Here is a 72,089-nt window from a genome sequence, read left to right on the forward strand (position 1 = left end):
TTCACATGCGTCTTGGTGCTGCTTCTGTTGTCTATCAGGAACATGAACTTTTGCCTGTGCCTCAATATGTACTCAGAATCGCCCATCTCTCCTCCACAATCCTAATACAATTTTAAAATCCATTATCAAACTATTTGCCTCTATTCTCACAGCCTTCCTGTGACCAGTCATTAAAATTTGGAAAACAAGTTTCTTTATCCTAATGCTACTAGGATATATAGTATATTATAGTAATGTTTTCTGCATGTTTCAACCCAAAAACATTTTCTTCACAGAGCTGCAATTAAATTAACTTCATAGGTTTGTTTCCCAAATTATTAGTCTTCAGTATAACTTCAGCATTAGTACTAATGAGATTTTATAACCTGATGATTTCTGTATTATTAAACAATTAGGGCACTTCATTTTCACTATTAAAACTACATGTGATAAATGTATCTCAGTCAGTCTCAGTTTCTTTCTCTCCCCCACCCCTTTGAACTCAGGCCTCCACTGAGATACACTTCCAGCCTTGCTTTTCGCTGATTACTTTTGATTCAGGGTATCAGTTCCTGCCTATGGACATCTGGACTCCAATCCACCTACTTTAGGTTCCTGTGACTGCTGAATAACCAGCACATACCAGAGAACAGCTTCCCTCTCTTGATGGACGTGTGCAAGGAACCAAGTTCCTTCCAGGCTCATCCTCCCACATCATTTAGAATGGCAGGCACAGACCACTGCACCTAGCTATAGGTTGAGAAGTCTCATAAACGTTTTTGTCCTGAATGGCTTTGAACTTCCATCTTTCCATTCTCAGCCTCTTGAGTACAGAGTCTGTCTTCTGATGAAATGCCTAATGACGTCTTATGTGAAGTTCCCAGGAGCATACTTACTCTATTATCCAAAACATTTTTGTCTATTCTCTTTAAAATACCACATAGAAATTACATAATCTGTGAAACTCCATGTGATATTTCAGTATATGTATATATCACTTAATGTTACATGAGGGATCTGGAGTATTGATTAGCTTAAATAATTATCTCCCTGTAGTAACAACAACAAATGTCCTTTGGGGACAGGACAGATAGATGAGGCTAAAGACAAATTAAAAATAATATTGAAAGAGCCAGACTCAGAATCCTTGATACTTAGGAGTCTGAAACCTGGCAGAGTGCAGTTTAAAGTTAGCTGAGGCAGGAAATTTACAAGCCTCTATTAGCAATTACTCAGGAAAATGCCAGCTTGGAGGCATAGTTTAATTGGTAGAGCACCAGCCTCGAGCAAGCATGAGGCCTAGAGTTCACCCCTAGTACCACCAAAAATGGAAACTAATCATTTTTCCAGTTGCTGTTGCCTCAGAACCATCATCTTGCTACTCAGGAAGCTGAGATCCAGAGGACAATTCAAAGCTTTCCTGGGCAGGAAAGTTCAAGACACTCCATTTCCAAATTATCAGCAAAAATCTGGGTTGAAGGCATGACCCAAATGGTAGAACACTAGCCAAGCTCCCTCCCCCGTCAAAAGTATAGGAGCCACCATTTTGAGTCTTCCATGTCCTGTGTGAGGAGCAGGTATGTTTCTCATTGTTCTTTTATACTAAAAGAAACCCTTGCTAAGATCTTCCCTGCATTTGTCTTATCATGAACCTCCCTGTAATTCTTTCCATGGATGGATCTCCAGTTTCTGTGGTTTGGGGTGGGACCGGGGTGCTGAGGCATCCTCAAACCTTTCCCTGGTAAGTTAAATCATGAACATGGAATCTGCAGATGGTTGTTTCTGACTCATGCTTTCATAATTAGTCTACTTCTCTTATATCTAAATGGTACCAACTTCAAACATGACAAACAATTGTAAATATCGATTTCAATGTTACTATGAGATTTTATACTAATGACATTTCTAATCTAGACATCTGTCAAGTCATTTGACCTTTTAAAACACATAGTCAAAATCCAACTGCAAGCAAAATAATTACATTTTATTAAAAATTCAGAAGTTACAGTACTTTAAGACAACTTTTGTCATATTTCTTTACAAAAAAAGGACTTGACTCAAGCTCAATGACATTTTATAACAAAATCATTCTTAAAACCCATAAAACCCACAGCTCATTCATTCAGGACATAAACATGTATTTTCCTATTACCAAGAAAATTCCAATACAATTTATTTTTGTTGTTTTTTTCCCAAGACATCCTTCTACTTCGAATGTAAATGATAAATTAGTGTTTATATCCTGTGTGTGAATGTACTTATGTGCTAACAACAACTGGCCAATTCTAATAGGAAACCAGAAGGATCACAGTGATTTACTTCACTTATTGTGGGGCAGTAAATACTATTATGTTCCACAATTAGGGATATTTTCTTATATCCTAGGTAAAAACCAGCCAGACTGAGCATGGCACACAACCTAATAAGTGCTAGTGCCAAATAAATACTAACCATTACAGTCAACTAGTATTAGCAAGCACTCTGCTATAATTTGGCAATACATTTCTCAAATTTTCTTATGAAATGAAAGCTAGGTGAGCCTAAATCATCAAAATAACTCATTTTTTTTCATCTAGGTACAGTGGCACATATCTGTAATTTCAGCTACTAGGAGATAGAGGCAAAGAAAATCATGACTTTGAGTTCAGCCCAGCCACAAGTCAGTGGCCTAGTGGCAAGAGTGCCTGCCTCGGATACACAAGGCCCTAGGTTCGATTCCCCAGCACCACATATACAGAAAATGGCCAGAAGCAGCGCTGTGGCTCAAGTGGCAGAGTGCTAGCCTTGAGCGGGAAGAAGCCAGGTACAGTGCTCAGGCCCTGAGTCCAAGGCCCAGGACTGGCAAAAAAAAAAAAAAAAATACAGGTCAAGGGCAGTGGCTCCCATGTATAATCCAGCTACTTGAAAGATGAGGTTGAAACATCATGGTTTGAGACCAGACAAGGCAAAATAAAATGAGACCCACCTCAACAAATAGGTATAGCAGCACACATCTATAACCCCAGATATGTGAGAGGTATGGGTAGGAGAGATGGTGGTCCAAGGCCAGCCCAGTGAGGGAGAAGGGGTGTGAAGCTCAAGAGGGAGGACACTGGCCTAACACATTCAAGGACCTAGGTTTATCCCTAGTATCACACAAAATAAAACTTTAAAAAAATAAAACAATTAAAAATGCTTAATGCTTAACAAGAAAAAACAATGTTTTGTGAAAATGGTATGTTGTACATATAACTACTAAATTGAAACCCCTTTCTATAACTATTTGAAAATAATTTTTAAATTACTTAAAAAACATAAGCCAGGCACTGATGACTCACACCTGTAATTCCAGCTACTTAGGAGACTGAGATCTGAGAATTGTGGTTCAAAACCAGCCCAGAGAGGAAAGCCCATGAGACTTATATACAATAAATCACCAAAAACCTAGAAATGGAGTTGTGGCTCAAGGAGTAGAACACTAGCTCTGGGTGGTGGGGGGGGGGGGGAAGCTCAGGGACAGCGCTTAGGCCGTGAGTTCAAACCCCAGGACCAGTACAAATTTGTTTTTTTACATCCAAATTATCAATGCTATTATTTTAACCAAATTATTTTATTCCCCAACAGACTAATACACACTGGCCACTGGCATGAAATTATCTGACTACTTCGATAACTCTATTCTGTCTGTTCCCTTTTAAGTGAGGAGAGAGCAGTGAGATGCCAGGTGTCATCATGTATGCTACCACTGCACACTCCTCAGGTGTTGTACTGACACTGCGGGCAGAGAAGCAGCAGCTAAAAATGGCCAGGTCTCTGCCCCCCCTCCCCCAGCTCAGAATGGCACTGACATGGAACTGTCAGTTGACAGAATTTTGAGAAGCAAATATTATGAAAATGCTAAGCAAACACAAACCGGTCAGGAAACGTCTAACACAAATACTATCATAAACTGCCTCTAATTGTCTGCTGTCCAAGACAGTATCAGAACTGGTTTTAACAAGTCCACTGCAAAGAGCTAAAACATAATGTGGCATTTGCTAGCACGGCACTTGTTCTCTGTTAAAACACGCAGTAACCTGGTCTCTGATGGATAAAAATTCCCTCAAAGCCTTGCCACGTGGGGGAAAGATCTGGTGTTTGATAGGTGGACAATGGTGCTGGCCTTCTCCTGGAGAAGAGGGAGCATAGCTACCTTGGAGTGCCTGGTTCTCAGCCCTCAGGCAGGACCTCCACCGTGGCAGCAGAAGCCACAGAAGCCACAACTTCCAAGCAGAACAGAGCAGATAGGAAACTTGATGGATACAATCACTCACTTCTCCAGACCCCAAAGTAAAAGCAACATGTGCACGAGTAGAAATACCTTCTCCAAACATTCTTAGCAAATGGTATCACTCATTAAAACTAAGTATCAGAGAAAAGTATCTGATATTCAATTGTCCTACAGTAAGAGTGCAGTTAGACTCTGCATCTAAATAGTTTCTGGTTAGTAATTCACACTCTGAAGAACAGACCATCTAGACAGTCTACAGCTAGATGCTGACACAGCACCTCACTGCCTGTGGAAGCCTGGCTGATGACAAGGCTCAAGACTTGATTGTGCTGAACTTAAATTGTATGTACTACTAGATCAACTATCCAAGATGTCACCAAACTTGGCTTAATTCCATAAGGAAATAAATAACAGGCCAAAGCACAAAGGTGACTTGAACACACAGACATACGAAGGCAGCTGACAAAAACGAAATACTTCCATTAAATAATCATTTTAATTCATTTCATAACATTATAAAATTTTAAAACATGTAGCTTATTCTTAGATTCCAGACTACATAACATTTAGGTCACGTTTAAAGAAGATCAGCTTGTCCACATCTTTTAGTGGAACTACAGATGCAATGTTACAGATTTGATATAAAAGTATGAGACAGTTAATATGTAATGTTGATGTTTTTAAAAATGTTTTAATTCTTATGAATCTGTACCAAAATAAAGCTTCTGATAGATTTTTAGGCTCATACCTGATGACCAATTAATGATGTAAGCAAAAAAATAGTTGAATAAGTTAATATTTATATACAAAAATAGAGGATATATACAATGAGCTTAATGGTATTTCCATGGTATTACACATTACCAGGATGAATAAAAAGTTCAAATTCTAAAGTGTGAATTACAAACATCAGGAGATGATCTTATTCTATGCTTCAGACTTAGTAGTTTTCATGTGCTCCATCCAATGGGATTTCTGTGCCAGATAATAATGCACTTGGAAGCCAAGGATGGACAAAAGTTTCTCCGTAGGATGCTAGAGTGCCTCAATGCTGATTAGAGAACTTTCTGCTGTTTCTATTTTTCATTTAATAGTTCTCTTACCCTGCACGCTCAGATCAAGGAGACTGAGATAGGGAAAGCCCTAAGGCTGGAAGGAGTGCACAAATCCTCCGTTTTATCATAGCATCTACTTTCTGCCATTGGGGAAAGTGGTCCCTACAATCCACAAAAAGGGAAGGAGCACAGGGCAGTTGAGGCCTGAGTGTGGTGGCTGGGATGTGTGCTGATGGCTGGAATGTGTGCCAGCATGCTGCTCTCCTACATTTACACTGTGAGGCTGCAAGGCAGGATTCTGAGAGGTTTCATTAAACAGACTAAATATTAAAATTAAACAGAGCACAATCTGTATTAGTGGATGCAATATGAAAAATGAAAAAATTGTGACTTCAGAGTAAGTTGCTAGACCTTCCTGGGCCTCCATTTCCTCCAATGATAAATAAGGGATTTGTATTGGACAAATATTAAAGGCCCTTTCGAGCGTGCCTGAAACACCAAATCAAAATTTTGCTCTGTGCTTCTTGATTAGTGTGCAAACTGTCTACTGCTACAATGCAGCAGAATAATTCGGTTGGAGGCTTTCTGAATCTGATACTGCAGGGCCAATCCACATACTGGTCACCCAAGAGAAGTATAATCAATGTATGACACATTACATTACAGAGAAAGTATTCTCTACTGTTCCCAGGATGGTCTGGAGAAACATTTGTTTACACACACATATGTATGTGTATATACCTGTGCCCTTATCTAATTCCCCTTTGTTCAACAACCCATTGTAGTTAATTTTTTCAGTTTGAAAAATTAATTTTAAAAATGCATGGCTATTGTATAAACCAAGACTCTGTCACCACTTACTGTTCCTATGAAATAAGTGTTTGGTGCTATTGTAAAACACATGGCAATGCACTTTACTGGTTCTTCCTTTTAATCATTTTCAGAGCTGAGGTAAGAGTAGAAGACTCATTTCTCTGACTCCACTACTTCAAACCTGGTGTAAAGCAAATTGAACTCAAATTCAGAGAGGGACTCTGTGGATTTCCAGCTATAATTGTGGGAGTAGGATAAATAATTTCTTCAACAGTTACATATGTACCTAATAAGAAGCCCACGACACCCGTGAATGCTATGGAAATATTTTTTAGGACCATCCATATGTTGTAATGTTCCTTTGAGAATGTGAAGATTTCAACAAGTGGTGGCAGGATGAGGGCCAGTGTGCTGCTGCTCACAGCCCCCACAAAGGAGATCACAATGTCCAAGCGAGGAATGAGGATGGCCCCTGCACCTGGAAGAGAAAGAGGCAGACTTGCTGAGTTTAAATATTTGGCACTTGCATGAAAATTAAATGCAGAACTGTTCAGGAAGTAATTAATGGAAGCAGATAATAACCCTTGCTCCTGGGAAAATCGGACAGGCTTTGCTCCCAGCTAAGGAAGACCACAAAGAAACTTAAGCAGTGTGATATTTCCAGGACTTTCACCTTGAACAAAGTTTCTCAAGTGAAAAGCCTGTCCTTTTTGTGCTGTATATTAAGTATGGATGATTTGTTTCCAAAGCATTTGCATTACTCTGCTTGCCATACAAGACATCTTAGAAGACACAAAACAAGGTGGTTCAGTATCTATACCAGGACAGCGACATGAATCCTCACAGTAGAATCCCAAACTATCCATATTAAAAAGGGCACTGGGAGGGCTGGGGATATAGCCTAGTGGCAAGAGTGCCTGCCTTGGATACACGAGGCCCTAGGTTCGATTCCCCAGCACCACATATGCAGAAAACGGCCAGAAGCGGCGCTGTGGCTCAAGTGGCAGAGTGCTAGCCTTGAGCGGGAAGAAGCCAGGGACAGTGCTCAGGCCCTGAGTTCAAGGCCCAGGACTGGCCAAAAAAAAAAAAAGGGGCACTGGGTCCCATTAGGGACCTCTCCCCAGGGCCTGGCCTCCTTCCCCTGCCCCACACCTCCTCCAGCTACCTGGGAACCATCACTGGGACAGAGCCCACCCCTGCACCAGGGAACCACAAATCCCAGAAATCCTGGAGCTGCACATAGCCAGGACAAGCCTGGGAAAACAACACCAGGCCCTGGACCCACCCCATACCAGGAAAGCCTGCTGACCACAGTGCTATCTCCAACCCTGCCCGAGTCACAGTCAGAGCCAACTTCCCACCCTGAACTAAGGCTGAGGCTGGCTGGGGCTTAGAGGAGGGCCACAGGCCACTGGGGGAAACCAAGGGATGTCAGGCCTGTAGAAACTGCATCAAGGGTAGCTCCGGAGGGAAGAGCTCCTTTTTGTGTATCTTTCTTCTCACCTTCATTTTTTAGAGCCCATGAATCTCCCAGTTGAATGTTCTGGAATTATTAATCTGATGGTTTGAGATATATAATATATAACTGTTGTTGTTTGTTATACATACACATACAATATCCTATTCTCCATACTGCCTTTCTCTGTTCAAAAGCAGAGGTATAATTAGGAGTGTGTCAGCAATTGCCTTAGGCTTTTTAGAGTAGATAGCATTAAGCCCAGGGTGTTTGACCCAGTTTCTCTCTACTCTACTTCCTTCTTCAGTGTAGAATGCAAGGTTTGTCTTCCTCATTTGTAGCCACCATTGTACTCACTCCCAGTTCTCTCTTCCTCCATGAACTTATACCTCTCACATATATCTCTAGAAAATGACCCTTCTCCATCCTCACCTTACCTTACCACCTCAATACCGAAGGACACATTTTAACAATTCAGCTCCATGCCACAAATAAACTCTACATCTTCACTCAAGGGTCCCTGCACGGCCTGAGCTGAGACGTGAATCTCCACAAAGGAACTGAACACCACTGCCTCATCCACCAAGAATGAAACTTACAACTATCAAGACACACAGAAACCTCACAGAAAGCCTAGTGAGAGACAATGTAGAGGCTAAGCAGTAGACTAGAGAGAAATTGCTACTATGGCAGACTAATTAATAAAGGAGAGGCAGTGTGTGCAGCAGAGGCCTCAGAGGAACTGTGGAGACAGAGGTGTGTATGTGTGTGTGTGTGTGTGTGTATGTGTGTGTTCTAAAAAATACTCATATAATAAGGTAGGCAACAACAACAACAACAAAAACAATAGGCAGAAGCAACAGTGGAGAAGTTCCACCGTGAGTGCAGAGACCAGACAGCAGGAGCTCCATGGGACCCAGGCGCTAAGGATGTGGAGAGCCACTGCCAACAAATGATCGCCACACCCCAGCCTGGAAAATCCCTCAGCATCACGAGACACACACACAAACAATCCAGGACCAGTAAGTTCCCCATTGCCCCCACCATCCCAAATGGGAGATCATCAGCTCTGGCAGAGACCGAAAACCTGACCTAGAGCTCATCACAAGGGGACAAAGAAACTAGAGCTCCCTCCCTACCCCTTACTGCCCTGAGGGAACAAAAGAGCCCTATATCTGGTGGGTCTAAGACCCTACAGCTCCTGGAAGAACACAGGAGCTAGTAGTGGGTGGAGCAATTCCCAACAAAGTGGCCAGGGGACACATTAGGCCAGTGTCTCCCAAAGCCTCAGCTGGGGAGCCTGAATCTGCGTGCACCAGTGCCCCCCCCACCCCCAGCAGGGACCTAGATACTGGTAGACATTTGACCTCCACCTGAGGCACCCTGGTTTGCATGGACTTTTTGAACAACAGCAGCAGGCTAGCTGGTGTGCAATACCAGCCCAGCACGATCACCTGGGCCTGAGCACACGACCCCACCCCCCCCCACACACACACACAGCAGAGGTGCAGAGAGGCAGTGGGCACCTACCACTCCCAGATCAAGGACCTCAACATCAGACCTGAATCCTTGAAACTACTGAAGGACAAAGTAGGAGAGATGTTAGAACTTATAGGCACAGGTAAGAACTTCCTGAACAGAGTCCCAGGGGCACAACAGATAGGGAAGAGTCTCGACAAATGGGACTACTACAAAATAAAAAGTTTCTGCACAGCTAAAGACATAGCCACCAAACTAGAAAGACAAAGGATCTTCACCAACACAGCAACAAAGGCCTAATATCTGTCATCTACAGAGAACTCAAAAACTAACCCCCTCCAAACCCAGTAAACCAATTATTAAATGGGCAAAGGAGCTAAAGAGAGACTTCACAAGAGAAGATATAAAAATGGCAAAGAAATATATGAGGAAATGTTCAACATCCCTGGCAGTAAAGGAAATACAAATAAAAACAACCCTGAGATACCACCTCACTCCAGTTAGAATGGCCTATACTCTGAACTCAGGCAACAACAAATGCTGGAAGGGGTGTGGGGAAAGAGGAACCCTTCTCCATTGTTGGTGGGAGTGAAAATTAGTACAACCACTTTGGAGAACAGTATGGAGGTTCCTCAAAAAGCTCAGCATAGACATACCCTATGATCCATCCATACCACTCCTAGGCATCTATCCTGAACAACAGGTCTCAGGATATCATAAAGACATCTGTACATCCATGTTTATCGCTGCACAATTCACAATAGCCAAAATATGGAAACAACCCAGATGCCCCACTACAGATGAATGGACACAAAAAATGTGGTACCTATACACAATGGAATACTACATAGCAACTAGAAATGATGAAATATTTGTATTCGCAGGGAAATGGTCACAATGTGAACAAATAATGTTGAGCGAGACAAGCCTAGAACACAGAGAACAAAGGGGCATGACCTCCTTGATATATGACTGTTAGGGTGGGAGGGTGGTCAGTAGAGACCAGGTCTTCAAAACAACAAACTTCTTGTCAAATGGTATTTCCACAGGTTTGGGTCAGTAACCTTACATTATGTATCTAAAACCAAACAACTACTAAACATAAAAAGGTTTAAAATAGACCTACCAGTGGATCACAATAGCTCAACAGCTATGTGCACATGATCATATAAGATGAGGATAAGCAAAAAGAACTCCAAGAGAAGGACACAAGAGAATTCTATTGTTGTTGTTACGTTTAATGTTCTAGGTGAATTTCCTTTGGCGTACCCTACGTGGTTACTGTATATGATTTTGGTACACTGGATATTGTACATATGTGTACCTGATCTAAGGAAGGGAAAGAAAAATGAGGGTATAAGGTATCACAAGAAATGTACTCACTGCCTTATTATGTAACTATACCTCTTTTGCACAACATCTTGTCAACAAAATTTAATTAATAAAATTAAAACAACAACAACAAAAAATATCAGCCAGTGTGCTCTAATACAAACAGTGCAGCCACACTAATGTGTAATTCCATTTTAGCTTTTGGTCTACTGGTTTCTTGTTAATTTTCAGTTTATGAGGTACTAAAAATGCCTCTCCATTTCCTTTACCTATGACTTCTCAGGCTTTTCCACTGAATTTCTCACAGGAACTGAAGTTATTATTTTCCATTTGTATTCAAATTATCATGAAAGCTAAAGCTGTTATAAATGTTTTGAAATTATAAATCTAACTTTGTACCTAGGACAGAAGCCAAATAACCTTTTACAAATATAATAACTGATCCTGAAGAAACTGATACTCTAAAGGAGAAATATTTATAAAGTAGAGGCTCTGTTTAAAAGATGCTTTTCTCTAGGCAATGTAAAGCCTAACCTCAAACACAATGATGACCTTTCAAGTTTCCTCAACCACAGTCACTCCGAGTTGCCAGAGAAACATGACAGAGCCTTGCCAGCCAAACCATTTTCCTGTTGGAATCCAGCCTTCCCCATTGATACTTTTAGTAATCTGAGCTATCACTAATAAGTCAGGGAAACTACCATTGTTGGAATCCTATGTGGAATACTTTGTGAATTTGGTATTTCTATATTAAATTTCTATATACCTAACACTTTTGTGCATGAATTCATGCATGTGCCATTATTGAGGCTAGAAATTAGGGCCAGGGCACTGTGTTTTAGCTTTGCTGCTCAATCCTGCTGCTCTACCACTTGTACCACAGCCCTATTTTGTGCTTTTTAGTGGTTCATTGAAGGTAAGTATCTCATGAATTTTCTTGCCTGGGCTGACTTCAAATGATCCTTATGTCGCAGCTTCCTGATTATAGGCAGTAGTCACCAGCACCAAGCTCTAGCAAACACTTTTATACCACATAGTTTAATTTTAGTGAGACAGGGCCATCTCTAAACATAGAAACAAAGGGTATTGCTCCCAAAATAGCCTGACAAGTTTGATTTGATTGTGTTACCAGTGGAGGAAGAAGAGAATATATATATATATATATATATATATATATATATATATTAGGTTGGTCAGCACATAAATACCTCAAGTGTACAAAAAGAGCTTCCTCACTACAAATATTCACTACACCCTTATTATAAAAAGTATCAATATATCCTGGGTCATCCACAGATGGCTGGATGCATAAGTGTTTTTAAATTATTGAAAGAATGAAATTTCATGTTAAAAAAATTTCATGTTAAGAAATGCAATCGAAAATTTAGTATGATATAAATGTATAGTGATACTTACAAGTAATACTAACCAAGAAGGATCTTATCCCAAACTCACAGATTTTCTTCCACTTGGCATGAAATGTAGATGTGACTCCAGGGATAATAATCTCTGCTGGAACATAGAACTGAATTGAATACGTCACAAAAATGCCAAAGGAATACAGGATTTTCACCAATTGATACAACCTGTTGAAGAAAAATAAGAAATCAGTCTTTCTTAATATGAGGCTACCTTTCCTCTTATGAATAAGAAATCCAGAACACAAACTTAGGATAGAATATACTAGGTTAAAAAAATAGATGAAAATGCTAACTGACCTTTCACTAATGAAATTTGTAGATGATATACAGATAGCTCACAAGCCTGGCACACAAATGTTTGTAACAAATTGTTGGAAAGATGTTTTTGTTTTGCCCATCCTGGGGTCTGAACTCAGGGCCTGAACACTGTCCCTGGCTTCTTTTTGCTCAAGGCTAGCACTCTACCACTTGAGCCACAGTGCCACTTCTGGCTTTTTCTATATATGTGGTGCTGAGGAATCGAACCCAGGGCTTCATGTATACGAGGCAAGTACTCTACTACTAGGCCATATTCCCAGCCTTGTTAGAAAGATTTTAATTGGCACTAAGCCAATGTTCTAAGATGAGAGCTAGCCCTACAAAGAACTAATGTTGCCTCACCTTTCTTTTTAAGGATGTAGCATACCTTTATGTCTTTGACATCCTGAATCATAATCTCAGTGATCTATGTATAGAAAAAAAAAAACTTCCTATTAAACTCTGAATTATAGTTTTCCTTGCTTGAAAACCATTTAGGGCGTGTCTTTTTTTTTTTTTTTTGGCCAGTCCTGGGCCTTGGACTCAGGGCCTGAGCACTGTCCCTGGCTTCCTTTTGCTCAAGGCTAGCACTCTGCCACTTGAGCCATAGCGCCACTTCTGGCCGTTTTCTGTATATGTGGTGCTGGGGAATCGAACCCAGGGCCACTAGGCCATATCCCCAGCCCAAGGGCGTGTCTTTAAGTTGCAGAAATATCATGCAACTTAAGTCCATCTGAAATGGTTTCATTTTGCAAAGCTCTTTAAATTACACATACACGTGTTAGAAATAGAAGGGTTGGGTTACTATCTTATCTAAATATCACTTTGTGGCTCAGTATTTCAAAACTGCACAGTAATTTTCCATTCCATAAATATCTTCAGATTTCTTTTTTTCTTTTTTTTTCTAGTCCTGGGCCTTGATCTCAGGGCCTGAGCACTGTCCCTTGCTTCTTTTTTCTCAAGGCTAGCACTTGAGCCACAGTGCCACTTCTGGCCATTATCTATATATGTGGTGCTAGGGAATTGAACCCAGGGTTTCATGTATACGAGTCAAGCACTCTTGCCACTAGGCCATGTTCCCAGCCCCCTTCAGATTTCTTTTACTGTTGTCTATGTACTTCTTGTATGATTTATGCATGCATATTTAGAGAATACAGGGATATAGTGCAGTAACATTTTATAGTGAACCATTGTTTATGATTTTTAGATTCCACCTTGTTGACAGCCCCCATACAAACAGTAGCATGAAAACTGAATGCAGATGGCTCACACCTGTAATCCTAGCTACTCAGACCTGAGGATCCCAGTCAGAAGCAAGCAGTCTGCAGATATCAGGGCAGGAAAGTCCGGGAGACTCTTATTTTCAGTTAACCTCCAAAGAAAGCTGGAAGTAGAGATGTGGCTCAGGTGGTAGAGCACTAGCTGTGAGCACAAAAGGTCAGGGACAACACAGAGGCCCTGAGTTCAAGACCCAGTATTGACACCCCCCCACGCCCCCCCCCCGCATACACACACAACCTTAGCATGAATTTCTTTTTTTTTTGGCCAGTCCTGGGGCTTGGACTCAGGGCCTAAGCACTGTCCCTGGCTTCTTTTTGCTCAAGGCACTCTGCCACTTGAGCCACAGCGCCGCTTCTGGCCGTTTTCTGTATATGTGGTGCTGGGGAATTGAACCCAGGGCCTCATGTATACGAGGCAAGCACTCTTGGCACTAGGCCATATCCCCAGCCCCCCTTAGCATGAATTTCTTGAGAACGTTTTACCAATTTTCTTTGTCTTCCAAAAGCCAATTTTTAAATATTGAAAATAACATAGAAAATGTAGACTCATAAGACTCAGAAGAACATTACACAATTTATTGCCTTCAATTACTAATAAGATGTTCTAATTTTAATATTTTCCAACAATCACAAGAAATGCCCTGATGTCCCTCCTGTACAAAAGTTTTGTAAGGAACAAACCATGGAGTCTGTGTTGTAGCACCAGGGGCCATGATTACATGCATGCTCTTTCAGCAGAATGTCACTGACAGTCATAATCCTACCACTAAAAGTTCTATTTTCCTACCTACAAGCTCCCACAAGTGTGTGTGTGTGTGTGTGTGTGTGTGTGTGTGCATGTGCCTAGAGGTTAGCGTAGGCCTTTGTGCAAAGTAGGTAGTAATTGCTCTACCACGTGAGCGATGCTACTGCCCTTTCGTTTGTATTTTGAGATAGGGTATTACTAACACTCTGTGGAGCTGGCCTAAAACTTTTGATCCTCCTACCTTTTAACAAGGTAGATTTCAGGTATCACTTTGAGTTCTATGCACTGGGAAAAATGTTTTTATTTAGGAGCAAATGCTATCATTTCAAAAGGCTATAAAGTATTCCACTTTCAGTAAACTGGCTAATTACATGATAAGCTTTGCTGCTGTACTAAGACATCAGAAACAGTAAAGATTTTGCTTGTTCTGCAGCCAAGCAAGAAGGAATAAGTTTCCTCTGGTTACATATTCATCACAGTAAGAAGAAATAAGGCTGCTGGAAACAGACTTGAAAATAGGACACATAGCATAACTAGGAATGAAGAAGTCCCTAGGGCTAGCAATAATAAATCTTAATTTTAAAATTAGGCATTTCTCAGCTTGAGGCTTAAAAGTTACATAAAATAATCAAGTCATTGAAAATATGTAAAATAACCAGGAGACTGCTTCATAATAGTCTGCAGCTGCAGAGTATTGTGGAGAATTAAATGACCATCCTCACTTATCATTAATTTAGAAGAATAGCACTGTTTTTTCTAATTATTTTTACTTACCTGTTTTGATACAGTTTAGAATAAAACTGTATTATGCTTATAGCTTATTAATATAAAACTGAAGTTATGTAGGCTAAAATATCCTTATTATTAATAGTACTTAATAATATTAGTTGCATGCAATCACCATTATTTGTTGCTATGTAGACTAAAAACAAGAAACAAAATGTCTTGGTCTTTTATTGATACACCTACAACTCATCAACCACAGTCAGCAGGGGCTCACACCTGAACTCATAGCTCTTCAGGAGGCTGACATTTGAGAATTGTGGTTCAAAGCCAACCTAGGCAGAAAAAAATTAGGAGATTCCTATCTCTAATTAACTAGGAAAAAAAAAGTGAAGGTATGGCTCAAGTAGTAGAATGCCAGCCTTCAGCCAGAAAGAAGCTGAACAAGACTTCAAGGCACGTAGTTCAAGCCCCAGTAAGTAGCAGCACTTAAAAAAAAAAAAATCAATTTCTTACTTCTTTGCTGTTGCAGGAACCCCTCCCACCCTCCCTCTCTTCCTTCCTTCCTTGTTTGGCATATATGCTTACATTGTCTCTAAAGAATTTCAAAGCCAGTGAGGTATGGTAAAATTCTTCAGCTGAGGGAGAGGGGAGGGGAGGGGAGGGGAGGGGAGGGGAGGGGAGGGGAGGGGAGGGGAGGGGAGGGGAGGGGAGGGGAGGGGCAGAGCGGAGCAAAACCTGGCCACTCAGGAGGATGACATCAAGAAGACTGACCTTTACAATAACATTTAAAAGAAGAATATTTAGGTTAAGGCCAGCTTTGGCCAAAAGTTTGCAAACTCTTATCTCCATCAATAAAAGCTAGTACAGAGACATGCTACACAAAATAACAGAAAAGCCAAAACAACAAAAGGCAAAAGAATTTTTTTTTAAATTCTTAAAATTCAGCCCCTTGATTGCTTGCAGTTAGTCATAACTTTAGTTCCCAGAATAATCAGACTCCAAGCTCTATAGCTACAAATACAGCCTCAGGCTTGGCCTCTGTTTGTTGGGGGGGGGGGGGAAGAGACAGAATTAAAACCTGAAGTCCTACTGCAAATGCAATATAAATGCCTCTGTCTCCTACTTAAAATGTTTCCTTCCCAATCGTGATCTCCACAACGAATGCCACCAGAGACCAGCAGCCACCAAAAGCTTGTCCACGAAGCCTTTCTCACTCCAGAAGTGGTATGAGTGCTGACACAATGACTACCAAAACTGACATGGTATTCTAGGCTAGCCATTTTCAAGTTCTAAGTCATAACAAATTTGTGGGTTAAGATATTCATTTTTAGTTTGTGAGTACTTCCTAATGGTATAGACTGAAACAGGGCATATCAAAAGATTTAACTTCATTTATTTTTATTTTATTTTTATGTGTGTGGGAAATTTGAACATACATAGACACATGTATACACATACATATACACTGTATTGTTCTATGCAACTTAATTCTCTTTTCATCTGTGTAATGCAGATCAAAAAGTTAAAAAGCCACTAATTGAAACCATTAAGCAGGAACAGTAATTATGACAGAAAAGGTGAGGAAATAGATCTGGTACATCTAACTTTACTATATATATATTATGTATACACACACACAGACACACAGAGAGAGAGAGAGAGAGAGAGAGAGAGAGAGAGAGAGAGAGAGAGAGAGAACCATAAAACAAAAGACAACAAATAGGACTAAAAAGGAAGGTCTTGGTTCCTGTCATGGATACACCAACACCCATGGAATACAAATACCATTCACTATTTCCTGTCCTCTTCAGAATTTGTTAGATCATTACTACTCAACAGTTAGCCTGATTTTCCACACCTTCCATCTTCCTTTGAAACTAAAAGGTACCTTCATCTTATACTCTGAACTCGGTAAGTTACTATTAGAAGCTTTGAAGCAAAACCCAAAAGATTCTATGACAGGCACTCATTCCCAGGCACAAACTCAAGACAAGACTTCACACCTCTGCTGCTAGCTTCCAGAACTGCACATTCCCTTCCCCATCCTCTCTCTGTGTCTCTTTCAAATCAATCTCACATGCTTTTCCCAGCTAAGACCCCCATGTTGCTGAGGAGTCTCTCAAGTTCAAGTCATGCCTAGTAGCATGTCAGAACCTGAAGTTGTTTGTGTAAAAGCATACTATCTACATACAACTCAATGGAACAATTCTTCAAGCCAGCCATGAAAAGGAACATATTTTGCAGCCTGTGTTACTGTGGCCATCATGAATTTATTTGCGCAGATATCTGAGAGCCAGTATTGAAGCAGGTTGTTTCCTCCTCCTGGTTATTCTCCTTGCACTCAGCCTGTGTTTTCACTGAACATAAATGCATTCCCTCCGGCGTTTGGTTGTGTGCTAGGGGTTCTAAAAGCTGTCAACTAAGTGTAGGGAAGTCCAAACTATTCAAAGATCTTTATCTTGGGGAGGGGAGAATATCTTTATGAAAACAATGCAGCTATTAGGAAGTAGAATACACAACGTGAATCTGTCGAAATAGATTACAAACCGCTGCTATGCTGAGATCTAAGGATCACAGTTCAAAGCCAGCCTGGCAGGAAAGTCCATGATATTCTGACCTCCAATCAACCAGCATAAAGATACAAGTGGAACTGTGGTTCAAGTGGCAGAGCACCAGCCTTGAGCAAAAGAAGCTCAGGGACAGTACCCAAGTCCTGAGTTCAAGCACCAGGGCCAGCACTAAAAAAGAAAAGAAAAGATGATGCTTCTCTAATCCATATTTTCCTTGAATCAATAACCCTTACAAATGCCAAGACAAGACTGTAAATCAACTTCACATCAAAAGGTCTTTACAGCTTCTCAGAACTGGCAGCCATTACTTGCCCAGGATGCCCTTGTAACAATTCTTGTCTTTCATGCTCGACTACCAAGACCTCTTGAGTTAAACACCAGAAGAGAAGGCAAGAAGCCCATTCAGAAGAGCAGCTCTGTGAGTAATCCCAGGATTACTCTACTGCAAACTTCTCCACTCTACTTCCATACAGACTTCCATAAGACTATTGTCTTAAGTTCTTAGTTGTGACTATGAACTTAACACTCCTACAACTAACTACAGAGGCCAGAAAGAATTAAGATTATCAACCAAGTCGCTCTTATCTCCACAATGGAAAGGATTTAACCAACACAAGTTCCCTAAAAGGAACTATTTCTTTCAACTTGCTTTCTCATTTTCTCAGATTCTTGTTGTTTCTCAGGATACATTTTGCAGGCTTTGACTTCTAGTTAAAGTCACTTGGGAGTGATTGATTTCTCATTCTCATCAGGAAGCCAGTCATTCCTATAGCTGCTGGTTTTCATTGCCCTGTGAGACAGTCAAGGTCTCATAGAATCTATCCCTATAGCTGAAGTACAATGAAATCAGCAGTTTAGCATTTATCAAAACTACATTCCATTTTATGGGTGAGTATTCACTAGCAATACCTTTTTTAAAGTTCCAAAGACTCACTCCTGAAGAAGGAAAACATCTTACATATTGCTTCACATAGCTTAACCATCTCCATATTAAGGGAAGTACTAAGACACAACATTTCATTATCTATGACTGCCTACTAGACTGTGAAAGACTGAGGTCCACAGTCTAAAGTTAACTGGAAAACAAAAGGAGCCAGAATATGATGGGATGTCTTATCAGAAACCCAGTGTGCTTGCCTTTTTGATAGCAAAGAGAGATGTTAGTTTTTTTTAAATTAAAGTGTGTTTATATTAAAATAATGCATTTTTTTCTTTTAGATTTGACTGGAATTTGGTACAACTTGTTTTTAAGAGCCTTTCTTAAAACATCTAACAAATATTCATAAATTCATAGATGATTTTCCTATGAGAATTATTTTAAAAATCTAGTTACTCTAATAAATCATGGTGAGGTTCTATAAGTTTAAATCTACAAATTCAAATATTGGTAAATTACATTCACAAAATACATGAACAAGAATTAATAAGCTCATCTCCACATACCACACATCCTGGGGAAGATTTAAAGTTATGCTGCCTTTGATTTCATCACGAAAACACATATATCCCAAAGTAGCCAGTGTAACATACAAAGCTGTGACAATCCCCATGCCGATATTCAAGGCCTGTGGGAAACGTTTGGATTCTTTCATCTGGTTTTCCAGAGGAAGGACCTAAAATAAAGCAGGAACACAATGCAAGTATTTCAGAATAAGAATAAGGCAGTGGCTTGTATATAGATACACATGTCTTTTCTTAAGTCTGGACGTAATCCTCCTTTTAAAACAACACATGTATTTATTGAAGTATTTTCTATGTGCTATTTTTCTATAGTACACATTGTTAAATTCTTAAGATTTGAAAAATCTGCTCTTAGCAGGTAAATCTGTCAGTTTTTTAAACAACCTTTTCATTTTAGGATAATTTTTGATTTACAAAACAGTTGGAAAGGTAACAGCTCCAATATACCCTGACACAGCTTTGCACTCTTTTAATATTTTGTTAACATGTTACATTTGTTACAACTATGAACCAACACTGGTGCATTACTAACTATAATTAAAACTTCTTTGGATTGCACTAGTTGTTCCATTAACGTCCAACCTAGAATACCACACTGCACTCGATTCTTGTCTCCTCTGCTCAGCAGTTCTTTCTCAATCTTCCCTTATTGCTCATTATCCTGACATTTGTTTCAGCCATATTAGTAAGCTGTTTTGCATACTGTCCCTCTAACTTTGGTCTATCAGGTGGTCTCCTTGTGAATAGACTGAGATGACACATTTTGGGGAAGGCACACAGGGGACGTGTACTTCTTATCCAACCTGTTTTCTTCTGTTTTGCCACTGACAAGTTCATTACAACCACTCAGGTAAGGTAGTTTTAAAAGAGAACTAGGAAATGTACTCATATCTACTAACCCACACATGCATCCATAACTGTTTCCAGCAGTATCTACTGTCTGTCAAACTGAACAAGACCAATAAATAACTTCCACTATGTAAAAAATAAATAAAACCTCTAAAGTAATAATCAAAGGCTAGTTGAAAACAATCAAGTTTTAAAAAAAGCAAACCTAATCCTCGGTGGGTTTGGACATACAATTTTATCATATAATGAAAGACACTGTGTAATAAAAATGCCAGTTATTTAGTAATGCTTAGAAATATGGTATTATGCTAAAGCCCTTAGACACCCACTTTGCTCAAGAATAGCCAGGTTCCACACAAAATCACTAGTGGAGAGCAGCAGAGCAGAGGATGTCCATCTGGAGACATGAAACTCGAATGGCATGCCAGAACGGTGCCTAGCAGCCAGCCAAAGAGAAGGGAGCACAGTAACTCTTCCCAGCCTCTGGCTGTGCTACAGCACTGCAGGTGTTTTATATATAGAATCTTCTCCATGGAAGAGACAAGACACATGAATAACTGGCTGAACTAGGGAACCAATAACTGACTTAAGAGAATTGACTCCGATGTTTCGAGCTTAAGCAAGAAGAGTAAAGGGGAAAGGACGGGGAAATGAGCAAATGAAGCTGATTTGGATGAGACATTTGAGTTGGACTTTGGAGCTGCTAAATTTAAGATGTCAGGGAAACAATACTTAACTGGAAATGTCAAATAATTGATGAGATACTAGAACTTACTAAAGACAGAAACTGAAGTCAGCAGTTTTGCCTATAATAGTAGTAACTGGAGCTGAAAATTCTCTAAAGAAAGAATTCAGAGAACAAATTTCCACGTAAAAAAGTATAAAAGCATCTCTTTGGTCTGTTTGTAGTTTGTACAGATAGATGCTGACAGTGTCAAATCATCTAGCTCTGGAATAAATTAGACATCAATATCCGATTTTCACCCTGTCAACTAATTCTAAACTCTAAATAAACTGGAAGCACCTTGAATGGAAGTATTTAAGATCTCAGCAAACTCAGGAGGCTTATCTCTTGGCATTAGTCTATTGGTTACAGTGTTGTTCAAAACAAACATGATATGTCATATATCTAAGGGAAAATTTATATTTGACTCTTACATAGCAGTAACTATTCAAATTCCCTACAAATAGTCCAGTAATACAAAATACTGCATTTGGAATGTACTTGATTATGTGGGATATAGACAATACAGAATTGATTTTTTTTTGAAACTGCATAATACTTACCTAGCAGTTTATTACATTATTCAAAATTTCAAATAGGTTTGAAAATTGCCATAACAATGTGTTTAAAAACTACTTGTAGTGCAATGTTCTTATTTATATAGGAAGAAAAACAACTAGAGGAGATGTCTATAAGCTAACTGGTTTGAGGAAGAACTACCAAGTCCTTCCTACCAAGCTGGACATCCTATTCTAGAAACAAAGCCAACTGAAACAAAACGGGAAGCATGTACCTCATGTCACTTGGCTATCTAAGTCCTAGTGTTGACTTAAAAGTTTAAAAAAAGGTAAAGAAATGCTGATTCTTACCACTCCTATGCCTTCAAAAGCAAATACAGCAGTGCCAAAAAAAAGTGGATACTTTTTCCAACCAGCCACTATTGGAAGATTGTGGGGATCCGGCATGTTCTGTAGAAAGGAAGAAAAAAATATTATTATTTATTTTAAGCCACTTAAAATGGAAATGCAAAATCATATTGTCCTGCGCATCACAGGGGCAAATATGGATGGTAAAAGTGAATATATCTTTGAATAAACCATTCAAGCATCTTCTGCTAGATGTGGCTGGGCTGCTAGGGTTTCACTGCCACAGCAGCTGTTGCCCTCATGCCCATCACAGTAAATGCTGAATATCTGTTTCCAGCTGCATGCCCCAGGTATGGCTGCCACCACAACAGGAAAGGTACAGGCATGCTTAGGTCTAAGCCAAGAGCCATATAGTCAGCTACCGCCCACCACTGGTGTCTGCATCCTCCTGACATTGCTCCTTCAGTTCTCCAGGCTACCTCTTTTCTTGAATGGCTTTCTCCCTTGGCTCTGCTACTCCATAGTGCAGGTCTCTTCTGGTTCCAGGCTTAACCACAAGTGTTAGATTTATCTCTATGTAGACTGATTCTGTGTTTGATAACATCCCTGCCTTTGTTCTAGCTTGCACAATCTACACACACACACACATACACACACACACACACACACACACACACACACACACACACGCACATCTTCAAGAGTCTAGCTTCCCAAGACTGCTTCTTCCAGACACCCTAGGCCTAGTCCCTAGTTCCACATGCTCCTGTATTCTCAGACTAACTGGGTATAGAACTCAAGGCTACAGAAAGCAGCTATACAAAGCAGCTCAAGTGTACAAGCACACAGGTAATCTGGGGGAATAGAAAGACCTGGAGTACGTTGTGTGTTATGCAATATGAAGGTAAAACATGACTAAAACCACCCGAGGCTGGTGATAAAAGGTCCCTGAAGGTCTGAGATCATTGGACATTATTAAACTAAGACTCAAGGCAAGCAGGATGATATTTCTGGGCTCCTCGTTCTCTAATGCAGGGAGTGGCATTTCCTGATCCTCTAAATCCTACACATTCAGCTAAGGGGTCATGAACCCTAGACTATGTGACTCTCTTCTTCCTGGCCCTTTACACTCTTAGGTACTGTGTGAGACAGAATAAAAAGAACTTTGGGAATTCAAAAGGGAAAAATGAAACACAAGCCCAGCAAGAGTTTGCAATGAATTGTTAATGGAGAGTGGATCAAAATTACCTTGGAAGCAATATCTTAAGTAGCCTCAGATGAAGGATAAAACAAGGATTCTCAATGTTTTTTAGGGCCATTGGACCTTTTGGAAAATAAAGTCATAAAGGTGCTTGATGGAAAAATGCACAAACACATACAGAAACACTAAATCCTACAAATATTCTAAAAATAAAGAAACTTTGAAATTTTCTGAATCTCCCAGAAATTGTTTTAAGGAAGTCAGGTAAAGAAACTCCAGACTGTGGAGACTGAAATCAGTTAAGTTGCAGCACAAAAGCAGTTACTGGCATGCAGAGAGGCAGTGAAATGAAAGTGGGTAGCAAATCAAAGTTCAGAAGTAACAGAACATTACACAGTTACAAACACTTACACACACACACACACACACACACCTTGTGAAGCTTAAAAATAGGCCTGACTACAAAGTTTGTGCTTACCATACACATTTCTAGTTAATAATAACCCTTAAAAGAAAACCAGCAGTCACTGCTCACCCACTGGAGGCCACTTATGCTGCTCATCATCACTGTTACCTTCAAAGTAAACCACAGTAAACTCACAGATGACATTTAGTTAAAAATATACTTACCCTAACAACGTATTGGTAGATTATCACAAGACTGACAGCCATAGAAATGTTGGCAAGGAATGAGAGCACAAATAGATTCTTTAGCTCTCGAATGAAGACCAAGAGAATTATAAATGGAAGAAAGCAAATCATATATATCCTTAGGTCGACGGTTTTTCTTTCACATATGCTGGATGAATTGGTACTATTCAAAACAAATGCTTTACTCTCCAGGAATCCTTCATGAATCTGTACAAGATTAAAAGGGCAAATGAATGGAGGAAATCTATGCACCAAACAAGAGAGACAGAGAATCATACTCTATATATTGTATGATAAATTCCGATGACAAGTTTTACAATAATATATTTGATTTTTTTCCAAGATACTCAGGCTTCCTGGAAATATATCAAGTATACAGGAATATATATATATATATATACACACACACACGTATATAGAGAAATAATACATGTATACATGTATATATACATATGCATGTATATAGAGAAAGAATATATATACATGTATATATAGGTAAATAATCTTCTTTGCAAGTTAATGAGAAAATAAAGTTCACTAGGAAATTATGAGGATGAATCTATTTATTTGCTTTGAAGCTTTCTAGCTATTATGCTCCTGAGTGCAGCAAAGACTCAGAAGACCTGCTCCAAAGATGGGAGCTCACAGTCAACTCCAGCTTGCCTTCCTCAATGTAGGACCCATGTGTTAATTCCCTCTCAGAAGTGTACAGCAACCAAAGTAAATACAAACTCACAGCCTAACTTCAAAATGTATACAAACTAACTGCCTATAAACTATCATCACTACCAATATATACCTACTACTATCTACTACATGGAAGTGCCTAAGCGACACAGTTATTAACTTCTACTAGAGCAAAAACTCTGCAAGATAAATCAACTTCTTAAAAATGTATTTACCCACTTCTTTAACCAAATTTTCAGATTTCAAAAGAAATATTATTATAATTACATGATTTAATCATTTACTCCGACTTACTAAAATAGGAGTTAAATTATAGGAGACTTTAAGAGAAAATCTTTAAAAACTTTCAGCCCAGGGAAATCATACTACAATTTAAAATGCCAATTTTCCCCTAAACATTGTAACCTCCTTTGAACATTATCAAGTGTCTGTATGCACACATTCTTGTGAAAATAAACCCTAATAATAAGAGCTGGTACTTTTTAAATGTTTTACATGTGTCAGGTACTGAGCTATATGTCTTATATATGTCTCCCTTAATCCTCCAAATGGCTTGGAGAAGCAAATTAGTATTCATTTCCATTTAAGCTACAGGAAACAGAAGCCTAGAAATGGAAAATGCCCATATATCAGGTCAGTGAGCAGTGGTTCTAGGTTCCAAACAGCTACATGATAACCAAGACCACACCCCAGAGATGGGGGCTCTGACCAAGCGCTCACCCAGCCTCCATTCTGACTTGCTCTCAAGACAATATTAAGAGGCCAACAAAGTACACGTTTACAACAAGACTGAGCTGTTACAGTTTATCATCATTTTAAGCAATGGTTAAGGTGACTATGAATGCACACTCAGATGGTAGGGACAGTGACTACTACATTATTCAGCTATGGAGTCACTTTGAAAGTCTAATAGATTAAGAAGTTATACCATATCTTTTACGAAAGGCAGCTCACCACTGACTTGCAATCAGCAATCAAAAATTTCCTATTTTCTTCTTTTGTATGTGTGCCAATACCAGAGCTTGAACTCAGTCCCTAGTATAACTTGCTCATGGTTGGCACTTGACTATACTTGAGCCAACCTCCAATTAACTGAGGTTAATGCTAGTTAACTTCAAATGGAGTCCCAGACTTTTTCTGCCCAGAATGGATTCAAATCATGATCCTCTGATTTCAGCCTCTGGAGTAGCTAGTATTACATGCATCAATCCACAGCCACCTGGCTTACGTTTTACTTTCTACAATTTGAAATAGAAACAAAATTGTCAGCTCATATTACTTGGCTTTTAACAAAACACTTCATTGTGGAGTCAATTTCCTCAGTAACTAAACTATTTAGAGCCAAGTATTACTTATCAAAGTATTAGCTCTGATGAAAGTAAATCTAACAAGTTTCTGGCAAAAGAACAGAGTTACATAAACAATTTTACAGAGATATTTGAGTTATCACATGCTTGGGAATTTTAAATTAATTCTATCACAGATGTCTAATGTTTTAGCATTCTTTGGTAGAAAAGTAATAAAAAACTTTATTAAAAATATAATAAAACAAAAACATAGATACATACCTAGAGCAAGAGTGAGGTAAACATTTGAGTCCTTTGGTGCCCTCTAGAGACATAGATGGCTCTCTAATAGGACTTTCTATGGTCTCACATGTTTACCAAAATGTAAAACACTGTAATAAACATTGTAAGATACAATTACTAAATTCAGTTGTTTCCATTTAGACTTCAAATTTACTAAAAATGTACTATATATTAGCATTTCAATGTCTTAGTAATTTATAAAAGTGATTACATTCTTTGGTAAATCTAAATAAAACTATGCTCCCTTACATTTGAATACTGTGTTGTATTTTACAAAGACTTTTTCACAAACCTTTTATATGCTGAGTCTCACAACAATGAGGAACAGAGGGAGATTTTGTTATCATTTCTGTTTTACCAACAGGGAAACTTCCCCAAGGTGTTAAATCTGAGAGCAGGAATTTTCCTTCCTAACAAATCTTACTCATGCTCTGGGCTAAGATACACTATCTTAGCTCTCTGAAAATTCCCAGAGTATTTTTTAATCTCTTTTTTCTTTTATTTGGCCAGTACCAAAGTTTGAATCCAAGGTCTCAAACTTGTACAATTCTCTTGAATCACTTGAACCATGCCTCCATCCCAGCTTTTTTCTGATCAAATATTTTAGACACAGAATTTCATGAATGTTTTTGTGAAGGCTGGCTTTAAAACTCAATCTTCCAGATCTCAGTCTCTTGAGTAGCTAGGATTAAGCAGGAGCCATCAGTGCCCGGCCAAAGTACCTTAAGAGTGAGACACAGGAGCTAGAATCCTAGAAGCATTACAAGAAAGCCATGTCTCAGCTACCAAGCACACCTTACAACTAAACTCCCAATTCACTGAATTAATGAAATACTGCACCCTCAATTTCATGGAGATGAAGGCACAAACAACCATACTATCTTTATTCTAGCAGAAGTAATAGGTAAAGTTTACTTAAGCAGTGGCTGTTGCTCTGTGCTGCTAGAAGCTGTAAAGGGAGACCTCTGCTTTCAGCGGTCTCTGGGCCCAGGCTGCCACAAATGGCAGACATTTTCAGACCCAGGCTGCTGCCCTGACCATGAACTGCACTGCCTGGATCATGTGTTAACTTCAAGTTCAATGATTTTTTTCTAAAGTCTCACTGTGCGCCTTTTTCCATGGTGCTTTGAGAATTCAAAAAAAACAGGCAATCTCCTCACCTGGAGAGTCAGTTCTACTTTTTTTTCTTCTGGCGGTGCTACAGTTTGAACTCAGGTCCCTGTACTTGCTAGAAAAGGGTCTTCCACCACTGAAGTCACTTGTGCTATTGATGAAGATGGCATTGATTTTGCTTTTGGGTTTTTTTTTTTATTTCATCTTGTGTGTATGTTTATCTATCTTTTGGGGGTATAAGGAGGTAAAGAGGGGCACAGATATGAAGGGATAAAAGGTGAACAAAAGCAGCACTGGTAATCAGTAGACATGATGTTGAAAATGAACTATACAACTTGTCTATGAAACTTGTAGGTGGTTCCCTTTTGGCCACATCCCCTCCAGCATTTATTATTTTTAGTTTTCTTGATAAAAGACATTCTTACTGGGGTGAAATGGAATCTCAATGTTGTTTTGATTTGCATTTCTTTTATGGCCAGTGATGTAGAGCACTTTTTCATATGTCTCTTGGCCATTCTCATTTCCTCATCAGAGAAGGATCTTTGTAAGTCTTTAGCCCACTTGTTGAGGGGCTGTTGGTTCTTTGCAGTTTTGTTTTGGAGGAATTTAATTTTTTTAGCTCTCCATATATTTTAGATATGAGGCATTTGTCTGTTGTATGGCCGGTAAAAATCTTTTCCCAATCTGTGGGCTTTCTGTTTATCTTGCGAGCTATGTCCTTTGCCCTGAAGAAGCTCTGCAGTTTGATGCAGTCCCATTTGTCCATCCTTTCTTTGATTTGTAGCATTTCTGGGTCCTTGTTAAGGAAGTTTCATCCTTTGCCAAGGAGCCCAAGTGTTTCTCCTACTCCTTCTTTTAGTGTTTTCAGGGTATCTGTTTTTATTTCGAGGTCTTTGATCCATTTGGAATTGATTTTGGTGCAGGGTGATATATAAGGATATTTTTTGTTGGTGGAAATGTAAACTGGTTCAGCCACTCTGGAAAGCGGTATGGAGATTCCTCAGAAGGCTAAACATAGAGCTCCCCTATGACCCAGGAGGCCCACTTTTGGGCATCTACCCAAAATACCACAAACAAGAACACATTAAAGCCACCAGCACAACAATGTTCATCACAGCACAATTTGTCAGAGCTAAAATATGGGACCACCCCAGATGCCCCTCAGTAGATGAATGGATCAGGAAAATGTGGTACATATACACAATGGAATTTTATGCCTCTATCAGAAAGAATGACATTAACCCATTCGTAAAGAAATGGAAGGACTTGGAAAAAATTATACTAAGTGAAGTGAGCCAGACCCAAAGAAACACGGACTCTATGGTCTCCCTCATAGGGAATAATCAGCACAGGTTTAGGCTAGTCACAACAGAGGATCACAAGAGCCTAATAGCTATGCCTTTGTGAATGCATAAGATGATGCTAAGTGAAATGAATTCCATGTTATGAAAATGACTGATATATCACTGTTGTAATTACTTTCAATATGCCATGTGAAACTGTAGCTTCTATTGTTGATGATCCTCTTGTATCCCTTCCTGTGGTTGTACCCACACTATCACTGTATCTCATCTGAGTACACTGGATACTGTATATACTGGTATTAGAAGTAGGGAAGTGAAAGGGAATATCAAAATCGAGAGACAAAGGATAAAAAGACAAAGGACTCCAAAAGCAATACTTGCAAAACCATTTGGTGTAAATCAACTGAACAAATCATGGGGGGAAAGGGAGAGAGGGAGGGGGGAGGGTGAAATGAGGGAGGAGGTAACAAACAGTGCAAGAAATGTACTCAAGGCCTAATGTATGAAACTGTAACCTCTCTGTACATCACTTTGACAATAAATAAAAAAAATTAAAAAAAAAAAAACTAGTGGGTGGGACAGGAGGAAGAAACTGCAAGATAGCAAAGGGAGGGGTGATACTGCCCACAAAGAAATTTACTCATTATCTGACTTATGAAACAGTAACCCCTGTGTACATCACCTTAATAAGAACAATTTTTTTTTTAATTTAAGTGCTCTACACCATCCGTTTTTGCTTTAGTTTTTGCACTGGGTCGCTTTTTGCCAGGATTCACTCAAACCATCTTCCTCCTCCATCTGCCTCCTGCATACCTGGGACATCCACCTCATACCAAGTGTGTTTGTTGAGACAGTCTCAATAATGTTTTTTCCTGGGCTGGTCTCAAACTTCCATCCTCCTGAAGGACATCAGCAAAACAGTTTGGCCAGCTTGCCCCTCCCCCACAGTGGCTACCACCCAGGGGCTTGCATCCCCATGGACAGCTAACACCCAAGGGAGAGGGTCTTGAGACTTGCCTAACCCAGGCCAGCCCTCCTACAAACTACCATGTAGGGGAGGGCCTTGGGTTCTGAAATCTCAGGCCAAACCTACCTTTCCTGGGCCACCACCCAGAAGAGAATCTAGCCTATTTCAAACAAACCAAATCATGAGCCCAGGCCAGCCCGCCATCCTGTGGCCACCACCCTGAAGAAGATCTGGCTTGCTTCAAACACACCAGTCATAATCTGACAGAGTCCCTGAGGGACGAGAGGACAGCGGCAACATAAAACCGCAGCCTAGGACCATGCGTTGGGACAGCCAGGATCTGGGTCCAGCTGCTCATCCTTCTGAGTGGTCTTTGCTTTCTCTTCACAGGATGAATACACTCTTTAAAATTGTGCTCATTGTTTCTGGTGTTATTTTGGTACTACTGCAGAACAAGAACCCACCACATTCATTCTCCTGCATCCCTCCCACTTCTACCTCTCCTGTAACTGGGATTCCAGTGACAGGCTATACCTGAGACAGGCTACTACACGTTTTCTTCCTCATCTTCTGGGATATGTGCAAATAAGTAAAAGTTTTTCACTCTACTTTGGAAGCAAATGGTATTTTATATGAGGTCATTCAAAGTTTGTACACATTTTCTCCAGTTTTTCTCTACACACACACACCTCTAAAATGAGACATATCCTCTCTAATGATAATTAAAATGGTAAGTGGAAAGCCACTTGTAGTGATAAACAACTATAAACCCAGCAGCAGAAATATCATGATTTGGAGGCCAAATCAAAACACTATGGAAGTTAGGTAAATAAATAAATAAATGCACAGCAGGAAGAAAGTGTGATGCAGACCCCGGCTTCAGCCTAGTTCCACATGCCTTCAAGACACACGGCTCATGCTTCGTAAGGTGCTCACAAAATGAGTAGTGTATTTACTATATAGATTACAAATATTAAGTGCTGTGCACCACAGCTTGTAAGTATACAATTACAGAACATTATTAGTGTTTTTATAGATTAAAAAACAGCTAGTCATAACTGTATTAAAAGATACTAGAAAAAGTAGACTTCTGCCATGTTGCACAATCCTAGAATTCACTATTTCTATTGTATGATTAACTACCAATATGGTTTGTCTTGTTGGATACCAATGGCTCATTCCTGTAATCCTAGCTATTCAGGTTCAATGCCAGCCTGGGAAGAAAATCCCAGGGGACTCCATCTCCAATTAACCAGCAAAATGTTGAGCTGGAGATGTGTCTCAAGAAGCATCTGCCCAGCAAGAAAGCTGAGTGACAGTGTGAGGCCCTGGTACTGGCAAAAAAAAAAAAATTTCAAATCAAAAGTAGTATATCTTATCATTTGTAGATCATCAATAGTCACCAAATGGATTAGCATTCCTAGGATTCTGTAATTTGTGGAATTAAATACTTGTAAAGTCCAAAGCACATCATTTGTAGTAAGTAATGCTAAGAAAAGCACTGAAACTTTGGTAAGCAGAACTGCAACTGCTAACTGCTGCTGTCTCTATGGGCATGTCTACTTGCTCTCACCAGTCCTTGACAATTCTGCAGTAATAATGTTTTCAACAACACCTAAATGAAAAGAAACAGACTAGTTCAAATTACATATTTTTCTTCCAAAAAAGTTTGTTTCATAAAGTGTCCTTTTCCTCAGGGGGCTTGCAGTCTCGTTGGAAAAATTAATTTGTATTGTAACTTTTGTGATCACAGTTACTTTTTTTAAGCCACGAGAAAAGAACAAATAAATGCTAGGATGTCATAAAAGAAAGGATGGCATGGAAAAGCAACTGAGGAGGGTTTCATGGTACCCATTTGAAACATTTCCAGGCACAAACAAAGCTTACAAATGTTGAGATACTGTACACTGAAGGAACACCACTATGGATATCAAAACTATAATTAACAATTACTCTAATTACTAGCTTCAGCCCTCTTACTGCTGTAAGAGCTCCATGAGCTTCAAACATTAAACATCTAAGCTTGTGGCTCAAATATAATATACAGGGGTAGTCAAAACCCAGAGTTAGCAAAGTAAAGCAGCAGGCCAAGTCTGGATACTATATGCCTTTGCAGATAAAAGTTTACTGGAATGCATCTATGTTTACTGTCTATGCTGACCATAAAACATGCAAAGAGAAAATACAAGTAACAAAATTCCTTACAGAAAATTTGCCAGTTCTTCATTTTAATAGACTATGAAGCAGACTTTGTATTTAGAAAAGAGTCAAATACGTATTTGGGTATACTTAAAAAGTTCTTTAGTAAGGATATTTGTGTCATGATTTTTGCATTAAATATCTACACTTCTACAGATTACGATGTATAGGCTTATTGCAACAGATATATTTGGATAATTAGTTAATGTTACTGATTGGAATGATGATGAAAGAAAACCAGTAGGTAAAACAGAAATGAGAATACCAATCCAAAGAAATGTGTTTGGCACTGTTTAGAATTTTTTTTTTAATTTTGATGCCTTGTATGTTTGTCCAAATAGACTATCTCTACAACACATCTGGAAATCACCTCTTTGCAAATCAAACTTTCCTAACATGGAAAAATTACACCAAACTATATAAATTTTTAGATGCAAAGACAGTAATTACTGGAGTTTTGTAATGAATACTCACATTTTTACCCTCTCTCTAGACTGTTAGCTCCACTTTATGTACTCTCTATTTATGAGCAAACTAAAGAATATGATATCTAAGGATATATGGATATGCTTTGGATATCTAGGTTTTGTTTTTGTGTTTTGGTTGGTGGGACATAGTCTTGCTCCTAAGACTTGAACACACAATCTTCCTGTCTCCGCCTCTTGAATGCTAGAATTATAAGCATGTGCTGCCATACCCAACTCTTAAGATCTAAACTTGAAGTAACTCAGAACCAGTCAATCATGGAATGCTCTGATCTGAAAGAACAGACATCATGAATACTATAGCACAAATAGTAAAACCAACAATAGTCAGGCTGGGGGGGGGGGGGATTACCTGTAATCCTAACTACTTGGGAACCTGAAAAGGAAAAGATTATCATGATGAAAACTTGGTTTAGTAGCATGCCTCATCCTAAGTGATGTGGCAGGCTGAGATCAGAAGGGCTGGTTCCAGGACCAGCCAAAACAGGGAAGTCCAAGAATCTCAAAGAAAGAAACTGGTAGGGTGATGCAATCCTGTCATCGCAGCTAATGGAAGTATAAAAGAGGCAGATCACAGTCCATGCACACACTAGAAAATAGGATCTTTTCTAAAAAATAGCCAGAGGAAAATGGTCCAGAGGTGTGCCTCAGTGTAGAGTGCCTGCCTAGCAAGTACAAGGCCTTGACTTGAAATCCTAGTATCACAGATATTTACATCAGATATCCAACTTGCCAAAGTACAGGAGAAAACAAAAGGAAAATCTACCTAAGGGTACATAAGAAGAAATGTGATGCTGAATGTAGGGCACTGGAGAAAGATGGTTTTGCAAAGTAGAAAAAAAATACTCACTTGTTTCACATTTTCAGCTAAGAAGACAATATAAACACTGCAAAATCCCAGCTGTGTTATCACCAGAAAAAAGTCAACTACACTCCTAAAAAGAGATATCCACAAGTAAGTATCAATAAGAGTTGGCAGCATTACAAAACATTTTTTCTCCTTATAACTGTCATTTGACTCCTACTAATATACTATTTTGTAACAGCATATACTGTTTTATTCCTTGAAAAAAGAGCATTTAAAATATTTATTTCCTACAAAGATCATAGTGTATTTAGTATGTCACTAGACTTATAAAGCAAGAGCACACTTGATTAAAAGGCCACTGATTATTTAGATAGGGCAGCTGTCAGTTACAAATCTGCCCACATTATTCACTTCTTATTTGGATCTATAAACAAGAAGTGACTACCCTAGTATAATGGCCTGCAGTCTCTTGTCTGACCATCAGTGTCAATAATGAAGTCTAAACTTGCGTAGACACTCCTCCCAGGTGACAGCAAAGGGCCCTACTATCTTCACTCTTGCACAACTCTGCCATCCTCCACACTTCTTCAGGGGAATTACTGATAAATAATCTTGGTACCCTGGAATGCATTCCAGTTTCTCATCTGTGATTCTTACATTTAAGTATTTTAAGTATACCTTTACTATCTTTTCATCTACATTTGAGGTTAGTGTCCCACTAATAATAATTACAGTTGAATTTTTCTGAAAGCCTTTTCTTTTCACAGTAGACAAAGCTATCTATAGTCTGGGTCAGAAGAAAGATGGGGCTTGGGGTTGATTCAGGCTTCTGGAGGCAAGTCCCTGGGGCACTAGGTTGTTTCCTTACTTCTATTCAAGTATACCAGGAATGATGAGAACCTCATGAACTTATAAACTTATAGCTTTCTGAAAATAAAACATATTTAAACATAAACTATTCTAACATTGCTTTTTCCTTTAAATTTAAATTTCCTTTAATTTTATCATACATCATTGACAACATAGTTAACACTTTGTTGATTATTTATTCTTCTTTATTCTTCTATTCCTGTGTTCATCCAATTTACATTGACTTTGTTCAATAATGAGAAAGTTATTTAAATAATAATATAATGAAGTTAATGTTAAGTAACATCCAGACTTAGATTGTCTTATGAACATGTAACATTTTTCTTACTTTTTCAAGAATTATTGGACATGACTGTTATTTTATAAATATCGCTTATAAATAATACTATAGGTACTTTTAAAGTATCATTTTATTTAATCTACTATAATCATTCAATGAAGTGTAGGTGTATTTCATAATGAAATACACAAGCCAAAATAAGAAACAGTTTGACCAGGTCATAAAACAGACAATTAGTGGAACTGAGATTTGAATTTAATTTTTAAGGCTATTAAATTTGGTGGGATTTTGTTGTTGTTGTTTTGCAGGTATTAGAGTTTAAACTCAGGGCTTCCCGTTTGCTCAGCTTGCCTGCTCAGCTTAGGCTCTAATACTTGAGCTATACCTCCAATAAGGCTTCTTTTTTTAAATTAAACTTTTTCTTTATTGTCAAAGTGTGGTACAGAGGGGTTACAGATTCCTATGTAAGGCAGTGAGTACATTTCTTGTTCAACTCGTTACCTCCTCCCTCATTTCCCCCCCCCGCCCCTCCCCCCAGTCAGGCTTTTTGCTAGTTATTTTGGAGACAGAATCTCCTGGGCCTTTCTGCCAGGATTGGCTTGGAACTGTGATCCTCTGACTAACAGCCTCCTGAGCAGCTCATAGTATATGTATGAGCCCAGGCTATTTATTACATTCTCTCAACCTGATCATACTTTTATTTATGCCTTTTCAAATTAAAATACTTAAAAATTAACATCTCAACAAATAGAAGTTAAAAGCAGAGCAAGTACTTGCCGTCCCCAAGCGGCTTGCTTCTGAAGATAACTCCAAGGACTTGCTTCCATAGCAAGACTCACTGTGTCACTATAGCCTAAAGTTGACTTTTTAAACCTGCAATTAATGACAACACATGTAAGAAAGAGAAAAACATTAAGTCAGTCTGTAAAACTATTTATTAAAAAGCTCATCCTATAAATGGGATTTAATGAACACAGGGCTATACACTGACACATGAAGATTTCAAAGTGGGAAGATCTGCAGATTCCAAATAAAATTTATATTTTTATCTTGCCTATGGATACATTTTATATATGTGTAGAATAGAGAACAGCTCATATCTATGCTTCAATGATTTTAAATATTTCAAATATATAAAAACATCCACTATATTGTTCCTGCCAAAATTACTACATTTTTCTCTTTTTCATTATTATCAAGGTGGTATGTGATGAGTACCTGTCTTTTTGGACAATGTCACTCCTCCCCTGGCTCTTTCCTGGTTTTCCCCTCCTGTCCCCACTCACATATTTTTCTAATAATAGCATATAATACTATAGATTTACAGGGCTCTAGAATATATTTTCTTTTCATTTTCAAACTGCCTCCTAGGGTAGATACTGTTTCTCTAGTCCTTGTCTCTCCCACTCTTCTTTTTGCAAGCATACATCCACACACAGATCACAAGTTTAATACAATAACAAGAGTCTATAGTAGAATTCTTATTTACTTGGAGGTATCTGTCTTAAAAAGTTGGCTTACTGTCCAGGCAAAATATTTAATGACTACCTGCATATCTACATATCAGTAAACAGCATCAAAGATGCTATACCCAAAATTAAACTGCTAATACAATGAAGACACTAGGCTATCACTAAAAGTATACCACTGACTCCATTGCTCTACAAATCTTTTGATTTTTTTTCCCCACTTAGACTAGATAAAAGAGCCCAGGCCCATTTGCTAGTTAGGTGCATTTCTAAATTCAGCCCATCCTCCCTGGTGGCTACAAGACCCCTCATTTGTAGATTCAATCAACCACATATGGAACATACATGAAAAGATCTCCTGTCTGTATCGAATATATTCCCACTGACTTTTCATGTCATTATGCCCTAAGCAATACAGTGTAACAAGTATGTGCACAGTACCTATGCTACATTAGGTATTCTGAGCAACCAGGAACAATTAGAGACAAGGCTGCTCAGTGGTTGCACACAAACACTACTCTGTTTTATGTGAAGGACTTGAGCATTTGAAGATCATTGCACCTGTGCAGGTCCTGGAGGCAACAGCCCAAGAATTCCAAAGGATGACTAATCATACTGACTGCATTTCCCGACCCCATACTCACTATTAAAGGAAATACAACTCCTAGTTGCAGAAAGTAGAAAGAGAAAGCTACAGTGCCCTAAACAAATATACAGCTTTAAAATAAATACTAAACAAATCCACATTTACCTCTGACATAGAAAGTGACTGCAACGTACCAATATGTGCATACAGTGAACAGAAATAATTCCTATAAACACAAGGCTGACTGGTCCAAGCTGTGAAGAAAAATTATAAGGTTTAAATATCAAGTTGAAAGAGCTGAGTAACTGTATAATCATGAGTCAATGGGCTACTCAGTGAAAAAAGAAACATCAAAAATGACAGTCATTTGCATAAGGGAAAATTGATCAACTTCATACAGAAAGGATGCCAAGCAATGTATAAGATCACCATATATGATTCGATCTATGAATGCAGGCTCTAGATGTGTAACATAGAGGATGGAAGGTAACATCTCATTTAATAGCAGATGGCCAGCCTACAGCTATCAGTGTGGCACTGTCATGATTATGTACAACTATGCTTCATATTATAAATGATTTAAAAAGCACAGGCATGAACTACAACTGGAATGACATGCTTCTTCAACAGACATCTTTTTGAGAACTGTCAGAAACTCTACTCAGAAAATAATTATTTCAGGATGGGAATGTGGCCTAGTGGTAGAGTACCTGCATAGCATGCATGCAGCCCTGGGTTCAAGCCCTCAGTACCACATATACAGAAAAAGCCAGAAGTGGCACTGTAGCTCAAGTGATAGAGTGCTAACCTTGACAAGAAAGCAGCCAGGGACAGTGCTCAGGCCCTGAGTTCAAGCCCCCGGACTGGGAAAGGGGAGGGGAGGGGAGGGGAGGGGAGGGGAGGGGAGGGGAGGGGAGGGGAGGGGAGGGGAGGGGAGGGGAGGGGAGGGGAGGGGAGGGGAGGGGAGGGGAGGGGAGGGGAGGGGAGGGGAGGGGAGGGGAGGGGAGGGGAGGGGAGGGGAGGGGAGGGGAGGGGAGGGGAGGGGAGGGGAGGAGAGGAGAGGAGAGGAGAGGAGAGGAGAGGAGAGGAGAGGAGAGGAGAGATAGAAAAAGAAAGAAGGAAAAAGAACTATTTCAAAAACTTGTATAGCAAGTGTGAGGCCCTGGGCTCAATCCCCAACATCCCAAAACAGACTGAAAAGTAGATTGTTGTGAAGTACAACCAAACTATTGTCAAAGCTTACTTTTACAGCCAAAAAAGAAGTAATTACTTTAAATTAGGGTGGACAAAAAGTGAAAGGTGATGGTTAAAAGTATTTTTTAGGAACAAGATCATTTAGAAGGGGTTAAATATAATATCATTATTTCACATATGAATTTTTATATCAAAGTTTTCTACAAAAAGGTTTTTTTCTGAACTTTTTTTTGTTTTGGTGCAGGATCTAGAGCTTGATCTCAAGGCCTCATGCTACTGCTTATCTGTTTCTGCTCAAGTTTGGCAAGCCACTACTGGAGCCACAACTCCACTTCAAGCATTATTCTGATTAATAAGGGTCTCTTGGATTTTTCTGCCCAGTCAGGTTTCAAACTGGGATCCTCAGATCTCAGCTTCCTGAGTAGCTAAGACTATAGGTGTGATCCACTGGTGCCAGCTTTTTTTTAAATTACATTGAACATTTAGTAATTAGGTTTTTATTTCCTGTGAATAAATGAGTGTTTTCAACTTAAAAGAAATACTAATATGATATTATTTTTTTCACAACTTACTCTATTAACTCTTTTCCTAAGTCTGAAAGCTTCATTGGTTTATTCAAAGTCTAAAAAAATTATACACAAATTATCTTCTAAGTACATTTGGGGTGTGTGTGTGTGTTTGTTTGTTGTTGTTTGTGTGTGTGTGTGTGTGTGTCTATTTTATTTTGTTTTTTTCCAGACCTGGGGCTTAAACTCAGGGCACTGTCCCTGGCTTCTTTTTGCTCAAGGCTAGCAAGCACTCCACCTCTTGAGCCATTGCCCTACTTCTGGCTTTTTCTGTTTAAGTGGTACTGAGGAATCAAACCCAGGGCTTCATGTATGTTAGGCAAGCACTCTACCACTAAGCCACCTTCCCAGACCTACATTTGTTGTTTTGAGTACAGTGCTCAAATCCCTGAAAATCCAAAGAGATAGTAAAATATAACCAAACCTGGAAAAGTTCCAGGTTGTTTTCAGTTTTGTTTTCATTTGTTTGGTTGAATACTCCAAATAAGCAATTTAACTCATGCTTTTTTAGGTATAACTATCATAGTCACTTAATGTTCTCAGTACAGTAGCCAAGCCCTCAAGTACATGTCACATGTCACCTGATGAGGTTATATATAAATGTGGGTATGCGTTAGCTGTAGTAATGGTGGCTGACAGTCAGCTTTATGTAATAAGGAGGTTACAAAGGTAAACCTTACCACTATGCCTGCATTGTTTACTGGGGCTGTGCATTAGCTGTGGTAATGGTGGCTGACAGTTAGCTTTATGTAATGTGAAGGTTACAGAGGTAAACCTTACCACTACACCTGCATTTTTTATCGCCAGTGGGAGTCCTAAAAGCCCGGTGCCAATATTTCCTTTAAGAAGATGCATAAGAGTCTGGATAAATCTGAAAAATATAAAAAAATGTAGTACTTAAACATTTTGGAACAAGAACTAATAAAATGCCATGATTATAATTTTTCCTATCAGAAAAGAAGCTAACATGAATCTATGTAACATTTCTACTCTGTTAGTAGGCCTGAAGTCACTCTCAATTCAGGTCCTAGCTGTGATACTTACAAGAGAAATGTAGAAAAATATTAAGGAAATTGATATATTTACATGAGAGTTGTTTCATATATAGCAAGGTAATAAATTAAGAAATGGTGATTTTCTTCCATGGTACTTTGCTGCTGTGATCTTCAGAAAAATGTTGAAGATTAGGTAGGCAAAACAACAATGCACTTGAACTGTTATACTATCATGGTACTGAACAATGGGCCTGTAATTATCAACCTAAGAAGGTAATTAAAAGGAACAATATGCAAGTTTGTGTATATATATATGTGTGTGTATTCTGCCCCCCCGTGTGTGTATGTATACATATATGTACATATACATATAAACCCTCTACAGATGCATATAAAAATCTCTATATAAAGAGTGCATATGTATATATGTATATATATATATAATACACACATATGCACATATATAATCATGGACGATAGCAATTCATTTTTGAACCTCATGAATTTTCTCATGGATTTGGCCTTGATAGCAAGTGAATAAAATCTCTTGATCAAGAAGAAATAAGCCACAACTAAGAAGAATCTGGGTGTTGGTGACTCACATCTGTAATCACAGCCACATAGGAGGCTGAGATCTGAGAAGTGAGGCTCAGAGGCAGCCCAGACAGACAAATCCAAGAGACACTTTACCCCTAATTTAAAAGAGCAAAGAGTCAGAAGTGGAGATGTGGCTCAGTGGCAGAGTAAAAATAAAGTGGCCAGGTAAAAATAAATAAATAACACTAAGAACAACACACAATCCAAACCTATCAAACAAATCTTTCTGCCTAGACAAGTATTGAAGTTCATATTCTGATTAGATTTCATCACCCTTTGCTTAATCACTAAATTACTTTTAGAATAAATTTAGTGATACAATATCCAGCAAAGATTTTCAAGTACTTTCTTTTTTTTTCTTCACATTTCAAGTATTCTCCACTGTCCTCTCTGTGCAAAGTGTTTTTGCCGCCTTGTATAGTTCCTAAGCATAGCAAAAGCCACTTCTGTCAGAGCCACCTCCTTCAGGAGGTGGCGCATTTGCTCTGCTCCTTAACTGAAGTGACTCCCACACATGGCTCTGGATTTCAATGTATCACTTCTTCTTAATCAGGCCATAAACTTGAAAGGTGGAGACTACCTTTTAATTGTCACAAACATACTTAACAAAAAGAAAAGGAGTCAGACAAGGCACAGGACTTACGAAATGCCTCCGTGGTTGTGCAGTTGGTAGTGCTTCTGGACAGGCAGCAGCTCCTGCTCCTGCTCTTCATCTGAGGTGCCATCAAAGCTTTGATCATTGATTAAGGGCCTCATCACATCCATGTCTTTAAGAGATAAAAAAAAAAAACTACTGCACTATTGCTCTTTAAATTGTCATAAAATGTATATAAACATGATTGTTTTGTGGGATTGAATTCAGGGCCTGGGCACTGACCCTGAGCTTTTTTTGCTCAAGGCAAGTGCTCTACCACTTGAGCCATAGCATAGCTCCACTTCCAGCTTTTTGCCATCTTAAAGAAATGGAAAGACCTGGAAAAAATTACATTAAGCAAAGTAAGCCAGGCCCAAAGAAAAGTAGGTCACATGATTGCCCTCATTTGTAATAACTAGACTATGTCTGTGATAGTCATAGCAGGGGATCTCAATAGCCCAACTGATAAGTGCATAGGACCACATATAATGAAGCAATATCATCAACTCCAAGAATTGGAAACAAGAGGCTCTTATTATATCCTGCATACAGTTATTTCTTTCTTTTTTGTGTTTTAGTTTTCTGTACCCTTTGTCTTGAATATAAGTTTATTTGATCTGTGGAAGGGAAAGGGAATCACAGAAACAACAGGACAAAGGATGAACTAATGCATCAGTGATACTCACTTGACACTACATTGGAAATGAACTATACAACTTGGTGGGGTAAAGGAGTAGGGAGGGGTGAGAGGGAGAAAATAAGAGAAGGGATAACAGTATTTAAAAAGAAATATACCCATTACCTTACTTATGTGACTGTAAACCCCCCCTCCCGCTCATCACCTTTACAATATATAAAGCTAAATAAAGTGCAAAGGAAAATAATACTATTTTATTCAACATCCAACACCAATTTATTCAGCACTGTGTTCTTGATCAATAAAGTAAATTTACAAAAACAAAAAAAGGAGTCTTAAGGACTTTTCTGCCCAAATGGCTTCAAACCATAATCCTTAGACCTCAGACTCCTGAGTAGCTACAACTGCAGGCATGAGCCACCAGTGTCCAGCTTGAATTTTTCTTTTAGTATTTAGGAAATACACATTATATTTATACTATTTCCACCCTGAATAAGTTAGTTCATGTTAACTCCCTGAGTTCAGGCAGATTTCGTGAAGGAGGAATTAATTTCCTGGCTATTCTATTTTGAGTTCTGTACTGCAGAGTATAAAGTACTTCGAAAATACTGAATGCAAAATTCTTCTGCTTGCTGATGGTGAGGTTTGTGCTAGGAGATGTGTGCTCCTCGTATGGTGAGGTAGCAGGCCTGGGAATCTGCTCTCCAGTGGTTCACCATAAGAAGAGTAGGTGATCCCAGAACACAGGATGAGAAATAGGAAGAAACAATCAGAAACTTTCATCGTGTGCTAGCTTCAAATCACAATGTTTATGTTAATAATAATGTTAATAATGCATATGACTTCAATACTTAAACTTTAGTGTAAGTTTTGACCTTTTACTTCTGGGGGTCTAGAGGCAGTACTGGAGTTTAAACTCAGGGCTTTACACTTGCTAGGCAGATGTTCTACCACTTGAAAGCCTTTTTTTACTCTGGTTATTTTGAGATAGGTTCTCAAAAATTACCCATACCAGCCTGGGCCAAGACACTCCTATTTATGCTTCTCACCCTAGCTAGAACAACAGGTGTTTGTCACCACATTCAAAGTGTTTTTGCTAAGATAGCCCGAGAACTTTTTTTTCTAAGCTGGTCTGGAATGAGAGCCCCTGTCCTCAACCTGCCAGGCAACCGAAGACAAGTATGCATAACTGCCCAGCTGGCTGAGATGGAGTCTCAAACACTTTGCACAGGCTGGTTTCAAACAGGAATTCTTCCAATCGCCACCTCTCACAAAAAGTAATAAACCTACACAATAGGAAATAAAATAAATGATTTAGCTAGACATGCCTGACAGAAGTTTTTAACCTCTTGATTTTGGAGTACTTTCAAATTTCTATTAAATTTTCAATACGACAAAAATCTTGCATATTCTTTACATATTTACTAAATTAGCTAACATTTTACCATAGTTTCTTTTTTTCTCTCAAATCCTACTTTTGAACCACTAAAGAGTATGCTACCTATGTCCCTACACTTCATTAGGAGCGTATATCTATGTCCTAAGTACAAAAAATTATCTTCAAAATTCATATTACATTGTCAGATTCAACTTAATATTGATGCAATACTTGATTAATTACATATCTATAGTACATTTCTATCTCTGTGCTAACAGTCTTTCCAGAAGTGTTTCTGTTTTCATTTTTCTCATGTCTACGGCCACATAGTTTGCTGCATTTATTTGTTCTGATTACTTCTGCTCATTTGTTTTATTTCGTTTTGCCTGCTTGCTTTGTTTTCAAACTGGGTCTTACCATGCCACCTGGAATAGCCTAGAACACGCTGTGCAGCCCAGGTTGGCCTTGAACTCGACTTCCAAGTCATATTTTCTCTCACATGTATGAGTTAGATCAAAGTTATACATACATATGTAAACATATAAGGGTAATATAAAAATGTCCACAAATATATAACTACACTATAGTATATGCAGGAGAAGATTCCAGTCGTCTGAGTCTAACAAAATGAATACCAGGAGACTGGTACTGGGAAGTGTTGGGGGGGGGGGGGCGGGAAGGCCAGGGGAAGGGAGGTAGATGAATGAAGAGAGGACGTGTGGAAGAATCCAGCTATACTATAAATGTATGCATGTAAAATGGAACTAGGAAAATTGAAGGGATCAATAATGGGGCTTGAAGAGATGGAGAATATAGAGGGGATGACATGATCAAGGTGCATTGTGACTCACAAATTGACATGTTGAACTGAAACCCCTTTGCACAACTACTTAAACAGAATAATAGTAATTTTTAAAAAGGTCATTAAGTTCTGAGATTACAAGTGTGCACCACCATGCCTGGCTACCATTTTATCTTTCAGGATGACTTTAATCCTCCCTTTTTTACTTAATTTTTTACTACCCTGTTTATACTTTTAAATGTCATCATGTGGCTTCTACTTATTATTATACAATAATTATTTTACTATTTTCTCTATTTCTCTATTTTCTTATTCTCTCACATTCTAGATGTATTCTTTGTAGTTTAGGAATGTACGCACCATCTCCTCATCTCTCTCTGCATGTCCCTTTGGCTTAAGACTGACAGGAAGTATCAATATTCATTGCCAGCCCCCTGCCAGTCTCCCCATCAGCTTTCACACTCTCTCCTGGAATGTGTATCCATGTGACCACAACACAAGCTGCCCTGCTCACGTGGAGTCTAACTCGGGGTCTGCAGCGGACCCAAGGCCTTCAGCTTCTACCTGGCTTCAGGTGCTGCTGCTGCTCTGAGAACTGTGTTGGGAGAACCACTGCTGCAGAACACATTACACACACACACACACATACACATACACACATATACACACACAACCAGGGCACCTGGGAGTCACATTCCCAGAGCCTGGACATCTAGATGGAATACTCCTGCCTTGTATTTTCTTCTCTTGAGTTTCTTAAAAATGCTGCTCCACTTCTGCCTTCCTTTTAGTTTTGAGGTTTTCTTTTTTTTTAATTAGTATGTATTGTCAAAGGAGTTTCATTGGGATATTTCCATAATATGTACTTTGATCACATTTACTACCCCTCCTGAGCTTAGTGATTAAAATGTAGTCCCACAAAGTTTTTGTCTAGGTTGATACAGAACCTTGATCCTCTCCTTTTTTGCGCCTCCCCATGTGGTTGGAATTCCAGGTGTGAACCATGATGCCTGGATCAAATTAGTCCCTTTTCCCATCATTTCTTCCTCTAATAATACAATTTATATGGAGCAAGTAAGATTCACTAAACAATCTAAAGTTCCAAATAAATGACATCAAAATTAAGGAGAATTTTCTGTAATTCTCCAACTTTTGCCTTTGGTAGTTTTTTTAACGGTTCAATCTTCAGACATTTTTAATGCATCACCTAATAATATTGTTTTTTGTTCTTTGGTACCAAACAGACCACAGTTTGGACGAACACACAGTAAGTACTTCCTCAACCAGCGTGACTGTGATATGCCCTCATAGTTACTCCAGAAAAGCATATAAAAATATCGTGATTCCCCTTTTGTTAGACAGCTCCTGTGTTCTTTGATGTTATATTCTATACAAAGTAATTTTATTCCTTGGACTGCCAGCACAAAGCAATATGAAATAGAAATGTAACCTCTCATAATTATAGGGGCTTGAAGCCTGAGACAGATGACCTACTCCCAGGCCTCTCCATGCCTTGCATGTTTTCTGACACCCACACCTGTGGCTGTATCCCAAATTTCCTTGCTATACAGACAATGGCACCAACTCACTCCAGCTTAGCAATATATCCATACTAACTCTATTTCCAAGCTCTATTTCCTCATCCTGAAATCTTGGGTATAGTAAGACTTCTAAGCAAAACTGTCATAACAACCATCATTATTAGCTTTCTTCAGTTTCAGTTTTGTGCAGATATTATTTTCATTTCTAAATGTACTCCATTGTTCTTGTTGAGTGAAGTTCCTTTACTCTGATAACTTGGTCTATCTAAACTTACGTGAGCTTTCTCGTTTTCTTTCTGCCCAGGGCCATATGCTGTTCATGTTCTGCATGTTCTGTGCTGTACTAACCTCACAGTCTGTTCCAAATAAAGATAGCTATCACTGCCAACATTTCAAAATCAGAAAGAGCTAGTATTTGAAGCACACTGCCCAAGAGATCACAGCTGCCATGAAGAGTCAGGAAAAGGTAAGTTTTCTCATAAGCTTAAAATATTATAATTTAACTAATACATTTACTTTTAATAGCATCATCAGGGAATTTATTTTTACTATCTCCTTAGGCAAGACTTGAAAATCTGAATTATTAAAATGACCTATAAATACTAGTTCTGTAATTCACATATGTGACTTTTAAAAATAGCACTACAAGGTTCACTCAGATTCCGGTGAGCAAGTTAGGTGGATGTGGTCAACTTTAAATTTAATTTTGTTCAAAGTCTAACCTAATCTCCTATGGTTATACTTTTCTCTAGTTTTAAATGTTTACATGGTTTAGGAAACATTAAATATGACTAACCATGAAAAATCACTTTTTGCATGTGTATACACAAAATATATGTATATCGTTTCATAAAGCCATTTTTTCATCCCTCACATCTTCACATCTAAAATTTTTTTTTTTTTTTTTGCCAGTCCTGGGGCTTGTACTCAGGGCCTGAGCACTGTCCCTGGCTTCTTTTTTTTTTTTTTTTTCCTCTCAAGGCTAGCACTCTGCCACCTGAACCACAGCACCACTTCTGGCCATTTTCTATATATGTGGTGCTGAGGAATTGAACCCAGGGCTTCATGTATAACAAAGTAAGCACTCTTGCCACTAGGCCATATTCCCAGCCACATCTAAAAATTTTAATAAAATCATTATTACAGGAAGTTCCTCTAACTAACCTTCTCACAATGAGATTAAAAAGAGCTAATTTTTAAACATTCAAACCATTTGAGAGACAGATACCTCTTAACAGTACTAGGAATTGAAGAAGTACTATTTCTATATTGTATTGATCCTACTATTGAAGCGGAATCATTCAGTGGGACAAATTATTATCTAACTTCTAGATCCATGCTTAAGTATATTTCAAAAGCATGTAAGAGGACTGGGAATGTGGCTTAGTGGTAGAGTGCTTGCCTAGCATGCATAAAGCTCTGGGTTCAATTCCTTAGCCAGATAAACAGAAAATGCTGGAAGTGACGCTGTGCCTCAAGTGGTAAAGTGTTAGGCTTGAGCAAAACGAAGCCAGGGATGGTGCTCAGGCCCTGAGTTCAAGCCCCAGGACTGGAGGGGGAAAAAAGCTGGTAAGAAAAAAATCTCTAGCTCTTTCCCCCAGTTGTAGTCTAATTATTGAAGTAATATTAGTTACTAAGAAGATAAAGAGGGAGTGAATTTGATGAAAGTATATTATATGCACTTATGCAAGCAACACAATGAAACCCCCTTATTCAGCTAATTTAAACTAATAAAAATGTTAAAAGGAACAGGTGTTTTTAAAACTAAGAACTGGTAAAGCAGATTCTAAGATTAATTGAATGACACACAACAGTTCTAAATAAATACAAACACCCTAAAAGGGCATACCCAGCAAGCTGTAACTTTAAATCATAATATATCTCTGAGGATGAGATTTAACAATAAAATTTTTTTTAAAACTTACAGAAGACCAAAGGATCCAAAAACACACACTGGAAAAAAAAGCAAATTCTTCTACAAATGCATATCCACATGTAGAAGATGAAAATGAGACTCCCATCTCTTGCTCTGTATATAAATAAACCCAATATTAAACATGTTTTAGTATAAAACATGAAACTTTGAAACTGACAGAGGAAACAAAGGGAATGTCCACAGCTTTCTGAATATAAGACTCTTCACTGCTTAGGAATAGCAGCAATTACCAAATGGGACCACATTACTTAAAAAGCTTCTCCACAGCAAAGCAAACAACTGCCAGAATCAAGACATAACCTACAGAATGGCAGAAAACCTGAGTTAGTCATTAGATTATACACAGAACATACAAAACACTGCAAATAACAAATGTGCAAATTAATTAGTTACCAAAAGTACAACTGGTCAGTAAATACATGGAGAAATGTGCAATTCCCTCAGCCATAAAAAAATACAAATAAAAATGACACTGAGATGCCTTATTATTCCAGTTAGAATGGCTATCATGAAGAAAATGAACAACAACAAATACTGGTGAGGATGGAAGGGAAGAAACCCTGTACAATGTAGAATGTAAACTATTCCAGTGATTATGGAAATCAGTATGGAGGTTCCTCAAGAAACTAAAATTAGAGCTACCATATGATCCTGCTATCTACCATTTGGGGGCATGTATCCAAAGGAGTGTTAGTCAGCATACAATACAGACACCTGCACACCCATGTTTATAACAACACTATTAACAATACTCAAATCATAGGATCAGTCTAGGTTCCTACCAGCCAATGAATGGATAAAAAGAACATGCTATGTCCATACAATGGACATAAAGAATAACATTATGTTATTTGCAGGAAAATAGGTGAAACTGGAGATTATAACTTTAACTGAAATAAGCTAAACTGAGAAAAACAAATATAGCATGTTCTGTATCACATGCCAAACCTAGAAGTACTTAATATGTGTATATCAAAATAGAATAAAGAAACCTTTTAAGACTGGGTAAAAGGAAGCAATAGAGGAGAAAAATTCAAAATACATTATATACATGAAAATAATCACAATGGACAATACATACCAATAAAAAGTGAACTTAAAGTAAAATAAAATCTTTAGAAACTCCAGGTAGTCTAAAATTGCTAAACTGTATCTGATCCAAACATAAGTAAACAGTATAGAAAGCAAAAAATGCAGTTATGTTTTCTTATACTAAGTTCTAATTTTTATGAGAGTATTGTAATAGTACCAATAGTGGGCAGGACTCTGTCAGGATGGTCTCATGTGGATAAAAATAAAGCTTCAGGTATATGGTAGAAGATTAGGTTGAAAAGCCTCATCAAGAACCGCAACCTCTTTCCTATGGAAAGTTCTGGCTTGGACTTGTCACCACTGCCAGATCATCCTGTTAGTCACTCCCCCGTTCTGTCACATGAAAACGCAGTGACACGCGGGGTAAAGACAGTGTTCTAGACTCTGGGGACCTTTGATGGCATCCCAGAAATGGGTGCAGATAAGAGTGTTTCTCCTGGCTGATATTCTGATCTGCCAGGCCAGAGGATGGCAGGACTGAGATGGCTTTGGTGTGTATCATTAGCACCGCAGTCTTACCAGGTTCTACGGACGGTAAACCCCTCAACACAACTGCAGCTCCTGATTCAATCCAATAAAAGAGACTGCAATCTTTATTTAATTCAATTTCCCAAATACTAAGGGTTATCTATTCATATGTAAACAAGAAAACCCTCTGTCCTTAAGAGCTTAAACTCTAGCCAGAGGAAAAAAATATTGTAAGGCATTATGTATAAATAAGCCGAATAAGTGCCAGGAGAAAGACAAAGCACCTGTAATGTTAGGACAGGCAACGTAGGCCTCCTTGACAATGTGGCAGTTTCAAGGAGACCTGGAAGAACATCCAGGGAAAGAGATCCAGGCAGCCTGGAAATCAAAACAATGGCTTTCAGGATGCAGAGAACAGATGAGTACAAGAAGCAGGAACAGAAGGGAGGGAGAAGCCAAGGATGGGGAGACAGAGGGGAGGTAGGCAGAGATGGAACAGAAACCTTGGAACCACAATGCACAGCAACACAAAAAGCTAGCAGAGCAGTGCCGCCCAACTGAAACACGTGAGCCTCAAACCTGAAGTTGAATTTTCTAGCAATAACATATTTTAAAAAGGAAAAAGAAAACAGGTGAGATATGAGAAAATAACATATTTTATTTCACCTGTTATCATTTCAACATGTAATAAGCATTTAAAAATTAGGATGTCTTGCATCTCATTTTCTGTAGTAAGTATATGCAATCTGTAGTGTGTTTCATGCTCTGACACATGTGCATTTGGACATGCACACTTCAAGCGCTCCAAGACTACATGCTGGATAGCACAGCACCAGTCAGCTTTGAGGATAAGAGCAGAACACCTGACTGATATTTTACCCAGTTTTCTCTGAACTACTTTTGCACATGGACAATGAGACTCGTAACTTCTACCCTGCAGGAGTTTGATGATGACAGAATATGATAACATACATACAGCACAGAGACATGTCATCCATAAACAACCCTATGGCACAGTAAGTGATTGGAAAATAAATGCCATGTAAGAAGCCAATGACGCTTTAAAGTGATCATCTTTGACAAGAAAACTATTTACATTACATAGAAAACTTGTTATTTCCAAAGCTTTGTTATAACTTTGGGTAACAAATGAACTAGAAACTGAAAAAAAAAACTGATTACTGCAGGCAAATGTTCCATAAAATAAAAGACTATTAAACAATGTATATCAAAGTACCTAGACATACTTATTTCTATGTGCAGAATGTATAAATAAGAAACTTCAGATTGATTCGGTATTACATAACACAAGTCTAATGAATAATGTACTATATAATGTAACATATATTACTGGAACCTTCTTTAATTAGGCAGCTCTGAAAGGCAGTGCTTCCTTACATGCTCTCTTAGAGTAGTACCCTACTGTGTCAACCTCCATCTCCTAGCCTAAAAGCAACTTAAATCCCCAGTTGTAGAGAGAACAGAAAGGGGAAAAAAGCATAGTGCTTAGTCATTATGTATTAAATTCTATTATTATTCTCAACTTAGTAATTCTACTTCTGGAAAACTACCCATAAAGAAAAGGATTTCTTGGGCTGGGGATACGGCCTAGTGGCAAGTGTGCTTGCCTCATATACATGAGGCCCTGGGTTCAATTCCCCAGCACCACATATACAGAAAACGGCCAGAAGTGGCGCTGTGGCTCAAGGGCAGAGTGCTAGCCTTGAGCACAAAGAAGCCAGGGACAGTGCTCAGGCCCTGAGTCCAAGCCCCACGACTGGCCATAAAAAAAAAAAAAAGAAAAGGATTTCTACACAAAAATGTTAGTTGAAACATGAATTCTGAAAAATCTGGAAACAACGTAAATGTGCAACCATCAAAAATTTGTTTGGTTTATGTCTGGAAGTGTGTTTCAGGCAGTAGAGTGCCTGTCTGGCCAATAGCAAAGCCCCAAATTTAAATCCTACTAATACCAAAAAAGAAAAAAAAAAGTGTTAAATGAACTAAAGCATACCCATTTATTCAGCACTGACATCAGACTATGATTAGAAAGTCTGAGTTAAACAGGGAGAATTATATCATATGCTAAATGGAGGAAAACTACTACAGAATGACTAAAAAAAATGTATAAAAGTTAAATGGAAATGAAGGGAGGAAATATGCCAAAAGAGGAACAATTTAACAAGCATAGCGATAAACAATAGGCTCATGAGTAGCCTTTGTCTTTCTCTAGAAAATGTGAAAAATAAGAAATTACTAAGCTTGTATCATTTTTAACAGCGAAACAAAGGAATTACCAAAATGTTGGAAAGGATAAACTAACAGAGGGGACAAATAATTTCTTTCATAAAAATAACACAAAATTGCCACCTGAATCTCTAAACCACATCCAGATGTGAAATGGAAAGAGTCAGCCCTTAGGCATTTCTGAGGTGGAAGAACCTTCTGGAGCCCCGACCCTTCCCAGTAAAGTCCAGTGTATATGCCTAAGAAACCTCTATCTTCACAGCTCCACCACTGCTTTCCACATAAATACTCAGTTAAAAAATCTGTTTTAAATAACACCTTATTATTGTAGCACTGTAGAAAATCATACACAGAAAAAAATTTAAATGAAAACTTATCCCCTCCCAGAAATTTCCACTGTTACAATTTAGAGTGTTCTTTCTCTTGCACGCACACGCATGTGAGCGCACACACACGAGCACACGCACGCGCACACACACACAAGTATTCTCCCATTCAGGGCTTGAATATACAAACTAACATCCACATTTAAATCTTGAGACCAAACTTCCCACAATGCCTACACATAAATTTAATTGCCCACTCAACATTGATGCCTAAACGCACATCTCAAACTTCACATCTCCCAAACTGAACTCATCCTCATTACCAACCCAGTTCCTCCTTGGGCCTTACCCCTTGTACTAATTATCTACTGCTTTATAACAAATCTGTGGCTGTCTTCAGTGGCCTCAGTTCCATGGAACATAAGGATCCCCACCTCACAAAATGGCACCTGCTTCCCATGAGTGACCCTAAAAAGACAGATAAAGGAAGACACAATGCTTATTATGACCTGGCGTCAAAGCCCAATCTACTATCATCTATTCACTAGAAGCAAATGATTAAGGAAGTCAAACCACACTCATAGCAAAAGGTCCTTCTGTTTAAGAGTAGAAACATCAGAGACTACAGACCTATTACAAAACCACCCTATCATCTTAGCTGGCTTCTTCAAGGTATGTGGGCCTTTTAGTCATCCCAGTCTTCTCTTTCATTTTCAACTCTCAACCAACATTTCATAAACCTGCTTATTCTACTTTTGAATAGCCAAAGGTAAGCCACTGCTGCCTGCCCTGAGGTTCTGAAGGGCATCTAAGTCACTTCAGAAGAAGGAACACACCCTCCTGCTTCTACTGGCCCGCAGCCCCCTAGCAGGCAGCACCACCTTAAAACTTCAGCCAGATCATGTGACTGCCAGCTGCCCGGGCCCCCTCCTCACTTCCCCATGACCATGGCATTCTTCTCTTAGCATATAGTGTAATATCTGATGCTGTCTTTGCTTACTACTGTTTGCTTCTTACTGAACAAAAACTGTGGCAGCAGGAGAGATGATCTGTTCTATTCATAACATACATCCTAAATATCAAGAGAAGCTCAATTTACTATGTTGAAAAAATAAACACACAGAACTTAAAGAACAATAAAAAATTGATGACTTTTTCAGTTAATAAACATGCATGTGGTGAACAGTTCTCAGTACCACTTTTAATGACTAGACAGATGGCTATGTGGTCAAACCACAATTCACCCAACCAATTCCCTATTATTGGATATTGAGATAGTTCCCAAACTTTCCCCATTACAGAAACTGCACTGAAAATCTGCTAACTTATTTATTTTTAGGTGGTAACTGAGCTTGAACTCAGAGTCTCAAGCTCACTCAGCTTTCTTGATCACAGCTGGAACTCTATCCCTTGAGCCATGACTTCTGGATTTTTGTTTGTTTTCTGGTTAATTGGAGACAGAATCTGAAGGATTTTTTTCTCCTGGGTTGGTTCAACTGCAATCCTCCAGATCTCATTCTTCTCATCCTTGTAAGTAGCTAGGATTACAGGTGTGAACTATAAGGAGGACTGGCTATAAATGTGACTTATTTTCTTTGGGAAATATTCTAGAAGTAAAATTACTAGGTGAAAGGATATTTATGATTGAAAGGATAAATATATAGCCATTTCCTACTAACAATACATGAAACTGTCATATCTGGTCTCATCCACAGATTACCAATGAATTTAAAACACTCAGCTATGGGGCTGGGGATATAGCCTAGTGGCAAGAGTGCCTGCCTCGGATACACGAGGCCCTAGGTTCGATTCCCCAGCACCACATATACAGAAAACGGCCAGAAGCGGCGCTGTGGCTCAAGTGGCAGAGTGCTAGCCTTGAGCGGGAAGAAGCCAGGGACAGTGCTCAGGCCCTGAGTTCAAGGCCCAGGACTGGCCAAAAAAAATAAAAAATAAAACACTCAGCTAAACATGGTTCACATTATGGGTATACTATCAATGGCTTAAATTGACATATCTACAAAACTGTGAAGATTAGAGATAGTGCATAAAGGACTCGCCCCCTGCTTATGCAGAGTAAATGCTCAATAAAATGTTCAGGTTATTGTTTCTACCATTACTGCAACATGAAATACAACAACTGCAGAGTGCCTGCAGAGTGCCCTACGTGTTATTACAAACACAGCCCGTCAATTACTTATGATAATGTATTTTAAATTCATCCTCTTTTTGTGGTACTGAAATCTTTTTTTTCTTTTTGGCAGTCCTGGGGCTTGAACTCAGGGCCACAGCACTGTCCCTGGCTCCTTTCTGCTCAAGGCTAGCACTCTACCACTAGAGCCACAGCACCACTTCTGGCTTTTTCTGCAGCCAGTGGTGCTGAGGAATAGAACCCAGGGCTTCATGTATACTAGGCAAGCACTCTACCCACTAGGCCATATTCTCAGCCCCTGTGGTACTGAAATCTTAACTCGGGGCTCATCACTTGCTCAGCTGGTGCTCTACTACCTGAGCCCCGCCTCCAGCCCTGCTTTTTGCTGGTTATTTTGGTGAAAGGACCTGGGGACTTTTCTGGCTGAGCTGGCTTCAAACTGTGGTCCTTGAGTATGGGATTGACTATAAGGCTGAGCACAGCGCCCATGCGGGAGAGTGGGCGGGCGACACCGCTCCACCACCCTCACCCTTCTGTTTATTTTGGACAGGTGCACAGAGGTGCCACGAAGAGAGTGGCGCGGCAGGAAGCAGGTGAGCTGTGCGGTGGACCAGCTTCAGGTCCTCGTGCTCAGGGAAGCAGGTGAGCTGAGCGGTGGACCATCTTCAGGTGCTCAGGGAAGCAGGTGAGCCCTGTGGTGGACCGGCTTCAGGTCCCCGCGCTCAGCTGTTCTCCGACAGGCAGCAGGCAAAGCATCTGCCTGGGGACCAGCAGAAGCCGCTCCCTGGAGACATAGCCAAGGCGGCTGGAAAAACCCCGCCAGGGCCACGCGCAGGCTCGCCAGCGTGACGCGGCCCCAGGCCCGGGATGCGCGGGTCGTCGCCGGCACCGGCCTCGCCCTGTGTCCCTGCGTGGACGCCGACCCGGCCTCGCCCGTGTCCCCGCGTGGACGCCGGCGGGGTGGTCGGCCGGGCCTCGCCGCGCGTCCCCGCGTCCTGTCTCTCCGCTGGGACGTCAACCCGGCCTCGCCCCGCATCCCCGCGGGGTCTGCGTGGCCCGTGTGTGTGTAAGTCCAGGCACGGGCGCGCACCGGGAAGCCGCCCCACCGCGGCCCCGGACTGGCAGGAGGCGGCGGGGACGGCACGGTGCCTCCCGCGAACCCCACTCCTGGGCGCGGCCCGCACGCGACACCCACCGAGCTCCTCGCAGGCCGCCGCCCCGGCCGCCGGCGCCGCCGCTTCCATCGCTCCGGGGTGTCCAGGACGCCGCCGTCCCGGGGCTTGGCCTCGCGCCGCTGCGTGGCCCGCGTCAGGCCTAGGCCTCCGCACCGCTCGGGACCGCGCCGGCACCACCTCCGGCCGCCGCCGCCTCCGGCCGCCCTGGCCACCGCCCGCGCCACGCCCGCGCGCAGCGCATGCGCCCTGGGCCCGGCGGAGGGAGGGGCGCGCTCCCCGGGGCCGCCCGCGCCACCCGGGCGGGGCGGGGAACTGGGGCGGGCCTAGGGTGGAGGCCGCAGTTCCCCGCCCCGCCCCGCCCGGGGAACTGTGGCCCGCCTCCACCCTAGGCCCGCCACGGAGAAGGCTGCGGAGCCAGGCCGACGCGCCCGAGGCCGGGGCGCTGGGTGGTGGCGGTCGCTCGGACCCGGGTGTAGCCCACTCAGGGCCAGCGGGGACCCAGGCGCCCCGGGGCCGGCGGAGGGCCGTTCCAGTTCCAGGGGCCCCACGTTGACGAGTCGCCCGCCTCTGAAGACGTCTCCGCGTCTCCGTGTCACACTCGCTCACGAGCGAGACGCTCGCCGCGCCGCGGGGAGACCGCGATTCCCGGCCCCAGCGCCGCGGCCCCCGCCTTGCGCCCTCCGCCCCGCCGCTCCACGTTAGGCCCGCGCGACGGGACGGGTGGTCCGTGGCGGGGCTCCTTGGCGGCGGGGCGCCTAGGCTTAGGCCGCTAAGGAGAAAGTCTGGGGCGGGGCGGACAGTTGTTTGTTTGACAGTGGGAGGGAAGAGGCTCTTTGTGGAGGGGGACCCGGCCCGGGAGCGGGGCGTGCGCCCTCGGGCTGGACCCCGCCAGGGAGCCACGCCAGCGCCCCCGGGGAGGCAGCTCCCCGTGAGGCCCGCAGGAAGCAGCTGGTGAATGGCAGCTGTACCGTGGATCTGCCTGCAGAACCAAGACTCAAACTATGCAAAGCTACCTCCTCCACGACACCAGTCATTATCTGCCGAATCAACACAAAAGCAGGCCTTTGATTTGAAAGAAAATATTTGTCTTAATTTTGAAACAGCCTTCTTTGTTGTTGTAATGTTTCATTGCTCTTTAATCTCGGGACACAGACAACAGTTGACTTTGGGGCTCTGATTTCTAAGACGGCCAATATACAACTATACTACATGGTAATGGGTGAAGTATTTAAACTTCCCAGATTGAAAAAGGAACAGCAGTGTCATGTCCATATCTTTCCTTCTATTGCAGTCATTCTAGACTTTCACAAAATCAACAAATATTACTAGTGCATGTTGAGAAACACCTTCCACATACTGCCTCTGAAATCAATCCCAATACTCACACATTTGCACAGGCAATTCCCAGACAAAGTCTAACAAATAACAAAGATGTAGATTCAACAGAAAAAAGAACTCTGCTGAACAATCAGTAGAACAGTGATTCCCCAACACATGTTGAAACATCACCTGATTAAACACTGACTGGAAAGAAAATCGTCATCCAGAAGTGATGAGTTGCAGGTAATTATAATGACACCCTTACAACGAAGCAGAACTTCATCTTTTGAATGTGAAAAGGGACCAAAAGCCAAGGCCTCAGGTCTTAGCATCTGGGATTGACCACATGGAAGAAAAGGCCTGGATGTGGTATATGAAGGCCTGAGTCTACTTGGAAACATGTAGTTGAGGCAGACAGCCAACCAGTTTCTTTAGAGTGATGGATAGGACAGTAAGCCAAGTGACAGGAATGTTTGAAAAGAACTGTGCTTTCCATACACCACTACTAGAGCACTCATTTACTGTCACTTGGGTTCCAGGTCACATGAATTAGAAAGCACGCAGTAGGCTGTCCAGGCGCACCTGGAGGAGGTGAAAAAGTGAGAGTGAGAAAGGCCAAAACATTAGATTGTAAGAACAGAAACTAGAAGCCATGTTTCAGAGACCTGTGCTACAGGTGCTTCATCAGTTTTTAAGACATGAGTCTGAAATATCCACCAGTATGGTTCTGGAAAGATCTCTGAATCGTGTTCAGTTACTTGAGCGAGTGGGTCAGGACCCTGTCCTGAGACAAGTGGAAGGAAAAAATCCAGCCACAATATTTTCTCTAGCAACAAATGAAATGTGGCAATCAGGGGGAAAGTGAAGCATACCGAATGGGAGATGTAAATCAAAGGACAACATGGCACAGAATATCACTGTTCGGACCAGGCCTTAGAGATGTGGCATATCAGTGTGTGAAAAAGGGGTCTTGAATTTATGTGGAAGAGAAAGTAGACTATGGCGAATGCATAGATAAAAAATAATGTGAGGCACCAGGCAACAACAATCATAGCTGATAACATATTTCTGAGTGACCAGGCAAGAGAAAAGTCATAGCGCTGACAATTTTTCATGGGCCAGTATTTGGAACAGCCTCATTTTCAAATCATGTATAATCTTTATAGTTTCTAAGGACAATGATTAAAATGCTCTTTCATATAAAACAAAACGAAAGCATGCAGTAGGCCACCTAATTTGAGGGGTGCATGTTCCCAGACCCCAGTGGATGCCTGAGACTGCAGGTACTACTGAACCCTGTTTCTCCTACATATAAACTTACCACAGTGTTTCACCTATATATTAGGCACAGGAAGAGGTTAACAACAGTAGCTAGTAGTAAAATAAAATGATTACAACCTATTTCCTGGAAATTTCCAGACTATTTTCAGACCACAGCTGGCAAGGGTTGAGGAGTAACCATAAACTAATGGATTACATCCTACACATTACTATTATTATAGTTAAAACTGTAGAATAGAAAGGGAAAGATGGCGCCGATAGAATAGGGAGGCACCCCGACTCGCTCCAACGGCATAGTGAGCTGGGAACCCCAACACCCAACACCCCATCAAGAACCCAGCAAAACCAGCAGCCAGAAGCAGTGGAGAAACGCAGGAAAACAAAAAGGAGCAAAAAAGAAGAACCGAAAACCTACACGGAGCCGGAGATTCACCGGGACACCCTCCCCCCTCCAGCCGACCCTGGCCCAAACAGGGTCAGGCTGGGAAAGGGGAACCCGGCGATCGGCAGACAGGCTGCCAGGAGCGCAGAATTCATATAGCGGGAGACCCCACGGCCACAAGGCAGGGCGCGGACCAAGACACACACCGGCAGCGACAAGAAGTTCGGGTCCACACCGGGTCCAGACAAAGGAACCCAGCACGGCAGAAATCGGGAACCAGGGGAGCCACCACGACACATAGCCAACCCCTGGAGGGCCAACGGCTGCGCGGGACACACACACAAAGCAGCAAAAGTGAGTGCCCTCCCTCCCCCCTCCCCCACCCCTGAGGGAACAAAGAACCCACAAATCAGGCGGGGAAGCTCCCATCAGGCGCTGGGAAGTCAGTTTAGCAGGGGAAGGGCGGAGCAGCCCCAAGGCCCCACAGGTTCCTGAACTGGCAGAACCGGCCCCACCCCCTTCCCAACAGGGGCCGGGAGACGGCTGGTTGTGCAAACCCCACCCGAGGCGCCTGGACCTCACAGGCTCTTACAACTAAAACCACAGGCGTTGGTGGGCAATACCAGCCCAGCAGGGTCACCTGAGCCTGATCACGTCCCCCACTCACAGCAGAGGTGAGGACTGAAGGTGCCAAGCCACACCCGGACAGTCGATCCCACTGGACCCCACACATACCGCCCCCCCCCCAACGGACTCGTGGGAGGGCACAAGCACAACCCAACAAACCAGGACTTGCTCTGGGAGGCATATCCCGCTGAAGTGCCTGTTGCAGTGGACGCTCAGCGCACAGGAGGGCGGGGGCCCCCGGTGACAGCGCCCGCTCTGGTAGGCGTGTACCCTGCACTGGTGGGTGGAGCCACAGCAGCAGCACCTGCTGCCATAGACATGCCTACATAGGAGAGAGGGAAGAACCAAACCTGAGAAGCCATCCAGATCTCCAGATGCGCAAATCACAAAGAAACATAACTCAGTTCATCAAAGGGCAAGCCAACTCGCCAGCTCCAAAAAGCAGCACGACTGAAGAGGAGATGGAGAATAAAAAAGCAAATGAGGCCATGTTAACAGGAATGATCGAAAGCGTCAGAAATGAAATCAGAAAACAATTCCAGGAATTTAGAGCGGAAATCTGGAAGGACACCCAGGAAGCCAAGAAAGAAATGGAAGCAAAACTGGATACAATGCAAGCCTGCTTTAAAGAAATGGAAGCAAAAATGGATACAATGCAAGCTGCCTTTAAAGAAAATCTCCACATCCTGAGAATTGAAATGCATGAAAAAATAGATTTAAAATACAACTCTTTAAAGGAAGAAATCTCCACGATCAGAGCTGATATGACAACCATAAATAGCTCTCTGACATCCATAAACTCCGCAATTGAAACCATAACACAAAGAGTAGACCACATAGAATCCAGAATCTCTCGCCTGGACGATGAAGCAGCTGACAACAACCAGAAAATGACCACACTCCAAGAAAAGGTGAAGCTTCAGGGAAGACTAATCCAGGAACTAATGGACAAAGACAAGAGATATAATCTGCGCATAATTGGAATAGAAGAAGGAGCCGAATATCAGAACAGAGGGCTTAATCATGTTCTCAATAAAGTTATTGCAGAAAACTTCCCCAATCTCACAGGGGACCCCATCCAGGTAACCGAAGCCTATAGGACACCTGGCAGGCCAGACCCCAGGAAAGCCACCCCAAGGCACATAATATTCAAGACTACAGACCTCAAGATTAAAGAGCAAATTCTGAATTCAGCCAAAGCGAAGAAGGAAACTTTTTTCAATGGGAAGAGGATTCGAATAACATCCGACTTATCCACACAAACTTACCAAGCTCGAAGCGAGTGGAAGAACACCATCCAAGTACTCCAGAGTAACAATTTACAACCTCGGATCAAATATCCAGCAAAATTGGAGTTCACATTCGAAGGGAGAACCAGATCTTTCCACACCAAAGAGGAGTTAAAGGAGTATGTGAATAAAAAACCAGCCCTACAGCGAATATTAAGAGGGGAAGCCCACCCAACAGAGATCGTAAAAGACACACAGACAGAATCAGAAAGAAACTTCAATAGCCAAAGTCCAGCAGAAACACAAGCTCACTAAAGACAAGAAAAAAAAAAAAAAAGAAGAAGAAAAAACAGCCCACCAAGAAAATGGAAGTAGAAAAAACACCCTTATCCTTGATCTCTTTAAATATAAATGGCTTAAACTCCCCGATTAAGAGGAGCAGACTGGCAGAATGGATTCGCAAACAAAAAGTTGACATCTGCTGTCTACAAGAGACCCACCTTACAGCAAGGGACAAAAACAGGCTTCGAGTAAAAGGATGGAGCAAGATCTACCAAGCAAACGCATCCACCAAAACGGCAGGTGTAGCCATTCTGATCTCAGACAAGCTGTACTTCTCTTTAAAGTCCACTCAAAAAGACAAAGAAGGACACTACATATTAATACAAGGAAAAATCCAGAATCAAGAAATCACGGTGATAAATGTATACTCACCAAACAAAAGAGGCCCGACATATGTCAAGCAAATTCTCAAAGAATTACAGAGCAAGATAGACGCAAACACAATCATAGTGGGTGACTTTAATACTCCTCTCTCTCCAAGAGACAGATCCAACACCCAGAGGATTAGTAAGGGAGCTGAGGACCTAAATAACACCATTTCCCAAATGGATCTAACAGACCTATACAGAACCTTTCACCCTACAGAGACCCAATACACCTTCTTTTCAGCAGCCCATGGATCATATTCCAAAATAGACCACGTCATAGCCCACACAAAGAACCTCAGCAAATACAAAAGTATTGACGTCATCCCATGTATTATATCTGATCACAGTGGATTAAAGGTAACCCTCAACAACAAAGGATACCACAGAGCCTATACACACTCTTGGAGGCTAAACCCCACGCTGCTATCCAACACTTGGGCCACAGATCAAATTAAAGATGAAATCAACGAATTCATAAGCCACAATGACAAAGAAAACACATCACAAAGAAACCTATGGGACACAGCTAAGGCAGTACTGAGGGGCAAGATCATTGCACTCAGCACCCACATTAAAAGAATGGAAGCAGAGCAGGTGAATACCCTCACGATGAAACTAAAACAACTGGAGAAACAAGAAATGACAGAATCTAAAACGACTAGGAGGGGAGAGATCACGAAGATTAAAGAAGAGATAAATCTGATTGAAAATAGAAAGACCATTCAACAAATAAATAAGACTAAAAGCTGGTTCTTTGAGAAAATAAACAAAATTGACAGACCCCTTGCAAGACTTACAAAAAAAAGAAGAGAAGAGATTCATATTCGTAAAATCAGGGACTCCACAGGAAAAATTATAACAAGTACACACGATATTCAAACAATCATAAGGAGCTATTTCCAAAACCTCTACTCAGCAAAAAACAATAATTTTACAGAAATGGATCAATTCTTAGAGAAGTACAAACTGCCCAAACTGAACCAAGAAGAAATAAATCAACTAAATAAACCAATAACTTACAGTGAGATACAGGAGGTAATCAAGAACCTCCCTGCTAAGAAAAGCCCAGGCCCAGATGGATTCACCAACGAATTCTACAAAACCTTTAGTGAGGAGCTAATTCCAATACTCCTCAAACTCTTCCGCGAAATAGAAACAGAGGGAGAAATCCCAAACTCATTCTACGAAGCTAATATCATACTCATCCCCACACCAGGCAAAGATCCAACAAAAAAAGAGAACTACAGACCAATATCACTAATGAACACAGATGCAAAGCTCCTCAATAAAATATTAGCTAATAGGATCCAGAAACGGATTAAGAATATCATACATCATGACCAAGTAGGCGTCATCCCTCAGTCACAAGGATGGTTCAACATCCGTAAATCAATCAAAGTAATTCACCACATAAACAGAACTAAAATCAAGAATCACATTGTTATCTCAGTCGATGCCCAAAAAGCCTTTGACAAAATACAACATCCATACCTATTAAAAGCTTTGGAGAGAACAGGAATAGATGGAACATTCCTCAAAACAATAAAAGCCATATACAACAGACCAACTGCTAATATCATATTAAATGGAGAGAAACTTAAATCATTCCCCCTAAACTCAGGAACAAGACAAGGATGCCCACTCTCCCCACTTCTTTTCAACATAGTGTTGGAATCCCTAGCCATAGCAATAAGGCAAGAGGAGGACATCAAAGGGATCCACATCGGCAAGGAAGAAATCAAGTTATCCCTATTCGCAGACGACATGATCTTATATCTGATGGACCCAAAAAACTCAGTACCCAAACTCCTACACCTAATAAACCAATTTGGCAAAGTAGCAGGATACAAAATCAACCCACAAAAGTCAGCAGCTTTTCTGTACACCAGCAATAGACAAACAGAAAAGGAAATTATGGAAACAATTCCATTTACAGTAGCCAAAAAAAGAATAAAGTACCTAGGGATCAACTTAACCAAGGATGTGACAGACCTATTTAATGAAAACTACAAAAATCTAATAAGGGAAATCAAAGAAGACACAAGGAGATGGAAAGACCTCCCATGCTCATGGGTAGGCAGAATCAATATAGTGAAAATGGCCATATTGCCCAAATTGTTATACAAATTCAATGCAATACCTATCAAAATCCCAGCCACATTCTTCACTGAAATAGAGAAACCAATCCATAAATTCATATGGAACAGCAAAAAAACTAGAATAGCCAAAGCAATTCTAGGCAAAAAAAGCAGTGCAGGAGGTATCACAATACCTGACTTCAAGCTCTACTACAAGGCCATCATAACAAAAACAGCATGGTATTGGTATAAAAACAGATCGGAAGACCAATGGATTAGAACTGAAGACCCAGAAATAAAACCGCACTCTTACAGCCAACTGATATTCGACAAAGGAGCTAAAGACATACAATGGAATAAACATAGCCTCTTCAACTACTGGTGCTGGGAGAACTGGGCAGCCATATGCAGAAAACTCAAAGTAGACCCAAGCCTATCACCATGCACCAAGATCAACTCAAATTGGATCAAGGACCTCAACGTCAGACCTGAATCCTTGAAACTACTGAAGGACAGAGTAGGAAAGACACTAGAACTTATAGGCACAGGAAGGAACTTCCTGAATAGAGTCCCAGGGGCACAACAAATAGGGGAAAGACTCAACAAATGGGACTACTACAAATTAAAAAGTTTCTGCACAGCTAAGGACATAGCCACCAAAATAGAAAGACAGCCAACGATATGGGAAAGGATACTTACCAGCACAGCAACAGACAAAGGCCTGATATCTGTCATCTACAGAGAACTCAAAAAACTAAGCCCCTCCAAGCCCAATAAACCTATTAGGAAATGGGCAAAAGAGCTAAAGAGAGACTTCACAAGAGAAGATATAAAAATGCAAAGAAACATATGAGGAAATGCTCAACATCCCTGCTAGTAAAGGAAATGCAAATAAAAACAACCCTGAGATACCACCTCACCCCAGTTAGAATGGCCTATACTCTGAACTCAGGAAACAACAAATGCTGGAGGGGCTGTGGGGAAAGAGGAACCCTTCTCCATTGTTGGTGGGAGTGCAAATTAGTACAACCACTTTGGAGAACAGTATGGAGGTTTCTCAAAAAGCTCAATATAGACCTACCCTATGACCCAGCCATACCACTCCTAGGCATCTATCCTAAACAGCAAAACCCAAGATATCAAAAAGGCATTTGTACTTCCATGTTTATCGCGGCACAATTCACAATAGCCAAAATATGGAAACAACCCAGATGCCCCTCCACAGACGAATGGATCCAAAAAATATGGTACTTATACACAATGGAATACTACATAGCAATTAGGAATGGTGAAATACTGTTATTCGCAGGGAAATGGTCAGAACTCGAACAAATAATGTTGAGTGAGACAAGCCTAGAACACAGAAAACAAAGGGGCATGATCTCCCTGATATATGACTGTTAACAAAGGGAGATGGAGAGACAGTAGAGACCAAGTCTGTGAATACTGTATATGTTCTTGATACATTGTATATTGCATATATGTCAACCTGACCTAGACAAGGGATAGAAAAACAGGTCGTAAGATATCACAAGAAATGTACACACTGCCCTACTATGTAACTGCACCCTCTTTGCACAACACCTTGTAAAAAAATTTATGTCCAATTAATAAAAAAAAAATAAAAAATTTAAAAAAAAATAAAAAAATAAAAAAAAGAAGTAAAACCTTGCTAAAAAAAAAAAAAGAAATGAAGGGCTGGGAAAAAAAAAAGTAGAATAGATGCTATAGTCGAATAGTATAGTCACTATTTTAATCTACAAATAGAATAAAGGCTCAGTATTTCCTTAATAGAATTAAGGGTTTCCTTGTCATAAAGATGTGGAAACCTGTGCTGTAACTTCCCTGTGGCTGCTGTTCTTGGTTCTGTTAAGCAATTAGGTACGGTTGGTGGGGTAAGAAGAATCAAGCGCTTCTAATGATCTTAGGGCATGGTAGTTCCAGCAGCTTCTCTCTGTGGGGAAGTCATTGATCAATATGCACTGCGCTGATAAATCACATGTTGAATTGGAAAGCTTTTGTACAACAATCAAAAGATAAAAGTAAAATAACAATACCTTTTTAAACCTAAAGGAGGCACAAAGTACTGATACATGCAATAACATGGACCAGTCCTGAACATTGAGACAAGGAAGTCATACAAGAGAACATGCACTGTAAATCTGTGTATTAACAAGTCCTGGAACAGATAAGGCGCTAGATACAAAGGAGAGAATAATGCCATCCCGTAAAAACTGTCTGGGGAGACCCAACTATTTGAGGTCTTGATTGGAGTGGTGGTTACACAAATGTATACATAGTCCCAAACACACAGACTGTGGATGTGAAAGTCTATGTATTTCAATTTCAAAAAATCAAGTTTAGGATACAAAAAAATGATAAAGATAGAAATCTGTAATCTTGTCCCTTGGGAGGCTGAGGCAGAAGGCTCACTAATAAAAAGCCAGCTTGGCCAACATCATGAGAGCCTGTCTCCAAAGAAAGAAAGGAAGGGAGGAAAGGAAGCAGGAAGAAAGGGAAAAGGGAGGAAGGAAGGAAAGAAGAAACGAAGGAAGGAAGGAAGGAAGGAAGGAAGGAAGGAAGGAAGGGAGAAGGGAAAACAAAGAAAGGAAGGGAATGGGAATAAAAGGAAGGAAAGGGGAGGAGAGAGAAGAAAAGAGGAGAGGGAGGACGGAGAGGGAAAAGGAAGGAAAGGAAAATGGAAAGGGGAGAACATTTTAGATAGAAAGGAGAACACATAGCATGGAAATGCAAAAAGACTACAATAAGCAGGCAATATTGTCAGAAAGCTCTTTCAGAAAAGAGACATTATAAAGACTGATGATGAAAGCTGACAATTCTTTTCTCTCTTGTTCCTGACATTAACTTCCTGGCTCTTACCTTAATTAGTTCCTTATTTGCAATCACAACAGTTTGTTCCCATCTCTGTCTGAACACTTCTCTTTTATTATAATTCTTCTCTGCTTGGGCCTTATGCTTTCCTGTGAACTGCAGCTGGGGACAAGTGTATTTATTTGTCTTTGCCTCAATATGTGCCCTGTACACTCAATAAGTAGATGGTGAAAAGTATGGCACATAGCCTCATAGATGCAGGAAAAGGAACTATGATGACTGCAGTTCACACTACAGTTCAGTAGTGTGCAAAGAAGTTAAGCCAGGTATTAGTGGGTCATGTCACAATGCTAGTAGCTACAGGAGACTGAGATGTGAGCACCATGGAGAAGCATTCATGAGATTCTTCCCCAATTAACTACTCAAAATCCAGAAATGGAGGTGAGGCAGCCTTGAGCAAAAAAAAAAAGCAAAGGGACAACTTAGGCCTTGAGTTCAAGCCACACACACACACACACACACACACACACACACACACACACACACACACAGGAAAATACTACATAACTACATAACTAATCATAATTGTTGAAGAGGAAAGTAACAGGGTGTTATCAGAGGACTTATTAATACTGAGTAGGCACAAGTCATCTTTGAGAACATGCACAGTGAGGCCTCAAAGTGAGAAAAAGAGTGGTCACACTCTACATGAGGCTGGGCAAGGAGCATTTCAGGCTATGGGAACACTTCTGGAACCTTAGCCTGAAGGCCCAACTCTGGAGCCCAACACTCACTCACACTCACAGAAAATGACATGCTAGATAGAAAAGGGAGAAATTAACTTATTTATAGTTTTAATTTTAGCCCACACTATGGAAAGAGAAATTCTTTTTTTTTTGTCTTATGAGTTTTCTATTTTAATACTTGTTTGAGTTCTTTTTTTGTGGCTAATGACATTTTTTTTCAAATTTTTATTATCAAACTGATGTACAGAGAGGTTACCCTTTCATACGTTAGGCATTGGATACATTTCTTGCACTGCTCGTTACTTTGTCCCTCATACCCCCCTCCCTCCCCCCCTTCCCCTTCCCCCCCCCCCAGGTGTTCAGTTCACTTACACCAAACAGTTTTGCAAGTATTGCTTTTGTAGTTGTTTCTCTTTTTTTACCCTGTGTCTCTCAAATTTGGTATTCCCTTTGAATTTCCTACTTCCAATACCAGTAAACACGGTTTCCAATATACTCAGATAAGATTACAGAGATAGTGTAGGTACAACCACAGGAATGTGATACAAGAACATCATCAATAATAGAAGCTACAGATACACATAGGACGTTGAAAGTAGTTACAACTGTGATATAACAATTGTTTCCATAACATGGAGTTCATTTCACTTAGCATCATCTTATGTGTTCATAAGGGTATAGTTATTGGGCCTTGTGATGCTCTGCTATGACTTGCCTAAACCTGTACTAATTATTCCCAATAAGGGAGACCATAGAGTCCATGTTTGGAAAGAGAAATTCTTAGCCTGCCTGTGCCTTGTTCATAGCAGTGTCACAAAGATGAAACAGAAAACAGGAAATACACAGTATTTAAGTTTCTCGCTCCTGGGAGATGAATCTTTCCTTCTGAAGTCTGTGTGGACCCTTTCCCTCCCGAAATACAGTTCTCTAGAGGAGCCCAAATCTCTGGGGCCCTCGTGATGACTTTTACAAAATGGAGAAGTAGCTCTGTCTTAGACCTATTGATTTGAGATGCCTGTGGAACACCTTGAGAGACTTGTCAATACATAATATTTGAATGTCTAAAGTTGGGAGGAGGTAACAAATTGCACAAGAAATGTACCCACTGCCTTACATATGAAACTATAACCTCTCTGTACATCACTTTGACAATAAATACATAATTATTTTTAAAAATAAATTTTAAAAAAGACTACATTGCCAGCCTTGTAGGTTGTAGTCTTAGCCTAGTAAGGTCAGGTATATCAAATCATTGTCACATGGCCTGATTTGCATAAAGCATCAAATCAACTGGACACATTGGTTAAGTTATGAGTATTATCATTATTATTATTATTGCAATAGAGAGGCCAACTAAAAGTAGCTTAAGCCAAAAAGAAAAAACAAAAGAGAGATGGAAAATGAGAGTTGATCCATTCTCATCCTGATGTTGTGAAATCTGTAACAACTACTGAGAAACTGCCTTTACTATGAAGCATGGAGTGTGTGTGTGTGTGTGTGTGTGTGTGTGTGTGTGTGTGTGTGTGTGTGTATAGGACTTGAACTCTGAGCCTGGGAGATGACGCTTAGCTTTTTCACCCAAGACTGAAAGTAACCATAGCTGTACTTCTGGCCTTCGGCTGGTTATTTGGAGATAAGAGTCTCACAGACTTTTCTACCTGGGTGTCTTTGAACCTTGATCCTCAAATCTTAGCTTCCTGAGTAACTAGAATTCCAGCCACCAGTACCTGGCTGAAACACTGGCTTCTTACTTGGACCTTATAGCTTAACTGAGAGCAGAAGGAATGCTCTCTCTCCCTTTTTTCCTCCTTCTCTCTATCTCTCCCTTCTTCCTCCCTCCCTCTCTTTCTCTTCCTCTCTCCTTCCCTCCTTCTCTTTTTCTCTCCCCCTCTTTTATTTTCTCTCTCCTGAAATCCCTCTGGGTTGTTCTAGGAAGGTCTGAACAGATTGGTTCTATTTTTATGACAAGGGACCGAAGACAAGGAAAGGGAGAGCAGAGCCCATTAGGACAGACCATGTCAAACGAAGGCAGTTACCTTTGATGACAGGTCTGTCAGGAGAATGGACCGCTCCTCTCAGGTGATGTCAGCAGTAAGAACTTCTCCAGAAATCAGATAGAACCAGAACTGAGATAATGATCACTTTTCTCAGTACTGCTTCATTATGTAAACCTTTCTATCCTGCCTCAACTCTTCCTGTCTTTAAATCTAAAGGTGATGTTTATACATTGAAAATGAGCTGAAATGTTTGTCTCTGTCCATGGAATGTCTGTGAGACATAAGTCTCTGTTTCTGCCCTTCACCTCTGCTCTCTGTATTTGGCAAGTGGGGCTGTGAGTGGCCAGATCTGAGCTGAGGAGCCCTAGGTTGGGCCTCCAGCCTGTGACTCACACATCTGCCTGTGCACCAGGGCAGGCCCCACTGATAATCCCTCTGTCTCCTCTGTGCACGTGGCAAAAAATACTTCCTAAAAGCTCTCCGAACCTGCACCATGTCAGTGTCCAGAAAGTACTGATTGCCTTTTTTTAGTTGCAACTTTAAAATTTCCCAAGGAAGAATTATGATAAAATAAAGAATCGTGACGGTGACACAAATGGAGATGCATTGTATTTATAAATTGCTTTGTTTAATAGGAAAAAGAGTCAAGACATATTCTACAAAATTAAGAAAAGTAAAGGAAGGGGTAGATTGGGAAGACTGGCTGAGAATGTTGAAAAGGGTGACATTGATCAAGACACATTGTATTCACAAGCTGCTTTGTTGAATGGCAGCTCTTTGTACAGCTACTTACAGATAATAAAATATAAAATCAATAAATATATAATCTTCAGTCTGATTCCCACCTGTTGGGCTAGGCAGTGGGCATGTTTGAATGGAGCCATGTTTATGGGCATGGAAAGGGAATACTTTCAAGAGGAGACTGAACAGACCATATCTGGGGCATCCAATCTACATTAAGTATCCTCCATGTGAAATATTACTTGAAGTTGTACTTTCACATGATTTTAATGAGGTAGAGGTATACTTTTCACTAACTTCCTATTAACATCCACCTTCATGACTCCGTTCTTTTTATGAACTTAGGAAACATGTACTGTTCTTTATAGCGATAGTTTATGATAACTTTATGTTTGCTACTAATGATGATTTTTTGTTGAATAGTTAATGAGTAATTATCAGACTAATTTTAAAAATCCTAAAGACTAAATTCCTGTATGAAAGAGAAATCGTGTAGGTAGCTTAGGTTTAATATTTTAAAATTTTAAAACAATTTGAATCTTAAAAATACATTGCATCTATAAAGCAAGAATGGAATACTACATAAAATGGGATAACCAGGGAACAAAAAATAAAACAAAACACAAAATAGAAAGACAAGAAATTAAAGGATCCATTTAAGAGATCCATTGTCTTAATTTAATTTAGAAAGATGATTTTTTAAAGGAAAAACACCACAGTAATCACACAACAGAATTTCTCAGAATTGATGGGCAGTTGTTCTCCATCCAGTGCCAAATACAAGTGAAAACTGGCATTAGCCAACGTGTTTGTCAAACACTCATCCCACTGCTCCTGAGCATGTCATTGTAAATAATTCCCTTACCACACTTTAATTTTCAGTTTTTATGTATGTTTGTACATACCTTCTGTTTCCCAGTAAAATCCAAAAATATGAAATCTATATGCATAAAAGTAATCTTACTGATTTCTCTAAAAGAGAAACCTCAAGTACTATAGCTACAAATGAAGAAAATGAGATTTAGAGTAGATGAACAATTTGCTCAAAATCAAACAGTAGACTTACAATTCCAACCCAGATCCAAACAGATTTTCTCTCTGCTACACACTCCAGAAACACTACTGTGACAGCCCAACCCAGAAAGGTCTCAGAATTTCCAGTCCTCTGGTCTTCCCCTAACACCTCAGGAAGGAGTATTCATTTCCACAGATGGGAGGACTGAAGTTACCCCACTTGTCCAGGGGATATGCTTGAATTCTAAACTATGAAAGAAGACTCGGCTTTGTCCCTCTGACAGCAGAAGGCAAAGCGTGTTCTAATGGATTGCGCTAAGTTGAGGAGAAATGCCAAGGTCCCCCTCCCCGGTCCCCTTACATGTGGAACGGCAGCGGAGAGAGAGACATCGAGGAGGCGATTTGATGGTCCATGCACCTCAGCCTCCCAGAGGGCGGGCAGAAGAATTTATTACAGTGACAAAGGCGGAAGGGGAGGGACTTGGGGTGACTGATTAGCTGAGCTGGGCTGCCCATCAGGTGATGTCATGAAATTTCCTCTGTGGGCGGGGGGCTACAGCCCCCCAAGAGCTGGGTCTCTGTAGAAGTCCCCGCCATGATGGCACCCACGTGTTCGCCCCAGGGGCTGGGGACTTCTCTTCCTGTTAAGGCCGGAAGGTGGGAGGGGCTCCCTCCCACACTGCCCAGGGCTGGGGGAGGGGCAACGGCAACGTGAATCCCCAACAACTGCAGATGCCATTTTCTTGATTGTGGATGAACATGTAAGCCTCTGACCCCTGTCCCCTCTCCACACCAAATAAAGCATTCTAGATAGTGAGAACCCCTTGTTGGCCTTCTGTTTGCCATGTGCTTTGCTGATCCAGCTGTTATCCTCAGCTCTCCATTCTCTAGGGCTGTTAAAAGGGAAAAAGTATCTTCTGAAATTAATCCTGTCTTCTCCTCTTGCCTTTCCCCTCCTCTCTTTTCTCTTGTTTTCTCTCCTCTGTCTCTCTACTCTCTTCCTTCCTTCTGGCCAGACACACCAAGGGTCTTACTAAGGATATAGGGCTGTACCACTTAAAAATTATCTAGGACAACGGTCCACAGAAGCTCCAGTGCTCCTCTGTCAGGCAGTGGGGCAAGAATGAAATTGTAAAAACAGTACAAAATTATAAGAGTAAAGTTAGATTCATTCAGTTTAGTCCTCTTAACTAGGTTCTTGCTATCTGCCTCTTCTTCTGTTAGTCATGTCTAAAGCAAGTCACATTGCATTGGTCTAAATCACTTTGAGAAAAGCAATAGTAGTTACAAATTTCATAACAAGGGAAAAATGCATTGAAGAGGGTAGGAAGAGGGATGGTTTTGTTGTGTGGTAAAATATATCTTAAATCAGAAATAAACCCAGTCATGAGAAAAACAGAGAAGCCACATCTTGAAAGTTTGAATTTGGGGACCCTAGCAATATGCCGGCAGGCCATTTACAAAAACCTGCAGCCCTGTACAGAGCTTGCACCAAGTTTTTAAAAATACATATTGGGTGGAGACCAAGCCTCAGCAAAGCATTATACATAAACACAGCATAGGGAGCAGGGCTCCCTGGGGCTAAACAACAGAATATCTATGTATTCCCCAAAGCAGGGTCCTCCTGGCTCTACCCATTGAGCCAGGCATCTGCAATTCAAGGAATGGCTTGTCTCACCTCTAAGCCTTGGAGCTGAGTGGACAGCCTTGCATCTACTAGCTGGCTCCAGGATGTCCCCCCTCTCTTGGCTGGCTTCAGGATGTCCCCCATCTCCTGGCAGGCTCCAGGATGTCTGTGAAAGCAACAGCCCCCAGCACCTGGCCAGGCAAGGGATGGCTATGACTCAGTTTCTGCATTAGTTTCATGCTGCTGACAGCACATCTCCCCTCCCGCAAGCCTAGCGGTGTAGCATGGAGGAACACCCATCATGTGGACGAGGTAGTGAGCCATGGTGACAGTGACACCAACACTAGTGGCCCCACCCCACACTTCAGGCCTGCTCCAGGGACAACAGACCCTGCAAACTCAGGTTCAAGTTCCACCCAGCTCCATGATGGCCCTGCAGGAAGCCCGGCTTCAGCCACTGCCTGCAGACACGGGCTCTAACTCCTCACCTCCACAGACCTGGGCTTCAGGGCCACCTCCTTACTGAACTAGGCACCAGACTCACCCACGGGAGGACTGTGACCACCAGCCTGCTGCAAAGCCTCTGTAGCCAGAATCACTGGGCAGGCTGCCTGGTGGGTGAGTAAAGACAACTAATGAAGTGTACACATCCACCACAGCTAAGTGATAGAACCAGCCCAGATGCCTTCCAGTGGGTCAAGAAAATGTGATGTGTACAGGATATTACAGCTGTCTAGATATATATATATATATTATCATAGATAGGTTAGAGATATCATAGATAGCTATCCTATCCATGTCACATATATATATCCTGAGCATACAGGGATAGGTATGTTTAGAGACACACACTATGAACATTTACTCATCCATCAGGAAAAATATATTATAGAATTTTACTCATCCATCAGGAAGAATGATATTATGCCATTTTCAGCAAATGGATAGACCTGAAAAAAAATCAAGTGGAATAATTCACTTAAATCTTTAAAGTTAAGTGAAGTAATTCACTTAGTTCACTTAGAGGCTCAGAGAGACAAAGGATACATGTTTTTTTCTCATATGTAGAAGTGAGACCTAATTATAAATATATATATTTAAACATATTCAGGTTCATATACATATATACAAAAACACATTGCATGTTTTATCTGCTGGGGAGAATTCTAATAATGTAACTTACAGTCTAACAAAATGAATACCAATACATATATTAGGATAAAGTCAAGGGGAGGGGATAGATGATTGAGAGAGGAAAAGTGGGTGAATACTGTCATAATATTCAATGTACACAAGTGAAAATGGAGCTAGGTAAATTGATGGGATGGTTGGAGTTGGGAGAAGATGGGGCAGAATGATGAAGACAGTAATATTGATCAGGATGCACTGTACTCACAAACTGATATGTTAAATTGAAATCCCTTTGTACAACTACTTGAGGATAATTTTTTAATGAATAAATACCTTTTAAGGACTAAAAACGTCCTACTTTTGCAAGTGTGTAGACACCAGCACAAGGCTACAAGAATCATGATTAACCAGAGAAATATAGCATCATCAAAGGAATAAAATATATCACAAGCAACCAACCCTAAAGAAAGGGAGACCCAGAGGTGACAAGCTGAACTAACCATCTTTAGGAGTCTCAGAGAGCTACAAGACAACCCAGAAAACTAAATGGTATATGTAATTGTACTTAATGGAATAAACCAGATCCAGAAAGACAAATACTGTGTGATCTTGCTTTTAAGTGGAATCTTAAAATAAAGTTGATATGAAGTGATCGTTAGCAGAGGCTTTGGGGGTAGAAGAAATGAGACAATGTTGAACAAAGAGTACACAGTTATGCAAGAATATTTGTCTGGTGTGATAAGTAGAGGCAATAGTATAGTATTGTATATTGGAAATCTGCTGAGAGTAGCTACCACATGTTCTTATCAGACACACAAAAGGATAACTATTCAAGGTGTTGTGTGGGTTAGCATGATGATTTATCATTGAGAATTTTCACATCATGTACAGTTATTATGCTGTGAATAGCTTCAGGTTGCGGGGGGTGGGGGAGAGAGAAGAGGTGCAAACTGAGCAACTTGGCCCAAAGTCCACGGCTGAAGACCAAGTCCAGTTGTAACTCTAGGCAGGTGTTTCTAGGAAGATCACATCCTGATCACCCAAGGTCCTGAGCTGGAACCATTAGGAGAGTGATATCCATGCTGCTGGTGGCTGCTTGGTATGTGACTGAGTCATTGAAGAA

At 40.5% G+C, this 72,089-nt stretch overlaps 1 protein-coding gene and 1 pseudogene across 2 annotated transcripts; one reads left to right on the forward strand and one right to left on the reverse strand.

Moving 5' to 3' along the window:
* Positions 1-3,476: 3,476 nt before the first annotated feature.
* Positions 3,477-53,440, reverse strand: Slc36a4 (solute carrier family 36 member 4). 2 transcript variants are annotated; one of them, XM_048345623.1, is made up of 11 exons: positions 53,272-53,440; positions 39,507-39,630; positions 38,052-38,142; positions 35,677-35,765; positions 34,234-34,329; positions 32,349-32,433; positions 23,134-23,361; positions 21,306-21,404; positions 18,846-19,015; positions 11,780-11,949; positions 3,477-6,574 (listed from the first exon to the last, which is right to left on the reverse strand). In XM_048345623.1, the coding sequence occupies exons 1-11, from the start codon at positions 53,318-53,320 to the stop codon at positions 6,267-6,269; spliced, it is 1,509 nt and encodes a 502-aa protein (XP_048201580.1). In that variant the 5' UTR covers positions 53,321-53,440; the 3' UTR covers positions 3,477-6,266. The 2 variants fall into 2 exon arrangements, with proteins under 2 accessions (XP_048201580.1, XP_048201581.1); XM_048345624.1 differs by lacking the exons at positions 39,507-39,630; positions 53,272-53,440 and having other exon boundaries at positions 35,706-35,765; positions 38,052-38,122.
* A 1,705-nt stretch (positions 53,441-55,145) lies between these two features.
* On the forward strand, positions 55,146-55,669 carry LOC125350771 (annotated as a pseudogene).
* The last annotated feature ends 16,420 nt before the right edge of the window (positions 55,670-72,089 follow it).

The sequence above is a fragment of the Perognathus longimembris genome, chromosome 4 (assembly GCF_023159225.1).
Source record: "Perognathus longimembris pacificus isolate PPM17 chromosome 4, ASM2315922v1, whole genome shotgun sequence".
Lineage (NCBI taxonomy): Eukaryota > Metazoa > Chordata > Mammalia > Rodentia > Heteromyidae > Perognathus > Perognathus longimembris.

Bases quoted from the DNA above. Each gene is read 5' to 3' on its own strand.
- Slc36a4 (XM_048345623.1), bottom strand. From the start codon at position 53,320: ATGGAAGCGGCGGCGCCGGCGGCCGGGGCGGCGGCCTGCGAGGAGCTC. The intron at 35,766-38,051 runs GTAAGGTTTACC...TTTTCTTCACAG, and splicing joins TAAAAAATGCAGGTGTAGTG to CTTGGACCAGTCAGCCTTGT. The intron at 32,434-34,233 runs GCAAGTACTTGC...ATCTCTTTTTAG, and splicing joins AAGCAAGCCGCTTGGGGACG to GAGTGTAGTTGACTTTTTTC.